At 43.6% G+C, this 71,645-nt stretch overlaps 2 protein-coding genes and 1 long non-coding RNA gene across 3 annotated transcripts in view; 2 read left to right on the top strand and 1 right to left on the bottom strand.

The window, feature by feature from the left end:
- Positions 1–19,205, top strand: part of LOC133378917 (zinc finger protein 354C-like) — a 19,255-nt gene extending 50 nt beyond the window's left edge. The window contains exons 1-5 of the mRNA XM_061613529.1: positions 1–22; positions 3,294–3,382; positions 4,390–4,516; positions 16,237–16,656; positions 19,198–19,205. The exon at positions 1–22 is cut by the window's left edge and continues 50 nt beyond it. Coding sequence (XP_061469513.1) covers positions 3,368–3,382; positions 4,390–4,516; positions 16,237–16,656; positions 19,198–19,205 — 570 coding nt within the window. The 5' untranslated portion in view covers positions 1–22; positions 3,294–3,367. The remainder of the gene's footprint in view (positions 23–3,293; positions 3,383–4,389; positions 4,517–16,236; positions 16,657–19,197) is intronic.
- A 7,683-nt stretch (positions 19,206–26,888) lies between these two features.
- LOC133378916 (zinc finger protein 721-like) lies at positions 26,889–69,532 on the top strand. Its single transcript, XM_061613528.1, has 10 exons — positions 26,889–27,163; positions 28,784–28,827; positions 30,280–30,362; positions 31,563–31,689; positions 37,264–38,425; positions 47,608–47,624; positions 49,813–49,863; positions 53,834–53,916; positions 60,385–60,511; positions 64,044–69,532. The coding sequence occupies exons 1-10, from the start codon at positions 27,072–27,074 to the stop codon at positions 66,770–66,772; spliced, it is 4,515 nt and encodes a 1,504-aa protein (XP_061469512.1). The 5' UTR covers positions 26,889–27,071; the 3' UTR covers positions 66,773–69,532.
- LOC133381404 (uncharacterized) lies at positions 43,523–47,270 on the bottom strand. Its single transcript, XR_009761675.1, has 2 exons — positions 47,225–47,270; positions 43,523–45,783 (listed from the first exon to the last, which is right to left on the bottom strand). It is a non-coding gene; the product is annotated as an uncharacterized LOC133381404 (long non-coding RNA).
- Positions 69,533–71,645: the final 2,113 nt, after the last annotated feature.

Raw genomic sequence — 71,645 nt, 5'->3', positions numbered from 1 at the left:
AGCATTCACTGGAGAAAGAAAGGTAAGAGGTCAAAAAACCAGAATGCTCAAGGGATGAAACTTTATTCTGTGCACCAAGGCATGATAGTAAAAAAATTCCTTTATAAAAAAAGTTCCTTTTGGAAATGCAAGAGCTCAACGCATTTCAGCTTGTGGATTTCAAGCCTTCATCAGGAGCTAAAATACATAAAAGATTTTTTGAACTTGCTTTAAAAATATTCAGACATTTTAAACACACAGTCAAAATTATATGTACATCTTATTTAAATGATTTTTAGCGTAAGAAAAACAGTTTCAGAGATGCTTCTACAACAATATTGCTTTTCACTTAAAATAATCTCAAAATATACTTACAGAAATTCACTCTTCAACAACATATAGAGACCAACTTTCACTGTTGTTTTCCTTATAGCTGTTAGCATGTAAAGAATCAAAACCAAAACCAAAAATATAAAGCTCAGAAACATACAATAAATTGAACCAGCTTGATAATTAGTTCATCACACCTGATTTGAGTTGACTATTCTTTCTTTAAATCAAAGTAAAGGCAGGAGGTTGAATTCCTCATTTAATCCATTAGGAATCATGGTATCCAATTCTAAAATCCAATGTAGTTCTCTACGCAGTAAATTGTCTATATTTTTACCATAAACCTTTTCCAAAACCCAAAATTTATATTCTGTTATAGGGTAAGGGCACTGATTGTGATGTTCTACAAGCGGTGCCCCTCTTCTATTATTCCTTAAATTACTCCAATGCTCCCCTATTCTTATTTTTACCATTCTTGTGGTCTGTCCTATATACATTTTTTTTTACATCCACATTGTATAATGTAGATAACTCTATCTGTACTACAAGTGGAAAAGTGCCTCAGATGATATTTCTTCTGATGAATTGGATTAACAAAATCTGTCATTTTGCTGGTATTTTTACAAAAAATGCAATGGCCACAAGGATGATGGCCCAGGGGAGAAGTTATACCTGGGAGTAAACTTTGTCTAGATTGGATGACGTCTTTTAAGTCACTATGTATCAGGATGTCCTTGAGATTCTTAGTTCTTTTATAAGAAATCTGTGGAGGGTCCTGACAGCCCTTAAGATGTTCTACTATATGCCAATGTTTCCTTATACTATTCTGTAACTTGTTGGTGATATGGTCAAATGTTAACACACAGTTTAAACGAGTGGAATCTTTTTGTGATGATTTTTTTAGGAGTTCCTCCCGTTTCTTTTTAGTTGCTTTTTTGAAATTATTCTCGATAATAGGAGATGGGTATCCTTCTATGTAGAGAACTACATTGGATTTGAAAGTTGCTGTTTTTGGGCCTGATTTCAGTATCCCTCAGGACTATCTGCATTTCTGGTGAGGAATAAAATGATGTATGTAAGTAGCAATCGACCCTGCTTATTTTAAAGTGCTGTATTTATCTTCTTTCTCTTGGAATTTGACTATATCTGAGCTTTTGATATCTGCATGTGGAATAGTTTGAATATATCTAAGAAGACAGGCCTGAGCTAGACTCACCACGGGACTGACTCGGTATAACGCAGCTCCTTCATGTTCCTTGTTTCCCTCTTTTGTTCAGTCTGGATGTTTTAATAATGGGGTTATTCTTTCAATCCCCTCCTGCCAGCCTTCTTCAGTTTCCATCTCCCCAGAATTAAGGTTGCTGCTTGATTTAATAAAGTAAACAGGTGGCCCTGCCCTCCTGCTTTTGAAAGTGGCTTGCCAGAGGAAGCATTGAGCAAGCAAACGGTTGGGAACAACATCCCATTCTTTCTGATGTGCCAAGTGGGTATTAAAAGTGCAGGAGCGTGGTGAGGAAAGTGAGTTGGCAAGACTTATCCTTCCACACTTGTGCCAGGTGCATGATGAAGCTTTTGAGTTCTTTAAAACACAAACTTTTTTTAGTCAGTTGGAAGGCATAGCCTAGTTCTACTGGAACTTGCACATGCCCCAAGACTGTGCATGGTTTGGCCTGACCATTCAGTGAATCTTTCTGGTGACCAGGAAAAACCACCATCAATATGTATATACCCATGAAAATATGAACAAGTAGAGTTGCCAGGTTCAATCCCTGATCCTGATCCTGTATCTTTAGGAGAAAAGAAAGTCAGCCAAGTGCAGGTGTTCTTGCAACCCTGTAATGGGAAAAACCACAAGATGGAACTTTCCCATTACAGGGTTGCAAGAACACCTGCACTTGGCTGACTTTCTTTTCTCCTAAAGATACAGGATCAGTCTCAGGGATTGAACCTGGCAACCCTATGAGTAAGAATTGGTAGCTTCTCCTTGTTGCCCATATCGCCTTTCATAAAATCAGCCCCCTGCCTTTCAAGTCACTAAAAAGCCCCCTCCCTTCAAAAGCTCTTCAAAATGGTGGCCTTCTGTGAAAGCGGAAGAAAACAGCAGCTTGGCCCTTTCAGCACTCAGCTAGTGAATGAGCACAATTCTTGACAGCACCTTAAGAGGGACATTGTGGGGGCGATGTGGTGGGGAGGAGGAAAGAGAACAATCTCAGGCTGAGAGGGAGATAAGGTTGACTTTGGGGGCATGAGTTCCATTCTGAAGGGAGGAGAAGCAGCAGTCAGGCGGGGAGTTGCATCCTTTTTTAAGAAAAATCAATTTTAAAGAAGGATGATTTTGAGTATACAATTGAGCAGTGAGATGGAAAGGTCACGAACAACTGGGATTCCCCCCCCCCAAGTGGGGTGAGGAGATACAGACTATCAAGTAAAGGGCAATGAAAGAGGATGCAGGAAGGATGTTCTTCTTGTCCATCAAATGACCATGTAGTTTGGTCAGCTGAGATAATGTAGTCAGCTTGAACTAGAGGGCTGGTGGAGTTTACTTGTGCCAGTGTAGCATTCAGCAGCAGTTAAGTTGTCCTTCATTTTAATCGTGCAGAGTCTTCTTCCTAACAGAGTTTAAATATTAAGTTTGATATTCATACTCTATTTTGTTTTTCTGTATAATCATTGTTTACATATATTTTACCTCATTTCTCTCTTCTGCCAAAATTCATTCATGTGCAATGTGCTGTTGATTTCTCTCTGGTATGATTATCCTCATATATTTCGTAAACTGAAATGCATTCACTGATGTTCTCCTGATGGATTTAAAATAAACTTCTCCAGAATTATTTTAGCCTCTCGGGCCCTGTTGGGTCACCACCCTTTCGCCTGTTGGGGCGCTTTAAGAAGCTCATGTTCAATTTTGACATGAGGGGATTGGCTAAATAGGGCTGGGTACTAATTAGGTAATAATTGGGTGACATTTTCTCCCTTCACAGGCTGCAAAATGACTTCAGAGTGACATTCTGGATCCTCCCCCCCCCCCCGTTACCCAGGAGAGGAAACAGCCACCATGCAGCCAGCTCAGGTAGGGGAAAGATCATTGGGGAGACAAGTTGGGGACAGCCAGAGTGGGTCCATCCTTGTTCCAGAGGGACTAGTTGCAGGGGGCCTTGTCTCTTACCCTTGTGCTTCTGGGGCTCCTTCTGTGGGAGGCTGTTGATTCCACTGGTTTTTCCCATGAACCTTTGAACTGAACACTACCTAAGAAAAGCCCTGCTGGATCAGTCCCAAGACCCATCTACTCCATTCCAGACACAGTGGCAAACCAGAGGCATCTGTGAAGATCCTGAGCGCAACAGCGCTCTCCCAGTGATTCCCAGTAACTGGCATTCAGTAGTATACTGCCTCCGATAGTGGAGATACTACATGGCCCTCATGGCTAGTAGCTGTTGATGGCCTTCTTCTCCATGACTTTGTCTAATCCTCTTCTAAAGCCGTCCAAGTGTGTGGCCATTACTGCATTCGTGGTAGCGAATTCCAGAGTTTAAGTCTGCGCTGTGTGAAGAAGTGCTTCCCTTTGTGTCTCCAGAAGCTGCCAACATGTAGCTTTATCGGACGGCCTCAACTATAGTATCAGAGAGGGAGAAAAATGTGTCTCTGTCCAGTTTCTCTGCACCATACATTATTGTATTTGTCTCTATAATATCCAAGCTGTGTGAAGAAGTTCAAATTCTGTCATTTATAATGTTATCCACCAGTTTTCTCAAAAGGGATATTAACCTAAATATTCTCTTCATTTCCTGGATACTCTTTGGATCCCTTTTTTAAAAAGTCATTTTATATTGGCCACTTAACAGTCAACAGGTATGGGAGGCAATCTCAGGGACAAAATGCACATATTTGGTTGAAGATCAGCAAGTTCACATTTCAGTTCCTAAGGTGCTTTCTGCTACTTAAATGCTGTCTCAACGTGGTGTTTTGTGGAAAGTCCCCACTTCAGACTTTTCTCTTCAGATTATGAGTGGAGAACAGATTATTGCTGCACCTTGGCTGTGAGTGTTTGTGAGGAAGGTGTTTGTTTTCATCTTCCAGGAGCCGGTGACCTTCAAGGAAGTGGCCATATATTTCACCGAGGAGGAATGGGTCCTGCTGGATCCAGGCCAGAGAGCTCTTTACAAGGAGGTCATGGTGGAGATTCGTGAGATGATCAACTCTCTGGGTAAGGATCCCCTTTAGATCACTGGAAGGGTGTTGACGGATTTACCCTGGACGTGAGAGTGTAAAAAGAGTCCTGCTGGATCAGGCCAAAGGCCCATCTAGTCAAGGATTCTCCTCTCCTAGGGCCTGTTCAGATGCTGGTATAATCTGGATCTGAGGCTTTTTGCAGATTATTTATTTATTATTTATTTATTTATTTAATTTAATTTATATACCGCCCTAAGCCCGGAGGCTCTCTGGGCGGTGTACAAAAGATAAAAACCAGCACAATATATAAATACAATAAATACAATAGATCAAGAAACAAAACAAACAAACAACAAAAGAACCAAACAACGTCCAAAATACAGAAATGCTGTTAAAATACACTTTAAAATGCCTGGGAGTATAAAAAGGGTTTCACCTGGCGCCGAAAAGATAGTAGTGTCGGCGCCAGGCGCACCTCATCGGGGAGACTGTTCCACAGTTCGGGGGCCACCACTGAAAAGGCCCTAGCTCTAGTCACCACCCTCCGAGCTTCTCGATGGGATGGTACTCGGAGGAGGGCCTTAGATGTTGAGTGCAGTGTACGGGTAGGTTCATATTGGGAGAGGCATTCCACCAGGTATTGCGGTCCCATGCCATGTAGGGCTTTATAGGTCAAAACCAGCACTTTGAATCTAGCCCGGAAACAAATAGGAAGCCAGTGCAGACGGCCCAGAACAGGTGTTATATGAGCGGACCTTCTGGTCCGCGTCAACAATCTGGCCGCTGCATTCTGGACTAGCTGTAGTTTCCGAACTGTCTTCAAGGACAGTCCAACGTAGAGCGCGTTGCAGTAGTCCAATCTAGAAGTTACCAGAGCATGAACAACTGAGGCGAGGTCGTCACTGTCCAGATAGGGACGTAGCTGGGCTACCAATCGAAGATGGTAAAAAGCGTTCCGTGCCACCGAGGCCACCTGGGCCTCAAGAGACAAGGAAGGATCGAAAAGAACTCCCAAGCTACGAACCTGTTCTTTCAAGGGGAGTGTAACCCCATCAAGAACAGGATGAACATCCACCATCTGAGCAGAGAAGGAACTCACCAACAGCGTCTCAGTCTTGTCTGGATTGAGCTTCAGTCTGTTAGCTCCCATCCAGTCCATTATCGCGGCCAGGCAACGGTTTAGCACGTTAACAGCCTCACCTGAAGAGGATGAAAAGGAGAAATAGAGCTGCGTGTCATCAGCGTACTGATGACAACGCACCCCGAAACTCCTGATGACCGCACCCAGCGGCTTCATGCAGATGTTAAAAAGCATGGGGGACAGTACCGATCCCTGCGGGACTCCACAATGGAGAGTCCAGGGTATCGAGCAATGATCCCCAAGCACTACCTTCTGGTGACGACCCACCAAGTAGGAGCGGAGCCACTGCCAAGCAGTACCCCCAACTCCCAACTCCGTGAGTCTTCCCAGAAGGATACCATGGTCAATGGTATCAAAAGCAGCTGAGAGATCAAGGAGAATCAACAGAGTCACACTCCCCCTGTCCCTCTCCCGACAAAGGTCATCATACAGGGCGACCGAGGCTGTTTCGGTGCCAAAACCGGGCCTAAAACCGGATTGAAATGGATCAAGATAATCAGTGTCATCCAAGAGCCCCTGGAGCTGGCCGGCAACCACCCGTTCCAGTACCTTGCCCAAGAACGGAATATTCGCCACAGGTCTATAGTTGTTCAGGTTATCTGGGTCCAAGGAGGGTTTCTTCAGGAGCGGTCTCACTATCGCCTTTTAGGCAGTCAGGGACCACTCCCTTTCTCAAAGAGGCGTTTATTATCTCCTTGGCCCAGCCGGCGGTTCCGGTCCTGCCAGCTTTCACCAGCCAAGAAGGGCAAGGGTCCAGAACAGATGTGGTCGCCTGCACCAGTCCAAGGATCTTGTCAACATCCTCAAGCTGTACAGACTGAAACTCATCCAATAAATAAGGACAAGACCGTGTTCTGGATGCTTCATTAGATCTCACTGCCATAACATTGGAGTCTAAGTCCCGGCGAATGCATGCGATCTTATCCTGGAAGTGCCTCGTGAACTCATCACAGCGGGCTACAGATGAATCCATAATATCCCGAGGGCCAGAATGTAAAAGCCCTCGTACAATTTTAAAAAGCTCCGCCGGGCGGGAGAGAGATGCCTTAATTGTGGCAGCAAAATATCTCTTTTTTGCTGCCCTCACTGCTACTATATACCGCTTAGAAGAGGCACTTACCAAAGCATAATTGCATTCGTCAGGAGTTCGCCTCCATCTGCACTCAAGCCTCCTCCTCTCTTGCTTCATCACTCTCAGCTCCACGGTATACCATGGAGCTGTATGAGCTCTACATAGGAGGGGGCGCATGGGAGCGATCGTGTCAACTGCCCGGGTCATCTCCGTATTCCACAATCCAACCAGGGCTTCGACAGGAGCGCCAGTCTTCTCAGTTGGAAAATCCCCCAGAGCCCTTTGGAAACCCTCAGGATCCATTAGTCTCCGGGGGCGGACCAATTTAATAGGTCCCCCACCCTTGCAGAGGGAAAGGGTTGCTGTGAGCCTAAACTTCAGCAAGCGGTGATCTGTCCATGACAATGGGGTAGATGAAAAATCCCCGACCACCAGATCACCATCTCCATGCCCAGTGGCGAAGATCAAATCAAGAGTATGTCCTGACACATGCGTTGGGCCAGTAACAACCTGAGACAGCCCCATGGTTGTCATGGAGGCCATGAAGTCCTGAGCCGCCCCAGATAAAGCAGTCTCGGCATGGACGTTGAAGTCCCCCAGTACCAATAGTCTAGGGGACCGCAACAATACCTCCGAGACTACCTCTGTCAGCTCAGTTAGGGAATTTGTTGGGCAGCAGGGCGGGCGGTACACCAACAAAATTCCCAGTCTGTCTCTCTGGCCCAGCACAAGGTGGAGACGCTCCAAACCAGTCGTCACCTGGACAGGGTGCTTGGTGAGTGAGAAAGAACTCCTATAGACCACAGCAACCCCACCTCTCCGTCCTTCGGTTCTACCATGATGCTAAACCGTATACCCAGGTGGGCAGAGCTGGGAAAGAGCAACGCCTCCCTGATCGCCCACCCAGGTCTCAGTTATACATGCCAGGAGATCTTATGGTGAACCGACCTGGCATTTAACAACAGCACATGGAGATCCGAAGGCTGACTGATAGAACAACCAGCAGTCCTGGGGATGTGAGGAGAACCGGAACAAGTCACAGACACTACTTGTCTGGGACGAGTTCCCCTTACCTGGCACGTTCTCCTCACAACGCCGTACCTCCCATTTCCCGTCACTACGCTAATTGGGGCCTGTGATGTTCCTATATTAATGTATATATGGTAAGTGTTGGTTGTTTAGAAGATACATGGTAAGTGGAGTGAAAGAGGAGGGGGAGTGAATGGGCAGTAGAATGCTAGATGATTGGCTGAGTGTTTAAAATGGCTGAACATATAAAAGGAAGAGTGAGAGTGGAATCTGAAAGGTGATGAAAGTGAGTGGGTTGCTTGGTGGGGTTTAGAGAGTTGTTTGCCAGGAGAGAGTGGAGAAGGAGGGGGGTGGAGTTCAGATTAGTATTGAGTAAAACCATATGCTTATGTGCCTTAAGAAGAAATCTTGTTAATCTTGTTAGCTTTGTTATCTTTAATAAATACTTAATTTGGTTTACCAAAGGCCTGATCCTTGGCTGGGGTTTCACAGACCAGAAGGGAGGGTAAGGTAATGACCAAGGCTGAAGGGAAACTGTAACAAATGGTGGCAGCGGTGAAGAGAATAACAATACCAGTATTCAGAGTCTCTGGGAATACTAGTATTAGGACGTGACTGGTGGTTGCCTAGCAGGGGGATCTGTTGAGATCTGTGCTAGAGCAGGGAGAGAAACAATAAAAAAGGACAGTCCGGGCTGGTGGAGTCCCTGGTGGTGCCTAGTGATAGGCAGTAGCCACGCGCAGGTAGGAACCTGACAGGGAGAGCCAGGGAAGGGCGTCACACGTGGTGGCAGTAGCGGTGGGATACAAACAACAGAGAATCCAGATACGAATACTAGAGAATCCAGAACAGTGGTGTGGCAAACAGAAATAACAAAACAAGATTTCTTGTGAGAGTGACTGGCAAAGAGTGTGTGGCAAAGAGTGAGTGAACTCAAACACCATGGCTGAATACATAAAAATGAAAAGAGAGGAGCTGGTGGAGAAGTGCATAACATTCAATTTACCTCACGAGGGTAAAGGGGTAGATGAATTGAGGGTAGCACTTATAGGATTTGCTACTGCCCAGCAAAAACAGCCTGTCAGAGAAGAGACCCCAGAAGGATACTCAAGCAATCCCGCTTATATAGAGTACTTGAGAGAGAAGTTAAGATGGGAGCATGAGTTGGAAACTGAGAGATTGAGGATGGAAGGTGCAGAGAAGGAAAAACAGAGGGAGTTGGAAATTGAGAGAATGAGATTGGGGTTTGAGGAGAGGGAGAAGCAACGAGCATTGGATGCTGAATTACAAGTAGAAAAGTTAAAATTTGATAGAGAGAAATTTCACTCTGAGGAGACAAGGAAAGACAGAGATGGAGCAAAAATAAAAATTACTCCAAAGGACTTTGCTGTCTATGAGCCTGGTCAAGATCCTCAAATTTATCTCACAACCTTTGAAAAGGCAGCTCAGTTGTGGGGGCTACCTGAAGATAAATACATGCAGTATTTATCAAACCTGATTAAAGGGGAATTGGCTGAGGTATACCAATATTTCCCCTCAGACAGGCCCGTCACCTATGCTGAATTCAAAGAAGCAGTGTTTAAAAGATTCAGACTGGGGCCTGATTATTTTAGAAAGCTTTTCAGAAACTGCCACATACAGACAGGGAGGTCTTTCGTGGAGCTGGGGGCAAAACTGATGGACATATTTGGGAAATGGCTGACAAGTGCAGAAGCTCAGTCTGTGGAGGAGGTGAAAAACCTCATGATATTGGATCAATTATACCATCAGTTACCACCAGAAATAAGGCTCCTGGTCAAAGACCGTTCCCCTACATCGGTGCAGGAGGCCGCAGAGATGGCGGATCACTTTGCCTCCAACAGAACTGGCTGGGTGGGGAAAACATCAAGAGATTTTAAACCCAGACCATATAACGCTGGCAGAAGGGATGTGGTACCACAGAGAGTGAGTCCTCCAGTAAAATCTGAAGGGCACAGGACACCCCAGAGTGGATCTGTGTACCCTAAAAGTGAGGAGAAATTATGCTACAAATGTGGTAGACCAGGGCACCTACGTTTTCAATGTGAGGTTGCCAACCCCATTAGTAATCCTGCTCAGACAAGGGCAGTGAAAATAGAGCCCAAGGCTTTAGAAACAGCGAAAAAGGTTCAGTTCTGCCAGATAAACTGGACAGAAGTAACAGACCTTGATTCAAGTCTGAGAGAGGAAGTGAGTGTACAAGGGGCAAATTATTGGGCATTGCTTGATACTGGTGCCGCTCAGACATTACTGAGGCCAGATTTAATAAAATCTGAGGTAATATTACCTCAGGAAACTGTGACTATCCAAGGAGTGAGGGGTCAACCAGAAAGTTTGCCTGTGGCCCTGGTGGAAATGACTTGGAGAGGCCGAGAGGGCCGATATAAAGTAGGCATTAATGCCCAGCAACAAGAACCAGTAATACTGGGAAGAGATGTAATGGGAGCCCAAGGAAAGATATATGTAGTGACCAGACAGCAAATTGGCAGAGAAAAAGAAGCCATATTAAGGGGGGCTGAAACAAACAGGGTGGAATCTGTTAACCAGCCTCAGGTCGCCATAGCAACCACTAGCAGGCCTGCTGAAGGAGACAAACTGTATCAAGTGGTCTCTGATAATAAAGAAGCAGATCAATTCAGGGAAGAGCTGCATAAAGATATAAGTTTGAAGCAGATAAAGGAACAAGCTCTGACCCAACAGATTCCTTTCACTGACAAACTGAGGAATCAAGTTGTGTGTGAGAATGGGATTTTATATAGACTGTGGATGCCCGCTGAGAGAAAGGATGAATGTGAACCAGTGAAGCAATTGATAGTACCTAGCAAATACAGAACCAGATTGCTAGAGGTAGCCCACGATGTCCCATGTCCAGGACATCTGGGAATAAAAAAGACCAAGAGGAGATTGGCAGCACACTATTATTGGCCAAACATCTCCGAAGATGTAAAACAACATTGTCTATCTTGTGGAATATGCCAAAAGGTGGGAAAAAGTGGAGTAAAGACTAAGGCACCCTTAAAGCCCCTTCCTATAATTGGACAACCCTTTTATAGAGTGGGAATAGATTTGGTGGGCCCTTTTTCCAAACCCACAAGGCATGGCAAGAAATATCTATTGGTGGTGGTGGATTTTGCCACCAGGTACCCAGACGCAGAAGCACTAAGATCTGTAGAAGCCCCTGTAGTGGCAGAGGCTTTATTAAAAATCTTTATGAGGCTGGGTTTCCCTCATGAAGTGCTGACGGATCAAGGCAGTGTATTCATGGGAGAAGTGATGCAATGTATGTGGAAATGTTGTGGTCTAAAACATCTAAAGACCACTACTTACCATCCCGCCACTAATGGGTTAACAGAGAGATTCAATGGCGTTTTGAAGGGCATGATCAGAAGCTATGTTCAAGATCACCCACAAGACTGGGATGAACGGTTGGGATGCTTCTTATTTGCATACAGAGAAGTCCCTCAGGAGTCAACAGGCTTCTCACCCTGATGTTCACTAGAAAAGTGAGGGGACCTTTGGAACTATTAAAAAATTCATGGGAAGGAACCCTGGGAGAGTACAAAACATCTGTAGTAGATTTTGTATTGGAATTCCGCAATAAATTAACATCAATGATGGAGGTGGTGGAAAAGAATTTGAGTCAAGCACAGGAGAAGCAACGTTACTGGTATGACAGAACAGCCAGGGAACGTGTGTATGATGTGGGAGATATGGTTATGGCATTCATACCCAGGAAACATGACAAATTACAGGCTAACTGGGAAGGACCATATACCATCAGAGAAAGGCTTGACACAGTCACGTATGTAATCACCACAGACCAATTAAACAAAAGCAAAGTGGTTCATGTAAATATGTTGAAGCCTTACCATACCAGGGATGTACAGGTGTTGCAAGTTACCTTATTCCCTGAGGGAAGTGGGCCTGAACTTCCAGATTTAGTACAGGAAAGCAAAGACAAAGGAGGGGTAGATCAAGTGGAATGGTCAGAGGAGGTGAAGGAGGAAGTAAAAGAAGAGATTCTGAGAGTTTTGAAAACCTATAGGAATCTTTTTAGCAACAAACCTGGCCGAACCAGTATAGTTATACATTCCATTGATACTGGAGATCATGCCCCAATCAGATCTGTTCCGTACCGTGTGAATGGGAAAGTTTTGAATGAGATCAAAAAGGAGGTGGAAGATATGCTGGAATTAGGAGTGATCAGGGAATCCATCAGTCCCTGGGCCTCAAGTATTGTCCTGGTTCCGAAAAAAGATGGAACGACAAGGTTTTGCATTGATTATCGGCTAATCAATAAAATTACTGTCCCAGATGCGTATCCTATGCCTAGGGTAGACGCAATGTTAGAGTTATTGGGGGCAGCAACCATTATCTCTACACTAGATCTCTGTAAAGGATTTTGGCAAATGGAACTAGACGAGCAATCCAGAGCCAAAACTGCCTTCAGTACACCAGATGGGTTATATGAGTTTGTGACCTTACCCATGGGACTAAGGAACTCACCAAGTTCATTTCAAAGGCTAATCAATACTGTGTTGCGAGGCATGTCAGATTTTGCAGTGGCCTATATCGATGACGTGGCCATTTTTAGCAAGTCGGTGCCTGAGCATGTCCAACACCTGACAACAGTATTGGAGGCCTTAAGAAAAGCAGGCCTCACAATAAAAGCTAAGAAATGCCAGTTTGGACTAAAGGAAGTAATCTATTTAGGACATAAGGTGGGGAGTGGGAAAATCACCCCCTTATGGAGCAAGGTGGAGGCAATACAAGCGTGGCGATCCCCTTAACCAAAAAACAAGTAAGGGCATTTCTGGGTGTGGCTGGATTTTATAGGAAGTTTGTGAGAAATTTTGGGGAAATAGCAACCCCCTTGCATGAGTTAACAAAGAAGAAGTGTTCTGAGCATGTGGTATGGACGGATGAATGTCAGAAGGCTTTTGATCTACTGAAGCAAGCCTTGTGCCAAGGACCCATATTAATAGCACCAGACTATGAGAAACCATTCATCGTGGCTACAGATGCATCGGACCTGGCGCTGGGAGTCGTCTTGCTACAGGAGAGAGAAGGCACCAGACATCCAGTGGCATACCTGAGTCGCAAGCTGACGCCGAGGTAGAAAAACTATTCGTCGGTCCAGAAGGAGTGCCTAGCGGTCGTGTGGGGACTGAACAAGTTGTGCCCATACGTGTGGGGACGAAGATTCACAGTGACTACGGATCATCGGGCCTTGTTATGGTTGCAGACTATGAAAAACCATAACACTATGCTGCAGAGGTGGTCCTGGGCCCTACAGGACTATCAAGTGGACTTCCAGTTCATAAAAGGCAAGGACAATGTACTGGCCGATGGACTTTCCAGGTAAGTGGCTGGGACTGCAGTGACGTGACCAGACGGAGGAACAAAGAAAGACATTTTCCCCATAGAGACTTTTATTTGTTAACGCGACGTATAAATCCTGGAACAGGAATAATACTCTGCCGTTGTTTTAAGGGGGGGAAATGTGATGTTCCTATATTAATGTATATATGGTAAGTGTTGGTTGTTTAGAAGATACATGGTAAGTGGAGTGAAAGAGGAGGGGGAGTGAATGGGCAGTAGAATGCTAGATGATTGGCTGAGTGTTTAAAATGGCTGAACGTATAAAAGGAAGAGTGAGAGTGGAATCTGGGGGGAGAAGAGAAAGAGTGGGTTGTTTGGTGGGTTTGAGAGAGTTGTTTGCCAGGAGAGAGTAGAGAAGGAGGGGGGTGGAGTTCAGATTAGTATTGAGTAAAACCATATGCTTATGTGCCTTAAGAAGAAATCTTGTTAATCTTGTTAGCTTTGTTATCTTTAATAAATACTTAATTTGGTTTACCAAAGGCCTGATCCTTGGCTGGGGTTTCACAGACCAGAAGGGAGGGTAAGGTAATGACCAAGGCTGAAGGGAAACTGTAACAAATGGTGGCAGCGGTGAAGAGAATAACAATACCAGTATTCAGAGTCTCTGGGAATACTAGTATTAGGACGTGACTGGTGGTTGCCTAGCAGGGGGATCTGTTGAGATCTGTGCTAGAGCAGGGAGAGAAACAATAAAAAAGGACAGTCCGGACTGGTGGAGTCCCCGGTGGTGCCTAGTGACAGGCAGTAACCACGCGCAGGTAGGAACCTGACAGGGAGAGCCAGGGAAGGGCGTCACAGGGCCCCCGAAAGTCTCCCCGGTCGATGTATAGTACTCTCTCCCAGGCACATATTAAAACAAATAAAACTCACATATACACACACACCAAGTCACAGACACCCACACAATACACATTCACACCAATACACACTAAATTCACATACACACACACACGCACTTAATCAATCACACACTACAATAAACATACATATAATACAACCAAACAAGATACTTTTAATTTGGACCGTTTGCGTGAAGTTTTTGCCAACGCGATTAGATTCAGCTGCTTTTGCCTTTAACTCCGGATTAAATGGATGCGACAAAAACCCAAAAATGCTTTTAAAATCCACATCTGCTTTGGTGCACTTCTACCATGTGTTACCTTTTAAGCGCCTTTTCTTGGCTGCACATTTTCTTCGCCAATAGATCCTCCCTTTTCCCCGCCTCTTTAACTGTCTCTGGGCATCATTTTGTTTCCTGCTGTTGATGAAGCAGCTTCCAGGCGCTCTTGCCTTCCTTTCCCCCCTCTTTCTCCTGCTTCCCCAATACATTTACTCCCCCACTCCTTTAAACAAAATCACATTCCCCACCCCTTCATTCTCTCTCTTCTGCATTGACACCAACAACTCCCAGAGGGTAGCAGGGCTGGAGCTCATAAAATTCCTTCCTGGCCCCTTCACGAAGACAAATCTATCTTTTTGGAGCCGGGTCACGCTCTCTGTGTTTGGCCGATGGTGCTCCTTGCCTAGCTGCGGAGCTGTGGTTTTGGCGCTGTTGTTTACGTCTAGGATGGCATGTGTGTGTGCAAAAGAGAGTGTGAGAAAGTGTGTGTGTGGAGGACCTCTTCTGCCTCGTCGCATCCCTCCGCTCCCCCCCAAAGCTGGATCTCTCCCCCCCCCTCCGGCTGATGCATGCAGGTAGATCAGCAGGTAGATGCTCAGATGTGTGGTGGGACCCCTCTGTCTCTGGGCATTCTGGCTAAATTGGCACAAATCTAGATGGTTGAATTTGAGGTGTTCCCCCTTTCCTTTCCATTCCTAGTTTTTTTGTTCTTTTATAGTAAACATGGACTTTTTGTCTCACCTTCTAATTTCCTTCAACACCTCTTTGGGCCTTTTCCGCTCAAAGGAAGGAGACCTTCCTTCCTTTCTCACCACCCCTGAACTTTTCTGTATCTGGGACTCTTTTACTCAGCATGCAAGGAGTTGCTTAGGTTTGGCAAGCAACTGAGGAGGCGGTGGGCTGGCTGTGGATCTGAGGCTATAAGGCCCGCTGGTGAGTTCTAGCCACCTGTTTGAGAAATGCAGACCGGACAGGATTTGAGTAATCTTGGGTGTTTGGCATCTTGTCATCCCATTGACTCCTTTCAAGAGCAAACACCTCAGATTTGCCATTCCCCAAATGAGCTGGTATGGAAGTAGAAGGATGAAGGGGTCTCCTGTGTGCTGCTTGGGATTTTGTTTAATGATTTCTATTAAGGGCGATGGATAGACCACTTTGTCACAAAGCTCTCTAAGCGCTGTGCATAATAAAATGATAGACTGAAATGACTGAAACTATGTCTAATACATCTTAGTAGGATGAGTCATCCTAAAAGGCAGCGTGTGTTTTCTGAAAATAAAATAATCAGCCAATTCATTCATTTCCTTGCCGCACACAGTTTGAAAATGACTGCTAAGAACCTTCCCATCTAACCAATCTTCCATCTTCTGTGATTAAGCTAGGTCTTGTTGATAATTCATCTCACTCAGCCTGTCTTTCCTCTCACTCTTTCATAGGTGCATTAAAACAAAACTAATTTTCTTTGTTATTTGAAAGTACTCGTATTCTCTCCAAGAAGAAATTGAGTTTTGGTTGCTGCACAAATGTTTATTTTCTTCTTTGGCGCTTGTAGGGAATTGGGTCCCACCACCTACAGAAAAATAGTTCCCTCAGCCTCACTTTGTATGAACACTAGTTGAGATATTTGTATCTTTAAAAAATTTATATTTTGGGGGCTATAGAACACCATCCCACAATAATTCGGAGTTTCTCATTGAGACACTTTTCCAATGCCACTATTCCCATAGAATTCCTTTAAAGCCTCATAGTAGCTTGGGATCTTAACTGTGCTTGATCAGTTTGTAAAGTCTCAGGAGAGAATGTTTCCAACACTTGTTTCTAAGTGGCTTTTGCCTTCAGGTCAAATTCCCTAAATCTCCTTCCCAGCCAAATATGCCCACAACCTGGTCCACTACTGGGAACAATCTTCCTTCGACTCCAGATTTCCTCTAATTGATTTTCTGGCTGCATGGACAGTTTAGCTGATCTTAAAAATCCATTTGTGTCATACAGGGGTCAGTCAGAATGGCAATCTTACTGCACATCAAAGAAGTCATACAGGGGACAAACCTTACAAGTGCTTGGAGTGTGGAAAGTGCTTCAGTAACAGTAGCTCCCTTACTGTCCATCAAAGAACTCATACAGGAGACAAACCTTATAAATGCATGGAGTGTGGAAAGGGCTTCAGTCAGCGTGGCAATCTTACTTTGCATCAAAGAATCCATACAGGGGACAAACCTTATAAATGCTTGGAGTGTGGAAATGGTTTCAGTCGGAGTAGCTCCCTCATTTTGCATCAAAGAACTCATACAGGAGTCAAACTTTATAAATGCTTGGACTGTGGAAAGAGCTTCAGTCGCCGTTACCAACTTACTTCACATCAAATAATTCATACTGGGGACAAACCTTATAAATGCTTGGAGTGTGGAAAGAGCTTCAGTCGGAGTAGGTCTCTTACTTCACATCAAATAACTCATACAGGGGACAAACCTTATAAATGCTTGGAGTGTGGAAAGAGCTTCAGTCGGAGTAGGTCTCTTACTTCACATCAAATAACTCATACAGGGGACAAACCTTATAAATGCTTGGAGTGTGGAAAGAGCTTCAGTCGGAGTAGGTCTCTTACTTCACATCAAATAACTCATACAGGGGACAAACCTTATAAATGCTTGGAGTGTGAAAAGAGCTTCAGTCAGCAATGATATTTTACTGTACATCAAATAATTCATACAGGGGTCGAACCTTATAAACACTTGCATGGTGGCCCTTAAAATTATGGAAAACTGTTTCTACAGGTGTTTCTCCTGTGACCTGTCATTTACCAATTTGTTGTTGTTGTTATGTGCCTTCAAGTCGATTACGATTTATGGCGACCCTATGAATAAGTGACCTCCAAGAGCATCAGTCATGAACCACCCTGTTCAGATCTAGTAAGTTCAGGTCTGTGGCTTCCTTTATGGAATCAGTCCATCTCTTGTTTGGCCTTCCTCTTTTTCTACTCCCTTCTGTTTTTCACAGCATTATTGTCTTTTCTAGTGAATCATGTCTTCTCATTATGTGTCCAAAATATGATAACCTCAGTTGCATCATTTTAGCTTCTAGTGATAGTTCTGGTTTAATTTGTTCTAACTCAATTATTTGTCTTTTTCACAGTCCATGGTATGTGCAAAGCTCTCCTCCAACACCACATTTCAAATGAGTGGATTTTTCTCTTATCCGCTTTTTTCACTGTCCAATTTTCACATCCATACATAGGAATCGGGAATACCATGGTCTGAATGATCCAGACATTGGTGTTCAGTGATACATCTTTGCATTTGAGGACCTTTTCTAGTTCTCTCATGGCTGCCCTCCCCAGTCCTAGCCTTCTTCTGATTTCTTGACTATTGTCTCCATTTACCAATACAGAAGTTAATATTTATTAAGGAAAAGTGCAGTGAAGGAAATGGGCAATTTTGAATGAAGTTGGGGTTTCTATGGGAACCAAAAATAGGATCCATGCAGTGTTAGAACTCAAACTATTAATTGTTTATTTCTTTATACCATTTGGTCCCTTCTATTCAGCAAAAAAGACTCCCAGGGTGGCTTACGTTAAATCAATTAAAGTCAGACAGTCCCTGCCCACAGGTTTACCCTGGAAAAAAAAATTACACAGGGACAGGGACGGGGAATCAAACTTAGGTCCCAGTTCCAAAATAGTAGTTCTTGTGATGTTCTTTCTTCTTTCTCACAATAAGTTACCACTTTTTTCCTGAAATTTATTTTTGGTTCAACTCCAGGTACAGTAGGGCCCCACTCATATGGCGGGTTACGTTTCAGACCCCCGCCTAAAAGCAAAACCCGCTGAAAAGCAGAACTCCATCAATATAATGGCGCCTGACACCCGAAAAATGCCCAAAAAGTGGAACAAGCGCTGTATGAGTGGGGCTTTACTCTAATTGGAGAGGGCCTTCTCAGTGGTGGCCCCCAAATTATGGAATCATCTCCCTGATGAGGTGCACCTGGCGCCAATACTGTTATCTTTTCGGTGCCAGGTCAAGACTTTCCTCTTCTCCCAGGCATTTTAGCATGCGTTTTTAAATTGTTTAAAATTTTTAAATTGTGTTTTAAATTGTTTTTAAAAGATGTGTTTTAAATTTGTATATTTGTTTTTAATGTTTTTAGTTACTGTAAACCGCCCAGAGAGCTTTGGCTATGGGATGGTATATAAATAAATAAATAAATTGAAAGCCTTTGTATTAGTGGAACGCTGAAAAGCAGACTGCCAAAAAGTGGGGTCCTACTGTATTTCTACTAGATTTTTGGTTGTTCTGAGGCCTTTGCAGCCTTGCTTGTCTTTTTTCTTCCATTTTGAGGGTGTTTGTGATTGTTCTATAAGTCAGTGTTTTGGGGCTGGAACTGTCACTCATAAACAAGTTAATGGATTTTGTTACTCTAGTGTTTATGTACATTATTGTCTTGATTTTTGCTTTTTGTTGGTTTAGTTAACATTCATTGTAATAGCTAAGCTGCACTTTGTTCTTCTGAGTAGAGTTAAGTTTACATATCCATATTCTATTTTTGTTTGCCAAGTAATACTTATTTGCATATTGTGATCCTCATTTCTCCCTTTCCCAAGATTCATTAATGTGCTGTGAATCCTCTTTGATGTTATCATGCTCCTATCATTCATAAACTGAAATGCATGAAATTCTGCTGATGTATTTAAAGTAAATCTTTCCAAAGGAAGTATTGTTAGTATTTTTAGAACTTGAGAGCTTTGGAATTAAGGAGTTTATGCTTGAGCAAAGGTATATACTGTATGTCTAACTGAATGTAATGCTTGTTAATCATCATCTATGGCTAGTTTTAGGTGTTTATAGTTTATAGTTATTTATAATCATTTCTAGTTTAGGATAAGTAAGAATAGTTAATAGCATAAGCTAAGGGGATAAGGGCTTGACCTTTTCCCTGAATTGACCTCTGTCCTTTTAGTGTTCTAAATGTTTTCAGTCAGATGTTTTCAGGTGAATGTCTGTGAGACAAGGAAACAAGGATACAGGAGATATCATCCATCTGCAGCAGATGCAAGAATACAACGCTTCAAAGAAGTGTGGTTGAAAACAAGTGCAGAAGTGTAGAGCCACAATAACTTTGGTGGCTCTGCCCAGGTGGAAAAAGTGGCTGCTAGATTTTGTGATCAAAGAACATGCGCCAGACCTGATGGTGGCATAAAGACACAAGAAAACACGAAGTCGTGATGACTCTAGGGATCTTCATATTCCCTTTTGGAACAGAGATATAATTTAACCAGTTAGCTATTTGGTTTACTTTTTTGTAACAGAGATTGATTAATAGTGTTAAAGGAACTTGACGATGACACATTCAGACCAGAGAAAGGTACAACAAAGGATTTATTGCTGCAGCAAGGCGCTAGAGAGTCAAGCTCAGCCAACAGCGCGCCAAAAATACAGAAACAGAAAGTATTTATACACTTTGTGCAGGCCGTGCCTCAGCATCCCATAATTTCAGTTATAAACTGTTACAAAAGAACATTACCTTATAAGGTCATGGACACAGCAAGACAGCAAATGCATGCGTGCCAAGATGGCGGTGATATTTTCGTGACAAAACATTTGGAGGTTATAACATGTTAGGGGGTATTTACCTTATCAATAGGATATGACCGTTTTTAGGATGTGAAATGTTATTTAGCCAATTAGATTAACAGATTTGACAAAGCACCTGACGGGCTATGAAATAAGGAAATAATAATCATAAGATGGAATGAGAAGGGTGTAACAGCAACGTGTGGGTTTTGTTACGCCTACTTCTGAGCAGATTCAGCCGTGATGTGAGCAGAGCAGTCCACCAGTGAAAATCTTTGTGTACTCTTGCTTCTGAGTTTGTAAGTAGAGTGCCTAATGCTTGCTGTGTGAAAGGGCGTGTGTCTATTTCCTTTCTAATACATCATCCTTTTCTTAATAAAATAGTTTTCTGTTAATATTATCCTTCAGTGTGGCTCTTAATCTGGTCTGCTGAATCTATTTATGATTGCTGGGAACCTGGGCCTTCTTCCCTTCATAGACTCCTGAGTGTTCAGTAGCATTGTTGAACTCTTAACAGTATTATACAGCCACAAGAGTGGCTGTATACTAGAGCCAGCGGGGATTTTTCACATTCCGCAATGTTAAATTGAAAATACCCCCCATGCCATTCTGATGCTTCCCATAAGCTCATTTCAAAACAAAACCTTACATAACTTATAGTCCTGAACTCAGAAACGCTTGCTTAACAACCCTGTCAATTTTCATGGCAATACACAAAACAGTCAGAGAGAATCGAGAGTTCAAAGTCTAAAAAGAGAGAAAAAAACCTCAGAGCCCTTTTGGACTTTTTTCTGCCAGAGTTCTCATAATCTGTTGAAATTAATAAAAAATCAGCCACGTTCACAGAATACCTGTAATCCTAATACTGACCTTGCCCCATACTCTGACCTTCATCTTCTGCAGTTTAAAAGTTAAAAAAAATGCCTGACTGATTTTTAATTAATTTAAGAAATTTTGCCTGAAAGCCTATGATAACATGGGGCATGCTTAGTAAGAACCAACTGTCAGTGTTCTAAAAGCCTCACAGCTGGTGGGTTTGGCTAATCGGGGCCACACCCACACCAGACTTTGATTTCACTTGAGACAATCATGGCTTCCCTCAGAGAATCCTGGGAAGTGTAGTTTATGAAGGGTGCTGAGAGGAGACACCTATTCCACTGACAGAGCTTCAGTGGCCAGACTGGTTTAACAGTCAGCCACTCTGATTGAAGGTCTGTGAGGGGAACAGGGTGTCTCCTAGCAACTCTCAGCACCCTTCACTAACTACACTTCCCAGGATTATTTGAGAGAAGCAATGACTGTCCAACGTGAAATAAAGGCCTGGTGTGGATGTGGCCAGGGACAGCTTTGGTTTAAATTTGGGTGGGAGGCTACATGTGCCTGCTGTAGAATAAAAAGGTGGGGGAAACGCTGAAAAGCAATGATACTGTTCACAGTGTTTTCCTTTTGCTCTCTGCTATCTTTTTGGTGCCTTTTGAAGACTTTCCCTCTTTTAACAAGCCTTTTAAGTTGAGACCGATCCCAGTCTGCATCTGTGTTAGAATTGCTTTTAATATGTTTTCTTTAATAATGTTTTTAACCCTTTTTTTAAAAAAAAGATGTTTTTAAAGCTTGTTTAAAAATGTTTTTAATGTTGTTTTGTTTTAATGTATTTTAAGGTCTTTTTATGATGTTTTAAAGTGTTTTTTATTGTTTCTGTTTGCTGCCCTGGGCTACTGCTGGGAGGAAGTGAGGGATATAAATAAAATAATAAATAAATAAATAAAGGAAAGGGGCTTCCCTTCTGCCCAGTGCCCACCCACCCAATCTCCTCCCCCTCCCCTCCCTGCCCCTCCCCCAGGTCAGTGTTGGACTATGACCTGGGCGACCAGGATTCGAATCCCCACACAGCCATGAAACTCACTGGGTGACCCTGAGCCAGTCACCGCCTCTCAGCCTCAGAGGAAGGCAACAGTAAACCCCCTCTGAATACCGCTTACCATGAAAACCCTATTCATAGGGTCGCCATAAGTCAGGATCGACTTGTAGGCAGTCCATTTTTTTTAGTTGGCTGTGTTTATTGTTTTATTGTATTATAGATTGCTCTGGTCACTTTTGGTTGTGAAACAGTTTATAAATCTGTAGACAAGAAGAACAATATGGCCAACTAGCCAGTTCTTGGATATTTGGGCAGCTAACACATTTCCCCCCCCAAAGGCTTTCCGTGAAGTGTGGTCCAGTCATTTGATGGAATAATTATACACTTGAAGAAACAGTTTTACTGCCTTTAGTTTGCTGAGTTCCTTTTTTTTTTTTTTGTAATGTACACTACTTTTGTAACTTTTGGTTGATAAGTGGTTTATAAATCTCTCAGTGATAACGACAATCTCAGTTGTGGTGGGCTGGGCAGAGCTTGAACAAGTTACTTTTTTGAACTACAATTCCCATCAGCCCATTCCAGTGGCCATGTTGGCTGGGGCTGATGGGAGTTGTAGTTTAAAAAAGTAACTTTTTCCAAGCTCTGGGGCTGGGGAAGGCACAGCTGGAGTGGAGGGCTGACCATGATCTGGGGTGGAGACCTAGATGTTTGGTCCTTTTCCCCCGTCTCAGCCCTTTCATTCATTCAGAAGTTTCTGGTAGCTTATCCACTGAGTCCTGTGGTCTGATGGTGCTGTTATTGAATGCCAGGTCAGTCCACGATAAGACCATGCTCAGGGGCTGACTTGACATCTATCGTTGAGACTTATATAGGTCAGCTGGGCAGGCGTGACCTGACTCAACTGGTGCTCATCTGGGTACTCGGGACAGCACCATGCTATGTTTGGATGGAAAACCGCCAGGGAACCACATGTTTGCTACCTTGGGTTCCATGGTGTAAGAAAGGCAGGGTATAAATGTAACTAACTAAATAGTAATAGTAATAATAATTAATAATAATAATAGGCTACGGGGTTGAGGGGTGTGTTGCCACTGTCCATAGAAGTGCCATCTCTGTCACTAGGAAACATCTTGATCTTGGGATAGGCTTACAGGGTCTGAACCTGGTGTTGGGCCAGAGAGACTGACTTGGGATACTACTGGTCTACTGACCACCTGGCTGCCCAGTGGCATCCCTGGCCGAGCTGGTGAAGTGGTCTCTGGTTTGATGTTGGAGAACTGCCCTGAGTGCTCTATTACAGGGTAGAAGGGCAGGATAGAAATATTTTCAATAGATAAATAATAAACCCCAGGATGATAGTTCTAGGTGACTTCAGCATCCATGCTGAGGCAGCCGTTGGGCTGGCACGGGACTTAATGGCCTCCATTACAACCATGGAGCTGTGTCAAATGGTCATCAGTCCAACACATCAGGCCCTTGATGTAGTATTTACTCCAAGGGATATGAGGGATGGACCAAAGGTAGGGGGCATGGAATGCACTCCCTCGTCACGGATGGACCATTAGCTAGTGAAGTTTGGACTGGTAGTGGCAGTTCCCCCCTGTAAGGGTGGTGGGTCTATTCGGATGGCCCACCCTCAGAAACTGATGGAAACTGATGTGTCCCTGAATGCTCTGGGGGATTTTCCAGCAGAGAAAGCTGACAGTCCTATCAAAGCCCTGGTCTCGCTATGGAATGGCGAGATGAAATGGGCAGTTGACGCAATGGCTCCTGAGCGTCCTCTCCAGTGTTGTGGAACCCGAGTGGCTCCTTTGAATACTGGAGAGCTTTGGGCTATGAAGCAAATCTGGAGCCCAAGTGGCGCAAGTCTTGCTCTGAAGCCGACCCACCACTGGCTAGTGCACGACACTCGTGCCTACCATGTGGCAGTGCTGGCTGCAACGAAGGCCTGCTTCTCAGCTCGCATTGCATCCATCTGGTAGTTGTCCAGTGGAGTTCTTTGGAACAGTTCGGAGGTTCCTGACTCCCACCTTGGGGGAAGGAACTCTGGAGCATTCAAGGACTCGCTGTGACCAGCTGGCTACACACTTGGAGGATAAAGTTGCTTGACTTTGGAGTGACCTTGACTGTGCTGCTGTTCCAGTTTCAGATGAAGTACCCAATACTGGAGTCGGTGATGTGTTGCGAGATCAGTTTCAGCCTATGCAGTCAGTTGATGTAGACAGGGTGCTGGCAGCTACACGTCCAACCACGTGCCCTCTTGACCCCAGTACCTCCTGGCTAGCAGGGGTTTTTGACTGGTTGGGTCCAGAGTGTGGTCAACACCTCAGTGCGTGAGCAGGTAGTTTCTGTACCCTTGAAAGAGGTGGTGGTGAGGCCATTCCTCAAGAAACCACCAGGGATCCCTTGGATCAGAATGACCCTCAACCAGCTGCAAATGCCCCTTTCTTGGCAAAGGTAGTGGAGAGTAGTGGTTGGGGCCAGTTTACTTGCGGGACCGCCTTACCCATATGTGCCTAGTTGAGCACTTCACTCGATGGAACAGGCCCTGTTACAGGTGCCACATGATACTCGTTCCGCACTTGCAAGAAATCATTCTTTTAGTGTGGCAGCACCTACTCTTTGGAAGACAGGGGTGTCACCCTATTTGTTTAATCTGCATGCAGAACATATCATACAGAAAGCGGGATTGGATCAAGATGAAGGTGTGAAAACTGGAGGGAGAAATATCAATAATTTAAGATATGCAGATGATACCATACTACTAGCAGAACCCAGTAATGATCTGAAACGAGTGCTGATGAAAGTTGAAGAGGAAAGCACCAAAGCAGGACTACAGCTGAATGTCAAAAAGACTAAAGTAATGACAACAGAAGATTTATGTAACTTTAAAGTTGACAATGAGGACATTGAACTTGTCAAGAGTTAACACTAACTTGGCACAGTCATTAACAAAATTGGAGACAATAGTCAAGAAATCAGAAGGCTAGGACTGTGGGGGGCAGCAGCCATGAGAGAACTAGAAAAGGTCCTCAAATGAAAAGATGTATCACTGAAAACCAAAGTCAGGATCATTCAGACCATGATATTCCCAATCTCTATGTATGGGTGTGAAAGTCGGACAGTGAAAAAAGCGGGTAAGAGAAAAATAAACTCATTTGAAATGTGGTGTTCGAGCAGAGCGTTGCAGATACCATGGACCGTGAAAAAGAAAAATGATTGGGTCATAGAACAAATTAAACCAGAACTATCATTAGAAGCTAAAATGATGAAACTGAGGTTATCATACTTTGGACACATAATGAGAAGACATGATTCAGGCAATCAAGAAAGTGGCTGAGAATCTGGAAGTAATTATGTTTCAGAAAATAATGGATGAGATTGAGATAACGAAACAAACCCTGCGACAGGGCAGTAAGGAGCTGAAAATTGAACTGAGCAAAATGACGCAGGAGCTTAAAGAAATAGGGGATCCTGTGAGAGAGGAGAATGAGATCAGAGATGAGAAAAGAAAAAATAAAGGGAAGATACAAGCCCTGGAGATTGGAACAAATGTGGAATTGGAAAAAGATCTGGAGTTTATGGATATTAGAAATAAAATCTACTGTTTGGAATTTAACGTTATCTCTGAAGAAATTAATGAAGATATTAGAGATAAAGTTATCAATGGCTTGGATAATCTTCTGGACTGGAATGACGTGATGGAGCTTGATATAGAGAAAATCTATGGAATTAACTGCAGCCATGTGACAATGGAAAAACTCTCAAGAGATGAGCCAGTGCATTTTGTAAAAAAGAAGAACAGAGATGACTTTACAACAATATTTCAGCAACTTATTCAGAATTGATGACAAGAAAATATTTGGGATAGAGGAAATTCCCATCAGACTCTTATTATATGACTATGGCTATGACAGCAAGATTATTATGGAATACTGATAATGGAAGATTGGACACTGAAATTACTGGACTTAACAGGACTATTGAAGATGGAAGATGGAATTAATAGGGATAATGGAATAATGGCTATTGAAATTATTGGACCTAACAGATTTTGATGAGATGGATTAATCGATATGTTTATTTGGACTATGGTTATGACAATAAGATTATTATTATTATTAACGAGATGGATTAATCGACATGTTTATTTGGAGAAAAATTGATAGATATATTTCTTAAAGAATTGAAACCTCTCTTTGACTTTTTGTGGAAAGAATAAAGTAATGTTTATGAGATTTGATGATTAATTAAGATTACTGGAGGAAAGTGATTTTATAATATGATTTAAGAGACAGGATTGTTATATATTGTAGACCTATAACTGATTTGATCAGCGACAAATGGGAAGTCAACATTTTATTTTTTTGTTTAATCATTTTTGTTTTGTTTTGTTTTTTGTCTTTGAATGTTTTATGATTTTGTTTTGTATGTTTTATGAAAATTTGAATAAAAATTATTGTAAAAAAAGAAGAAGAAGACATGATTCAGTAGAAAAGACAATAATGCTGGGGAAAACAGAAGGGAGTAGAGAAAGAGGAAAGCCAAATAAGAGATGGATTGATTCCATAAAGGAAGCCACAGATCAGAACTTACAAGATCTGAACAGGGTGGTTCATGACAGATGCTCTTGGAGGTCGCTGTTTCGTAATAGACTTGAAGGCACACAACAACAACTGGGAGTAAACCCACTGAAATTAATGGACCTCAGCTAGTGTTGTCTACAAGCTTCAATGGGTTTTATCTGAGTAGGACTAGCATCAGATACAACCCCCTATGGCTTCCTTCCTCTGCCCCAAGAAGCAGGACCTTCCCTCCCGCCCCCAGTAAGTTTCTGCTGCCAGTCCTTACGCTGGGAAATCAGGTCAGTGGAACTCTAAAGGTTAATGGGCCAAGCAGTGTGGTGGTTCTTAGGCTCCGTAACAGTTCAGGTTCCCAGTCGAGAATGGCAATAGGGAAGGGCGCAGATGCAAAAAATAGCGGCAGCCGAGGGGGAGGGGACAGAGTGGCATGGAAGCAATGAAAGCGGCCCCAGCCTTTCGTGTGATTGTTCCTTGCACCACGCTCCTGTCTGCCCAGAACTGTCTTCGAATGAGGGCCGGAAGTGCATGCTGCATGTTGTTCCCCTCTGACTCTATGGTCATTACACCTCCCTATTCCGGCTTGGTCAGTTTCCCTCGGTAGGCGCTGAAAGGAACAAAAAGGCAAAGGTAGGGAAAGCGGGGTGGGGGGGGGATGACCCTCCCTGCTTCCCCTTACTAAGAATCGGAGGGCTTCTCGATGCAACCCGATGCAACCCAGTCTCATGCAAAGCAGAGACCAAACTCCATGGCTGGTTTTCCTGCAACCTCCAGATATGGGGGGAGGAGGGGGCTGCCGTGGCGCAGAGGAAGCAGCCTTGCATGGGGGGCTCGGTGGGAACAGCGGCTGCACTTTCGGGTGCCCACCAATTTGGATGGCTTTCGAAGAGGGTTACCCGCGTTCCTGAAGAGCGGTCAGTCATTGGCTACCAGCCCAGGTGCCTCTATTCCTCCCTAAGCTATGGGGGGCTGTGAGCCCGGTGCCAATAACTCACTTCCCCCCAGCACCTGCCCCCAACAAGGCCAAGGCCCAACCATTCTCTGTTTTGACAGCGAGGCCACTCACCACCTTCCACCAGCCCCCCCCCCATACTCTTCGGCAGTGGATGGGAGGGACTGTTTTGAATGGGAGCTCACTATTCGTGGAAGGGAAGCAGAGCCCGCGCTGGTGTGTTCGGTGCCCCCCTGCATGTTATAAATCGGCGCCCTTCTATAATTTTTTTTTGTTCATTTTTCATTATAAAAAATGTAACAAGGCAAATAAGGACAAATAAGAAAATCTTTATGGGGTAGGAAAATGTTTTATAGTAATTTATTATTAATATTTCCGGGCATTTTTAAAAAAATTTATGGGCTTAGGGGCGCCTCTGGTGCCCCTCAAGCATTGCACCCTCCTGCCATGCTTGCCATGCTTACCTTGCTTACCATGTTACACCAGCCCTGAAGGGAAGAGAGCTCAGTGGAAGAGCAGCTGCCTGGCATGAAGAAGGTCCCAGGGTCGATCCCCTGCATCTCCAGGTCGGGCTGGGAAAGTCTGAAATCTTGGAGAGCTGCTGCCAGTCAGTGTAGACACTACTGAACTAGATGGTACAATGGTCTAAGTTGGCATAAGGCAGCTTCCTGTGACTCAAGGTAGGGAAGAGCTCAGCTGGGGTTGTCAATCTTCTCCTCTTCCTCCCCCCCCCTCTGCCCCACATGCAATCCTGTGCATGTTTACTCAGAAGTAAATCCCCCCATGTCAAATAGTCACCTCTCTGCACCTCCCATCACATCAGCATTTCCCAAACTTTTTTTCCCCGTGGACCACGTGAAACTTGCCGCTGGTCCTGGTGGACCACTTAAAGACTTTTCTGCCTGTTGGAGCTATTGTAATGTGCTGTGTTAGATGTTGTACGGTTTTTAATTGTATTTTTATTGCTTCTTTTATATCTTATCTGTTGCATTTTTGTGTCTTACAATCTGAATTCCGTAGAATTCCTCTGGAAGAGCGTCTTAAGTTCCTGAGCTCAGCAAACATCCGTGGTGGCTGCTTCTTTCCTAACTTGCCCCAAATGCAATGTCCCTCCTCTATGAAATCAATAAAGGCTATAGTTTTGTGGGGCGGAACATTACATTTTAGATAACTTAAAATGGCGGGTGGGGCACTGTTTTCTCCTTGACTGCTGATGAGACTAATGAATGATTAGGGCCCCATCTGCACCATAAATGTGAAGCATGATCATACCCGTATAAACAATCATGGTTTCCCTCAAAGAATCCTGGGGACTGTAGTTTGTTAAGGGTGCTGAGAGTCATTAGGAGACCCTCATTCCCCTCACAGAGCTACAGTTCCCGGAACAGTCAATCTCTCTTCTTAGCACCCTTAACAAACTACATTTCCCAGGATTCTTCAGAGGGAAGCCTTGACATTTAAAATGGTATAACATTGTTTTAAAAGCAAACATTAAGAACAAGTACACAAAGCACATTTTGGGGTGGGCACCCCCAGTTAGTATTTTCCCCCCTGCAATCTTTAGCTATTTTCATTGTTGTAGATGCCCTTGTCCATGCCATGCACCTGCAGGAATCTCTGGACCAGGTAGAGATTTTACTTATTACTTATTTTTTATGGTTTTATGATGTCCTTGTGCATTTATGAGTATTTCACAAGCCTGAAAATTTTGACTAAATAATTTTATCATGGAGATATTTGATGTGGGGTATTCCAGCACATATTTGGGGATTGAGGGACATATAAACTTTACTTTGGAGTTCAGGAAACTGTGAACTTTCCTTTTAGTGTTTGGAACTTTCAGGCAAATGAGGAATTGGGAACTAGCAACCCGATTCAACATTGTAATCCCAGCTGGGATCCATTTCTATCAGCTCTGATGAAGTGAGGTTGAGAAACACTCATAAGAATTCTGCTTTTAGGCTGCTGTCTTAAAGCACATTTTCAGAGAAGTAGAGTAAGACTGTCAGATCTTTATTGAGCATTCTGATTTGTTTATTAGTACTGATATCATAGGATTGTTGCTGGGCCTGGCAACCAAGAGGTTTTCTGTATCTTTAAAAGTTGTGCAGGGGGAAGGGAGAATTTCACCTTGTAGTTTTTCCCATTACAGTGTTGCAGGAAAACCTGCACTTGGCTGAATTGTCTCTTTTCTTAAAGATACAGAATCATTCTCAGGACCTGAGCCTGGCAACCCTATTCCCAACAGCACCTTAAGAGGGACTTTTTGGGGGAGACATGGGGGGTGGGGGAAAGAGAACAATCTCAGGCTGAGAGGGAAATTAGGTTGTGTTTTGGACTCTGATAGTCCTTGAGAAGGGAGTGGAAGTGGCAGCCAGGTGGGAAGGTGCATTCTTTAAAGAAAAATTAAAAAGAAGGATGATTTTTAAGTATACATTTGAGAGGTGAGATGGAAAGGCCAGGAGAGGTGGAGGATTTTTTTCCCCCAGATGGGATGGGGAGATGCAGGCTATCAACCAAAGGGCAACAAAGAAGAAAAAGAAGGTTTGCTGATTACAGAAGGGAAAAGCGAATGCAGGATGGATGTTCTTCTGGTCCATCAAATGGCCATGTTAGGTCAGCGGAGATGATGTAGTCGACTTTATCTAGAGGGCTGGTGGAGTTTAGGTGGGCCAATGTAGGATCCAACAACAGTAGTTAATTTTAACCTTGCATATTCTTCTGCGTTTATTTATATTCTGTTTTGTTTTTCTATATGATCATTATTTACAGATCCTGTTCCTTATTTCTCCCTTCCCTGAGAATCGTACATATGCAGTGCGCTGTTGATTTCTCTTTGATAGGATCATGCTTCTATCTTTTGTAAGCTGAAATCCATTCACTGGTCTTCTGATGACCTATTTAAAAAAAAATCCCTCCAAACACATTTTAGCCTCTTGGGCCTTTTTTGGTCACCACCCTCCTTCTCCTCCTGGGGGAATTTAAGAACCTCATTTTCAATTTTGACATGAGGGGTTCGACTAAATAGGGCTGTGTACTAAGTAGGTAATAACTGGGCTACCTTTTCTCCCTTCTCAGGCTGTGAAATGGCATCTGAGCAACATTCAGGACCCTCCCCCCTTCACCCTGGAGAGGGAACAGCCACCCTGAAGCCAGCTCAGGTAAGGGAAAGATCATTGGGGAGACATGTTAGGGGAAACCAGAGTGGGTCCGTCCTTGTTACAGGGGGCCTTGTCTCTTGCCCTTGTACTTCTGGGACTCCTTCTGAGGTAGGCTGTGATTCCGCTGAGTTTTTCCCATGAAACTCTGAACATTACATAAGAAGAGGGCTGCTGGATCAGGCCCAAGACCCATCTGGTCCAGCATCACAGTGGCCAACCAGATGCCTCTGGGCAGCCGTCAGACACAACTTGAGCACAACAGCACTCTTCTAGTGATTATCAGGAACTGGTATTCAGTAGTGTATTGCCCTCATGAGAGCCAGTGTGGTGTAGTGGTTAAAATGTTGGATTATGACCTGGGAGACCAGGGTTTGAATCCCCACACAGCCATGAAGCTCACTGGGTGACCTTGGGCCAGTCACTGCCTCTTAGCCTCAGAGGAAGGCAGTGGTAAACCCCCTCTGAATACCGCTGACCATGAAAACCGTATTCATAGGGTTGCCATAAGTCGAGATTGACTTGAAGGCATTTCCATTTTTTCCATAGTATCAAAGAGGAAGAAAAACTTGTCTCTGTCCAGTTTCTCCACATCGTGCATAATTGTGCACATCTTTATCATGTCCTTCCTTCCTTACCTTTTTTCTAATCCATAAAGCACCTAAAGTTGTAACCTTTCCTCAGAGGGGAGTTGTATAACCCCTTGATGATTTTGGTTGCCCTTTTTGGAACCTTTTCACAGCTCTCCAGTATCGTTTTTGAGGTGAGGTGACCAGAATTGTACACAGTATTCTAACGGCAGAAGCCATGCTGGTTCGGCTTCTGAAAGACTTGTTCTTCCATAATGTTTGGTAATTCTGTCTTTCATAATGTTTTCCACTAGTCTTCCCAAAAGCTGTGTTAAGCTAACTGGACCTCTATAATTTCCGTTTAAATATTTGTATAATATTGGCCACTTACCAGTCTTCAGATATAGAAGGCAATCTCAGGGACAAGTTGCATACTTTTGTTAGATCAACAATTTCAGGCTTCAGTTTTTTAAGAACTCTTGGATGCATGCTGTCTCGACCCACAGATTTGTGAACACTGAAGGTAGAATCCCCATTTGTCACGTCTACCTTCAGATTGTGAGTGGTTGGTAGTTGATTTCCACACCTTGCCTGGGAGCGATTATAAGGAAGGTGTTTTGTTTTCATATTCCAGGGTCCGGTGACCTTCGAGGAGGTGTCCTTGCATTTCACTGAGGAGGAATGGGTCCTGCTGGATCCAGGCCAGAAAGTTCTTTATGAGGAGGTCATGGTGGAGGTTCATGAGATGGTAACCTTTCTGGGTAAGGATCCCCATTAGATCACTAGAAGCGTGTTGATGGACTTACCCTGGACGTAAGAATATAAGAAGAGCCCTTCTGTTCTCACAGTAGCCAACCAGATGCCTATGGGAAGCCTACAAGCAGGACATGAGTGCAAAACCACTCTCCCCAATTGTGTTCCCCATACTGCCTCAGATACTGGTGGTAAAATAACCGTAATAGAAAATAGGCCCATCTGCCCTGACTTACTTATCTCAGATCTCTTTTTACTGACAAGTCTCTTATTGGGAATGGGTGGGTGGGACTTACCATTCATTCAGAGTATGCAATAATAAGCTGGATAGACCCAGGTTCAGCCAGTGGGGAGGAGTAGGTTTGGGCTGTGGGGGGCACCTGAATGGTTCTGGAAATTTCCCCACACAGTCCCAATGTCGGCATCGCTTTGCTCCTTTGCTCCTCCTCTTCTCCCTCAAGGTAGGTGGCAGTGACACCACTGGGAGGTCAGGACTGATGCCCCTCCCAGCTGCTCGCTCTTGGATAGGCCAATAATCTGCTCTGTTTAAGCCAGATTTATGCATTTTTTTAAAAGGACATCTGAGTTTGAAACTTAACCACATCTCCTGGCAGGAAGGAGATGGAGAATATATTTTTGTCCAAGGCTTTGTAGGAGAGGAGAGACCAGCAGGTAGATGCTCAGATGTGGGATGGGACCACTCTCTCTCTCTCTGGGAATTGTGACTAAGTCAGCACAATTCCAAATGGTCACATACGTAAATTACTGAATTTGAGGTGCTCCCTCCACAGAACACCTGAAATCTACTGAAGCCCACCAGTCTCAAAATGGTGGTGCAGGTGCAGAGCCAGTCACAAAAATGGCGGCAGATGGAAGCAAAATATGGCATAATCAGCTGGCAATTACTGACATTTTCTAGTCCATTTTCTAGTGACATTTTCTAGACTAGATGCCTAGTCCATCTTTGTAAATTGCTACATGCTTTGCAACAGGATTTACCTTACAGCAAGAAGTTGCATTTCTCAGCTTTCCTCAAGCTAAGTACAGACATTTGTCTGGAGATTTCATGACTCGGCCTCCCCATTTTAGGCAGAATTTGCTGATCCAATGGCTGTAAGGGGAGAAGGTTTTTTCTTTTACGTTTTCCCCATCTCACTCCCACATGCTTCTCAATGTATTTTTACCCATCTTCTGTAATTTCATCTCCCATTCTCTTTTCACACTCTGCTTGTACCTTATCCCTGGCACTCGACCCAGCCAGTTTCTTTCATCTCTCCTCCCTGGTCCTCTACATTCGCTTTCTTCTCCCGTAACAACTTTCCTTTCTTCCCTTCCTTTCGATTCCTAGTTTGCTTGTTTATTTATAGTAAATATGAACCTTTTGTCTCATGTTCTAATTTCCTTCAGTAACTCTTTGGGCCTTTTCCACTCAAAGGAGGGAGACTTTCCTTCCTCCCCACCCCTGAACTTGTCTGTTTCCTGGCCTCTTTTGCTCGGCATGCAAGGAGTTGCTGGTGCTGGCGTTCATCCAACAAGAAGGCTGTGGCATAGCTCAGGGATGTGGCAAGGAAGTGAGAAGGCCTTAGCCTGGCTATGGCTCAAGGTCAGTTGATGGGTCCCAGTGCCAGAAGTAGGGGAGAGAAGAGAAGTTTGGGTGCGGAGGAAAAAGTGCATGTATAGTTCAATCGGGGGGGTGAGTCTGGATTTGGGGGTGGAGTTATGTTACTGTAGGTCTGTCAGCTGCTGATCTTAGGCTGGCAATGCTACATCCAGACCCAATGTTGCATTTCACATCGTGGGGGTCAAACACAATTTAAGTTTTACAGCTGTTCTGTCCAGATGCCCATGCTGGGATAAATTCATGATTTAAATAGTTAAAAATCAAGCACTCTATTCATTTGTTGTGGTTCAGAGCTTGGAAAAGTTACTTTTTTGAACTACAACTCCCATCAGCCCAATCCAGTGGCCATACTGGCTGGGGCTGATGGGAGTTGTAGTTTTAAAAAAGTAACTTTTCCAGCTCTGTTGTGGTTATTTATTAATACTTCACAATGACTGCAGCAGTTTTTTTTTCTTTTTCACTTTTGAGCAAAGCGGATTTGAAATCCTGACTTGGCTATGAAGCTCACCTGGTGCCCTTGGGCCAGTCACTGAATCTTCGCCTAACCTACCTCACAGGCTTCTTGTGACAATATAGAAGAAAGTATAAAGTGGCTGCAAAGGAGGACTTAGTGCTCGTGTTACAGGCATCAAACTTGGCTTCCTTTAACCAAAACAATGCAGCTTTCTAAAGGGAGGGATGTGCTTTTTTCCTCCACCCCCTACCCCTCTTAGTACACCTCCAGGCTTCAACCAATCTAGCATGATTATTGTGTTTACATTCCTAATTCCCATTGTATTCAAGTGAACTTTTCCCAGGTCGGTGTGCGCAAGGGGGCCCTCCCACCATGAACCCTTTTCTGCCCCTTCCTTACAAGAAAGCCTAAGCTACAGTCTTGAGCCCACTTACCTGGGAGTAAGCCCCATTAAACACAAAGAGACTTACTTCTGAGTCGACATGTATACCATGGGATTTCTCAAAACATCCACTCACACTTACTGTGTAGTAGAATCTGCAGAAATAAGTTTTAAGGAGTATCTAATCTCTAATGGATATTACAAGGAGACAGAAGCCACTAGCTGAGTGCAGGGGAGGGGGAAACAGCAGCTCTTTAGGACCCCAGGGATTCCTGGTGTCCAGACAACTCACTTATCAATCACAAAGACTGAAGTTTATTTTTACTGTATAATCGTAGAAGGGCAGGGATGTGAGGGGGCGTGTGTGAGAGGCTGAAACGAATGATGTCTAACGCATCTTGGCACGATTTTTCACCCTAAAAGGCAGCCTGTTTTTTTAAAAAAAGTGATTAGCTAATTAATTAATTTTCCCTGTTGCACACAGTTAAGAAATGACTACTGAGAACCTTCCCATCTAACCAGTCTTCCATCTTCTGTAATTAAAGCTGGTCTCATTAATACCTGTCTTCCTCAGGCTGTTTCTCCTTTTATTCTTTTGAAGGTGCATTAAAACAAACCAAATTATCCTTGTTATTTTTAAAAAACTGGCATTGTCTCCAACAACAGATTGTTTTATTTGCAGTACAAATGTTTGTTTTGTTCCTTGGCACTTGTAAAGTATCGGGCCCCACCAGCTATTCAGAAAGAGTTCCCTCAGGCTCACTTTGTTTAAGCAGTAGTTAAGGTTGTGCTTCTTTGATATTTGTATCTCAGGATCTCTGGAACTCCTTCCCACAATAATGTGAAGTTCCACAGTGTGACTCTTTTCCGCTTTCACCATTTCCACAGAATCCCTTTAAAGCTTCCTAGTACCTTGATATAATAGGGTTGGGTGTGAGATGGACACCAGCTCTTGGAAATAGGATGAACGAATATTTTTTTAAAAGGGATTTTATGTTTGTAAGGGAATACTGACATTCACATTGGGGTCTTAAATATGCTTGATGACAATTTCTAAAGACCCAAGAGATAGTGTTGCTTCTAAATAGCTTTTACCTTATGGCCACATGCCCTAAATCTCCACCCCAGCCAGGTTCACCCACAGCCTTCTCCAGCTACTGGGGACAATCTTCCTCAGAAACCCAAATCACCCCTAGCTGATATTCTGGCTGCTTGGGCAGTTTAGCTGATCTTGAAAATTACACAGAGCAACCTCTCAGCCTAATGCTGCCACTGACTCCCTTCTGATCTTCATCAGTTGGGTATTGTTAACACTTTGGGGATGAATAGTTTATCATCTAGGGCTCCAGTCTCCACTTTCACCTCAGCTTTCTCTGGCCTCTTCCTCACACCTCCCTCATCAACTGCCTCTTCCTACTGACAGTTAACTGTCCATCCTTCACTCTCTTGAACCTCTAGCCAATCAGAGCCTGCAATTTTCCAAATGGATCACAATGAATTTACCTGATCCAGGCCCTGTCTATGAATATTAAAATCTACCATCTCTCCTTTTAGGACCTGTCACCAAGCAGCTACTGCTAAATCAGGTCTGTAACACAGTAACAGGACAAGGCCTCGAACTTTGACAATTACACTCTGACATCAAGAGAGTGGTTCCAGAAAATAGTTTTTCAAAGCACAAATCATAAACAGATGTATGTGTGTGTGTGTGTATTATACAGCCATGAGAGTGGCTGTATACTATAGTCAGCATGGATTTTCCGCATTCCACAATGTTAAAATGAAAAATACCCTTGTGCCATTCTGATGCTTCCCCCAAGCTCATTTCAAAACAAAACCTTAAAAACATATAGTCCTGAACTCAGAAACGCTTGCTTAACAACCCTCTAAATTTTCATGGTGATACACAAAACAGTCAGAGAGAATCGAGAGTTCAAAGTGTAAAACGAGAGAGAGAAAAAACAGACCCCTTTTGGTGAGTGGTGGCAACACCTGCAATCAGCCAAATAACAGAAACAAGACATGTGCTGTGCTTATCTTGTTTTAGCAGGGAGGAAGCAACAATATTAAAACAGTTGATATCGTTCAGATAGTCACTTTAAATATGTTTGATTTACTTTGCAATTTTAGTGAAGTTTCCTATAGTGAATCATTTTCTTTTCCTTCTGTTTCTGTGAATATGTGAAGTACAGCAATACTGTGCAACACTAAAAAAAAGCTCCACAAACAATTGTGGAATAATGGCACTGACTATTCTGCAGAATAGTTTCCAATAGACACGAGGAGTGTCTCAGTTTGCACAAGATAAAATAGTGGGAGGTAAAAGATATTCTAGCAAAATTCCAGGTATGCTCTATGATTTTAATTGACTATGCCCACCTTTCCTTAAGTGGAGTAGTATAAGCATAGCAGACTGAAAACATGCGTCTTGGGCAGGCCACGTTTGTTTTTCCCAACAAATAGAGTCATTGCTTAAGTAGCAACATATTGTAATCAGTCTGATTTTACATCAAACTGCAGTTTCAGATTCAACTGTTAATGTACCCAAAATAGAAATAGAGCATAACCTCCAGTTTGAAACACAAAAGGCTGTCTTCACCATCATATGACATTGATCAATAAAAAGGCTTTCAAATTAATAAAAATAAATTTGGCACAGGTTTCTAGGATGAATAATGAGAGAAATATAATTTTCTAGGTGGACTACCTAGGAGACCAGGGTTCGAATCCCCACATAGATATGAAGCTCACTGGGTGACCTTGGGCCAGTCACTGCCCCTCAGCCTCATGAAAACCCTATTCATAGGGTCGCCATAAGTCTGAATCGACTTGAAAGCAGTACATTTACAGGTGGATTGGGGTGTAAAAGACCAACCCAAATTGTGTATGCATTTTTACAAATCTGTAGGGCGGTACAATATCTCAGAGAAGAGGTCAGGTCTCCTGCTCCCCTGGTGCATTCACTGTAGCTGCCCAGTTTCCTTGCTTTTTAAAGTTTGATAGAATTATCTGTTGGCTATAGGTACGTTCTTAAACGGCAAGGTTTTTTTGCCTATTAGTGGATATATATAGACACACAGCATTTCTCCACAGCACTTTACCAGCTTTCCTTTTTCTTCCATCAGGAGATGCCTGGGGGATCACAGCCGAGGGGGACCCATCAGATGTGTCACCGGGAAAAGCTGAGGAGCAGGAGAAGGAATGGAAATTGGGGAGACAAGATGGAGCAAAGAGACAAAAGGGGAGACAAACGCAGAAACAAGGGGATAAATCCAAAGCTTCTCAGGGTGGTGAATTTAAAAATCAATGGCTTAGTCAGCATCACCACCTTACTTTGCATGAAAGAACTCCTACAGGAGACAAACCTTATCAATGTTTGGAGTGTGGAAAAAGCTTTAGTCGTCGTGACCACCTTACTTTGCATGAAAGAACTCATACAGGCGACAAACCTTATAAATGCTTAGAGTGTGGAAAGAGTTTCAGTCAGAGTAGCAATCTTACTAAACATCAAAGAACTCATACAGGGGATAAACCTCATGAATGCTTCAAATGTGGAAAGAGCTTCAGTCAACATGGCCACCTGACTTCTCATCAAAGAACTCACACAGGCGACAAACCTCATGAATGCTTGGAGTGTGGAAAGAGGTTCAGTCAGCATGGCCACCTTACTTCACATCAAAGAACTCACACGGGGGACAAACCTCATGAATGCTTGGAGTGTGGAAAGAGATTCAGTCAGAGTAGCAACCTTACTTCGCATCAAAGAACTCATACACGAGACAAACCTTATAAATGTTTGGAGTGTGGAAAGAGCTTCAGTGACAGTAGCACCCTTACTAGACATCAAAGAACTCATACAGGGGACAAGCCTTATAAATGTTTGGAGTGTGGAAAGAGCTTCAGTGAGAGAGGCACCCTTACAAAACATCAAAGAACTCATACAGGGGACAAACCTTATAAATGCTTGGAATGTGGGAAGTGTTTCAGTGGGAGCAGTACCCTTACTAGACATCAAAGAACGCATGCCGGGTACATGCGTTATACATGTTTAAAGTGTGGAAAGAGCTTCAGTGAGAGTAGCACCCTTACTAGACATCAAAGAATTCACACAGGGGACAAACCTTATAAATGCTTGGAGTGTGGAAAGAACTTCAGTCGGCTTTGCCATGTTACTAGACATAAAAGAACTCATTCATTAGACAAACCTTTTAAAAGCTTGAAGTGTGGGAAGAGCGTTAAGCGCAGTTCCAGTCTTTCTGTGCATCAAAGGACACATATAGGAGAAAAGCCTTAGAATTGTTTGAAATGTGAAAGGAGCTTCAGTCACACTAGAACGCTTACTTTGCATCACTGAACTCATGGGGGACAAGCCTTATAAATATTTCGAGTGTTTAAATTGTTTCTGTTGGAGTAGTACCTTTAGTGCACTTCAAAGAGTTCACTGGAGGAAACAGCTTTAACAAGCTTGCCATTCTTCATTTATATCAAAGCATCCTTAAAGAGGAGAAACCATAAAATGCTCATGAATTGTTAGGAAAGCTTCAGTGAAGATTGTTACTGAGCTCAGTTTTGGGGGCAAATCTGTGAAGTGGAGTGAAGGAGCTGTGGAGTGGAATGGAAGAAAAAGTTTAGTCAAGAAATTCTGGCTCATGACTGACACAGACCTGAAAGTCTCTCTTGAGTGGAGAAATCATTTTTCCTTTTTTGGAGTGTAAGAAAGCATTAGCCAAACTAATTATGAAGATGAAAGGTTTGTTACTCCACGCGACTAACAGGGCCAGGTGACCTTTGTGAGTCTGTATCCTGACAAGGCTTAGGATCATATCAGCCCCTAAAAGGATGGAAAACTTTCTGCAGGTGTTTGTCCCATGACTTCTCATTTACCAATACAGAGCTGAATTTTCAATAAGGAAAACTGAGGCGTGAGAAAAGGAGAGATTGGAATGCAGAAAAGTTCGGGTTTCTATTGGGATGGGGAAAAAACCCTCAGCTGCACTGAGTGGTAGAACTCACTACATTTGTTTATTTATTTATAGCATTTCTATGCTGCTATTCAGCCAAAAAGGTTCTCAGAGAGGCTTACATAAAATCAACTTAAAGTAAGACTGTCTCTGCCTACAGGCTTATAATCCAAAGAAACATGACACACAAGGGAACAGGGAGGAAGCAAACTCGGGCCCCAGTTCTTCCATTATAGTTCTTGTGATGTTTCTTTCCCATGAAAAGTTCTTACTGCTTTTTTCCTTAATTTTATTTTTGCTTCTCTACAGATTTTTCTGTGAGACTTTTGCTTGTTCTGGGGCTTTTTCCGCCCAGCCTGCCAACTTGACTTTAAATCTGTCCCTTTTCCAGTTTTGGCCTGTTTGTGGCCATTCTCCGCTAAGCCAGCCTTTTGGGGCTGTACGGTGTGGCTCATAAACAACTTTGAACAGATTCTGCTGTTCTGATTCTAATAAACATAAGTTTCTTGTTTTAATATTTTTGCTTATTCTCAGGTGAGGTTTATATTTCACCATTTTCCCTTTCCAACCTTTTCCCTTCATCTCTGTTCTTTTGAATCTTATCCGTAGGATCCTATATTCAGCTGGTTCCTTTGAATCCTTGTTTTTATAGGTAGGGGTAAATGGAAACAGAGTTGCATAATACTTAAAATTATTAGTAGTTTTGCATGTCATCATTATTGTTTGTAATAGTTGAGTTCTGATCCTTATTTCTCTTGTGGCAAATATACCCATTTTTGCACCCATTTTGAGTGGTTCCAGAGGCTTTAGACCAGGCCTCATAGCTGATTTTCCTTACCCCAGTGCAACTCATTTAAAATCATTACATTGGGAATAACAGGCATCCTTCCATGTTTGCGATGTCCTTCAAAGAAAGACTAGAGTTACAAACCAGACTGGGACATCGTTACTCCCTACTTTCCTATCCTTAATGATCTGTGTTTCCCATTCTACAAAAAAAACCTTGAATTGGCTCGACTCAATCAATCCACATTTGTAAATTAGCTAAATGTGTTCACAGCAAATGTTATTTTTAATATTGATAGATTTCTTACACACAGATGTGAACAATTTCATACATAATCTAGGTTTTGATAATAAAATAGCAATTGTTTGTATTTGATGTAGTTCCATTGGATGTGTCTATAATTATTTTATCATTGATGATAGTAGACTATATTTAATAAAAATGTTGCAAAAGTTGCAAGGTATATTTAATCAAAATTGTTGCTAAAGTTGCAATGTATGTTACCTTGGCATATGATTTATTAAAGTCTTTCATGTAGTTGGGTATTTCATAGAATATAGCTTTGCCTTTCTTTGATAATTAAGAAACTTAGCAATTTAGGAATGTTTAGGAACAGGGCTGGCGCCAAAGGGCGACCAGGTTGAGCCCTGGCTGAGGGCCCTGCGGCCCACAGGGGACCCTGAAGGGCCCCTCGTTAGGGTGGGAGAATAGTGCTCCCTTTCTATGATCCTTGGCAGGGAGGGAGCTTCCAGGCCGCCTCCCTGTTTGATTGCTCCACCTACCGTTCTTCTGTCTGCTGCTGCCAACCAAGATGGCGGCAGAGGCTTCTTTAAGGGGCTGATGCACCTACCGCCATCTTGGTTGATGGCAGGAACCGTGCATGCATGCCATCAACTAAGATGGCAGCCCCTTAGAGAAGCCTCTGCCACCATCTTGGTTGATGGCAGCCCTGTGCATGCAGCAGCAGGGCACAGGAGACAGGTAGGTGGAACAGGCAGGAGCCACTTGCCTGGCTGTGTCCGTGCGTATGCTGGGGCCCGGGACAGGCTGGTGCCCAAGGGCCCTGGCATGCCTGGTGCTGGCGCTGTTTAGGAATGTGTCATAAATTTATCTTCAAAGGAATGATTTAGTATAAATATTTCTTCCTTTGAGCATCTGTCCCTCTTCTTTTTGAGAGGCATCTATCACCTTTACTTGCATCCTTGACAGCCTTGTTGAGTCAGGTAAATGTAAATGTACTGCCTTCAAGTCGATTCCGACTTATGGTGACCCTATGAATAGGGTTTTCATGAGGCTGAGAGGCAGTGACTGGCCCAAGGTCACCCAGTGAGCGTCATGGCTATGTGGGGATTCGAACCCTGGTCTCCCAGGTCGTAGTCCAACACCTTAACCACTACACCACACTGGCTCTCTGTTGAGTCGGGTAATTATGATTTAATTGGGTTTCTCAGCTCTGCATCAATAGTTTAGAATTGTAATAATAGCACTTGTATTTTGTAATGATTCTATGTTATTTACTAATTTTATTCATTTTCTGTGATGTTTAAGTTCTGTTAAGTAAAATAAATACTTATAAAGCTTATATGCCTAAGACTCATCCATGAGCCTCAAATTTTGGTGTGCAACTCCTTGACGTAGCATCTGTTGCAGAGGAAGCTAAGGTATAGCTTAACTGTGAGACTCTGTGCTTAATAAAATTCATCCTTAGAGTTTTACTCTACACAGAGTGTGATAAAAGGAGAAATATAATGCAAATATAGGGGGAGATATAAAATAAAAATTTTATGCTTGCTTAAAACTATGCAGTAGAAAAGCCCCTCACACAGGCCTCAGTTACTTCCTCTTAGGCAGTTGGAACCAAGCTAAATAAAGGAAGGATGGAAAACATCGTGCGGGCATTGCCTGACTGTCATGAGTCAATGGGACCATTCCGATATGTGCCAACAGGAAAAGCAGCTGACTCCCAGAGGGCAGAAGTTGATCTATATATTGCTGTTCCAAGTGAGGTAATCTTCAGGTGGAAGTTTTTCCTGTTGGGACAGCCTGTCTCCAATAAAAATGCAAAATGGTGGCCCAGCTACCATCCAACGGTGCTACAAAATGGGTTATATATCTCATTGTTTGATCTTGTGGTTTATTATATGCAGGTAAGCTTTCCCGTAGCATTAGAATACGCATTATAGAGCATCACTCAAACCTGGGAACAAAGTCCTGGTTGCACCATTAGTGAGGCATTTCATTGATCATTCACATGAACATAATGACTTCAAGTTCGTTGTTATTGAAATAATCTATTCACGTAAACAAAACTGGTCTGATTGTGATCAGTTACTGCTACACAAGGAAGCTGAGCAGATTTTTAAATTAAACCCTGTAGCTCCTAATGCCAGTTTGGAGTGGGCCACTTTTCTCTGAACGAGGCTGCATGTCAACTGATTCCTCCTTGTCTGTGTTCTTGCTTGTGCTTTGCTACAGTGGAAGATATTAACTGGTTGAATCATGAAGCTGAGGTTCATGTGGTCTCCAGGCAAAACCACGAAACATGGTCCAGCTACTGTCAGAGCCAAGATGTGAGGAGCAGAGCATAATTGGTGTCAGGGACATAATCCTAGATGCTAGATATTTTTGACTACAACTCCCACTAGGGTTGCCAGGTTCATGGCCTGAGACTGATCCTGTATCTTTAGGAGAAGAGAAAGTCAGCCAAGTGCAGGTGTTCTTGCAACATTGTAATGGCAAAAACCACAAGGTGAAATTCTCCCTTCCCCCTGCACAATTTTTAAAGATACAGAAGACCTCTTGGTTGCCAGCCACTTGCACTTGGCTGACTTTCTCTTCTAAAGATACAGGATCAGTCTCGAGCCCTGAACCCGGCAACCCTAACTCCCACTAACCCTACCCAGCACAGCTGTATGTTGTTTTGAGCTAACAGGAGCATGGAAGTATTGACTTGGGGCAATGGGAGTGATAGTTCAAACATCTGGAGGGCACCAGGATGGGAATATCACTGCAGGTGAGCAAGCAAGCGGGGGGACGGGCCACCACTTGGGGCAGGCAAGCAGTTGGACAGGCAACTGAGTGTCGGGAGAGGGCAAGTGAGCAGGCGTTGTGGGTGGGCTGCAGCAAAAACAATGCAGGAGGTAAGTGGTTGAGGCAGGGTGGTGGTGGCAACAGCAGCCTGGCCAGGCAGGAGGCCAGTGACTGGCCTCAGTGGGAGTGACAAGTGCCTGGGGGGCATTTTGGGAGTTGCCTGCAGTGGGTGTGGGTCTTTCAGGAATTGCCTATGGGTGGGTGGTGTCAAAGATTGCCCCCTGGGATCCTTTGACCTCAGCAACCCCAAGGGGGTGTCTTTACTTCTGATAACAGTCCCAATTCCCTGGGCCACTGCTTTCCAGGCAACACTCACTTCCCCAGGGTTAGTTTATACCTAACACCAACCCTAGAAGGTAGACTGCCACCACCCCTTTCTAGCCCACACTCTGAGCAAGGGGAATTCAGAGCACTACTTAAAATCCTAGAGTAGACCTATTGTTACACTCCTTGCTCTGGATCATTAAGCTAAATTAATCAACAGTACTCAGTAGCGTGTGGTCAAGGGTTGGATTTAGAGTCATTAACTCCAAGCAATACACACCATGAAGAAAAGGTAGTTTATTTAAAAAGAAAAGAAAGATACATGTAAAAAAGAGAGCAGCATTACTTTCCTTTAAAGCCAATTACCCACAACTGGGCTGAGCAAGAAATACATTTACATAACACTGTGAGAGGTTCAAAACAGACAAAGAAAAATAACAAAGCTTGCCTATCCTTGCTAATGCGCACTTTGTAGTCTGATAGCCTAGTTCCCAAAGGCTTTGACTGAAATCCATAGATGGAACGAGACGGATGAAATGGGGAACGAGTAACTGAAGGATCACCTTCATTTTATGGGATTTAGCTGGCAACAGGGAGGGGGCCAATTAGCCATCCTAGGCACCCCTTCCATGATCACCTTCTTTGAAGATAAGGAGGGCTAGACAGTCACACCAAGCAGTCCCTGATTTGCAATACCCAAACTCCTGACTTTGATCTCAGAAAGCAGATAAGAGATAACAGATAGGACTCAGCTGTATCTTTTTGACGTTAGCAATTTGCAGCTGTCTGGCGCTAGAACACTTGGGTTTCCCCAACACAGAGTATCCTGGAGGTCTCTGCAGAGAATTCCCACTGGTTGAGCCATTTTAGCTTGACCAAACTTAGCTATTCTTGACAGGTGGGGGATGTTTTGGGAGTTGCCTGTGGGTGGGGATGTTGGAAGACTGCAATATCCATGCAGAGGTTGCTCAGGACTTCATGGTCTCCATGACAGCTGTGTCAGGCAGACCTCAATCTGGTCTTTGCTACAGAGTGGATTGGTAACACCCCGTTCATTTGGGGACCCGCTGCGAGTCTGTTGTCATGGATGGACCATTCCTTAGTAAGGTTTGGGCTGAATGTAGCTACCCCACTCTCAAAGAGTGGGGGACCCATTGAGATGGTCTGCCCTCAGAAACTTACAGAATCTGATGGATTCCTGACTGCTATGGGGGATTTTTCAGCTTAAATGGCTGGTACTCCTGTCAAGGCCCTTGTCTTACTGTGGAATGGTGGGATGCGTAGAGCCATTGACGCAATTGCTCCTGAGTGCCCCCACCATTGCTGTGGAGTGCATGGTTCACCTTGGTATTCTGGTGACCTGCATGCGATGAAACAGGAGTGTCAGCAGCTGGAGTGCAGGTGACGTAAATCTCTGTCTGAACCTGACCAAACATGGGTAAGGCTGCACCATCGTGCTGACCATGTGGCAGCGGCAGCGGCAAAGAAAGCTTACTTCTCTGCCACAATTGCATCTGCAATTGCAGTCTGCAGGTAGCTGCCCAGCAGAGCTGTTATCATCTGGCCAAGAGAGCATCACTCTGACATTCTCAGAGGCCTGCTGGAACAACTTTGCAAGGCACTTCAGGGACAAAATCGCTCAGATTTGGACGCCTCGGTTAGAGTAAGTCTAATGGAGGTGTCCAGAGCTCAGTCTGATGCATCTGCACTGGATCAGTTTTTTATTTGTGCGGCCAGAGGTTGTGGACATGCTGCTCAAAAAGTACGACTGTCCACCTGCTCCCTTGACCCTTGCCCACCTTTGCTACTTAAAGCTAGCCACAGGGGGTTAACTGGGTGGGTCCAGGGAGTGATTAATGTTTCACTGGAGCAGTGGGAGGTACCATCTGCCTTGAAGGAGGTGGCAGTGCGGTGCCTTCTTAAGAGGACCTTCCTGGCCCCAGCAAACAACTATCGTCCAGTGACAAATACCCCCTTTTTGGTCAAGGTGCTCAAGAAGGTGGTGACGGTTCAGCTTCAAGCATGTTTGGAGGAAACGGATCACTTGGATCCATTCCAGTCTTGCTTCAGGCCTGGCCACTGGAACTGCCTCAGTCGCCCTGATTGATGACTTCTGTTGGGAGAGAGACGGGAGAATGCAACCTTGCTCGTTCTTCTTGATTTTTCAGCAGCTTTTGATACTGTTGACCACGGTATCCTTCTGGAGTGTCTCAGGGCGGTGAGGGTTGGGGGCACAGTGCTTCAGTGGTTCTGCTCATAATTCCAGGGCCGCTTCCCAAAAATAGGACGCTATTGCTCAGCACCATGGGAATTGTCCTGTGGGGTTCTGCAGGGCTCCATCTTGTCCCCCATGCTTCTTAACATCTATATGAAGCCACTGGGACATGTCCTCAGGAGATTTGGAAAGAGGGGCCATCAATATGCCAATGACACCCAGCTCTACCTTTCTGTTCCATTCGTATTAGGAGAGGTGGTTGAAATGCTGAACTGGTGCTTGGAGGTGGTGACGGGCTGGATATGGGCCAATAATCTGAGGCTGGATCCTGAAAAGACAGAGGTGTTATTTTATTTATTTATTAGATTTATATCCCGCTCTTCCTCCCAGCAGGAGCCCAGGGCGGCAAACAAAAGCACTAAAAACACTTTAAAACATCATAAAAACACTTTAAAATACATTAAAACAAAACATCTTTAAAAACATTTTTTTAAAAAAAGGTTTTAAAACATATTAAAAAGCAATTCCAACACAGATGCAGACTGGGGTAAGGTCTCTACTTAAAAGGCTTGTTGAAAGAGGAAGGTCTTCAATAGACGGCAAAAAGATAGCAGAGATGGTTACGTGTCCAGAGTTCTCATGTCTGGGATGCAGGGAGATGGCCTGTTCTGGAGGGGGTTGCACTCCTCTGGAAGGAGCAAGTCCGCACCTTTGGGGTACTCCTTGACCAAACATTGTCACTGGAGGTTCAGGTGGCCTCACTGGCTAGGAGTGCCTTTTTCCAGCTCCAGTTGGTTTGCCAGCTTCAGCCCTTTTTGGACAGAGACGTCTTGGCCACAGTGCCCCATGCTCTGGTAACTTCCATACTGGATTATTGCATTGAGCTCTTTGTGGGGCTGCCCTTGAAGACAACTTGGAAACTTCAACTGGTCCAAAATACAGCAGCCAGATTAGTGGCTGAGGTTCCCTTTAGATCTCATATAATGATATAACCTCTGTTTTAGAACAGTTGCATTACTTGCCAGTTAGTTTCCAGGTCCAATTCAAGGCGCTCACACTAGTGTTTAAAGATCTAAATGACTTAGATCCCAAATATCTGAAATATATTCCTTCCCTACAGACCCTTGTGGGTGTTGAGATCAGCAGAGGGGGCCATTTTGGTAGTTCCACCACCCTCAGAAGCTGGGGTGGTGGTGGCCCAGCAGACCCATAGCTTTAGGGTATGCCCCCCAAAATCTTTTCTGGCCTCAATTTTTTTTTTAAACAAAAAACCAAATCATTACATTTGTTACAGGGAAAAAAATCTGCCCCTCCCTACTTTTTTGGTGCCTGAACTTTGAGGCTGTCTACAGGCCTGTTTCTCGCCACCATTCGAGTTTAGATACACTGCCCCTACATATGGAAGTTCCACTCCGCTGGCAGCTAAGAGTTTCTTGGTTGGAGGGAGCACATCAGAACGTTCACAGGGCTTAACACGGGTGATTACAGAAGAAAGTGGGGAAAACAGATCGGAGCCTTCACTGACAGCTGCCTTCTGCTTTCATGGGGGTGGGGGAGGATTCAGAGGCCCCCCAAAGAGAGGCCACACCACCAGCTGCATGCTGTGATTTCAATAGGTTTACTCTGGTTGGGTTGTTCCCAACTGTTTTACTCAGTAAACCCACTGTAATTAATGATCCCAAGGGAGTTATTTCTCTGAATTTTAATGGGTCTACTACTCTGAGTAGGGCTAGCAGTGGGTACAACCCCCTATGCATTCCTTTCTCTACCTCAGGAAGCAGGATCTTCCAGCTCCACCGCCCCCGTCCCCACCCCACCCCGCCCATCTTCCACCCAGCTAGATTTGCTCTCAAATTGAGTGACAAATGTGAGAGCGAGCGGCTCCTCCGGTGCAGGAAAAGGTCAACGGAACTCTAATGGTTAATGGGCCGAGGGGTAGGGTGGTCCTTAGATTCCGAAACATTCCGGTTCCCAAACGAGAGCAGCAATACGGAAGGGTGCAGGTCCAAAGAAACACAAGGAGGGGGGATGAAAGAGGTATGACGGCGATGAAACCAGTTCCAGCCTCCGAATGAGGACCGGAAGGCTGCATGTCTTCCACCGCTTTTCTGAGTCTCTGGTCGTTGCACCTCCCTGTTCCGGCCCCGGTCAGTTTCCTTCGCAAAGAAGGTAGGGAAAGCGGGACGGAGGAGGGGGGGGAATAAACTCCCAGGCTCCACCCCTTTTAAGAACCTGAGGGCTTCTTTGTGCAATCAACTCCAATCCAATGTCATGCAAAACAGAGCCCAAACTCCATTGCTTCCATTGCCTGGTTTTCTTGCAACCTCCAGATTTTGAGTGGGGGGCTGTCTTGGTGCAGAGTAAGCCACCTTGCATAGGGCAGATGGGAACAGCGGCTGCACTTTGGAATGCCAAAGAGGGTTGGACTTGATGGCCTTATAGGCCCCTTCCAACTCCACTATTCTATGATTCTATGCCCGCCAACTTGGATGGCTTTCAAAGCGGGTTGCACACGTTTCTAGAGGCTCAATGGCTGCTGGCCACGATGGCTCTGTTGCTCCCTCCACTGTCGGAGGCAGGAAATGTCTCTGAATACCAGTTGCTGGGAATGTCATTTGGGGGTGAGTGTTGCTGTTGCCCTCAAGGCCTGCTTTCAGGCTTCCCAGTGGGGCCTCTGATTGGCCACTGAGGGCATGATGCTGGGCTCTTGGCCTGACCCAGCAGCCAGGTTCCTCTGATGTTATGAGAAGGGTTGGTCTAGGGCTGGCACCAGACTTTTGAGGGGCTGTGAGCCCAGGGCCAGTAATGGCCCCCATGAACACCTGCCTCCAGCAAGGCCAAGGTCCGCCCTTTCTCTGCCCCTGCTTTGACATCGAGGCTGCTCACCACCTTCCACCCCCTGGATACACTTCAGCAGTGGACAGGTGGTGGCTCTTTTGAATGGGGGCTCACCATTTGGGGAACGAAACAAAGCTCATTAGAAGAGCACCTCCTTGGATGCAGAAGGGCCCAGGTTCGATTGCCGACATTTCTGGGAAAGACCCCCTGCCTGAAATCTTGGAGAGCTGCTGCCAGTCAGGGCAGACAATACTGAACTAGATGATTGCGTTTCAAGGTTTTTGTTGTTATGTGCCTTCAAGTCAATTACGACTTATGGCAACCCTATGAATCAGCAACCTACAGTAACATCTATTGTAAACTGCCCTGTTCAGATCTTGTAAGTTCAGGTCTGCGGCTTCCTTTATGGAATCAATCCATCTCTTGTTTGTTCTTCCTCTTTTTCTACTCCCTTCTGTTTTTCCCAGCATTATTCTCTTTTCTAGTGAATCCTGTCTTCTCATTATGTGTCCAAAGTATGATAGCCTCATTTTAGCTTCTAGTGATAGTTCTGGTTTAATTTTTTCTAACATCCAATTCTTTGTCTTTTTCGCAGTCCATGGTATGCGCAAAGTTCTCCTCCAACACCACATTTCAAATAAGCTGATTTTTCTCTTATCCATTTTTTTCACTGTCCAACTTTCACATCCATACATAGAGATGGGGAATACCATGGACTGAATGATCCTGACTTTAGTGTTCAGTGATACATATTTGCATGTGAGTTCTCCAATAGCTGCCCTCCCCAGTCCTAGCCTAATTTCTTGACTATTGTCTCCGTTTTGGTTAATGACTGTGCCAAGGTATTGATAATCCTTGACAAGTTCAGTGTCCTCATTGACAACTTTAAAGTAGGAAAGGGCTAAGCTGGGGTTGAGGGAGGGGGGATTTGTGGCTCTCCCCACCTTGCAATCCTGTGCATGTTTACTCAGAAGTAAATCCCACCCTGTTGAATGGGGCTTACCCACTAGGACTGGCGTCAGTTTTTGCTGAGACGGCACCTCGGCATTGCACCTGCAGTCTTTGCCCACTTACTTTTTCCTGCCTCCCATTATATCTGTGGTTCCCAAACCTTTTTTCCCCAGGGACCACTTGAAAATTGCTGATGATCTGGTGGACTGCTTCATGATCTTTCTGCCTGTTGCCTGTCATTTTATGCTATTTGGATAGTGCTTTTCAACCTGGGACCTTCTGCTTTTCGGATGCTGCCTTAAAGCACACTTATGAAGGAGGAGAGTTAAGACTCTCTCAGGTCTTTATTGAGCATTTGTTCTGATTGTTCTGATTTGTTCATGGGCTGGGGATATGACAACAAGCTTTCATCTGGATTTGCTTGCAGGATGTTTACACATCTTAGGAGTGCACTGTTGATGATCAGCACAGTGACCTCATTCAGAGAAGGAGCGGCTTAGCTGGGGAAACTGTTTCTGGACTGAATCACTTTGGAAGGCAAGGAGGTGGCTTGTTTCAGAGTGAAAAGTTTATCCGTACAAGTCAACAGAAAAAGGCCCTGCACACAGAAATCTAACAGGTAAAGAAAGGGGGTTTACAATAGCCTAAACTATTCCCTGAGAGTCTTTTTTTTTTTTACATGCATGGGACTTTTGTTTTTAATACGAAGGAGTGACAACAGTCCAGAAACTTGCTGACCACCTCCCTTTGCTGACTGCCTGAAGCAGCCAAAAGGCTTCAGCCACTCTGCTCTTCAATGGTTAAGAACAACAACAACAAAGGAGTAGCCATTCCTAGAGCAGAAGGGGAGATTGTCAAAGAGGGACTTCCTTTTCCTGTCAAATCAGAACAAATGCAGTGAGTGAGCGGGTGAGTCTCTTTGCTTGCTGAAATGTTGGGGAGGAGCTGCATAGAGGGATCCCAGAGATCCAGGTGCACAATTTGGGGTGGTGAGTAGGGAGGAGGGGGATATTGGAAGAAAGCAAGGACCCCTCCTTTAAGCGCCCCCTACAGCAGACTCCAGGTTTGAGGATGCACTCCTGCCCCGTGGATCCCAGCTGTGTCTACTGCTGGACCCCATCTATCTCCTCCCCGCACCCAAGCTGCTGTGTGTTGTGGCTAGGGTTGCCAGGTTCAGGGCCTGAGACTGATCCTGTATCTTTAGGAGAAGAGAAAGTCAGCCAAGTGCAGGTGTTCTTGCAACACTGTAATGGCAAAAACCACAAGGTGGGATTCTCCCTTCCCCCTGCCCAACTTTTAAAGATACAAAAGACCTCTTGGTTGCCAGGCCCAGCCTCCAAGAGGTCTTCTTTGTCTTTAAAAGTTCTATGTGCACAGTTTGTATGTGCACAGGTACATAGTAGACACAACCAAGACAAGGCTTACCAACACAGTCCTGCTCCACCTTATACACGTTTGTTATATGCATGCAGATAGTGTGACTAGTTCTCGTGGCCATTACTTCCCTCTTTCTCCTCATGTCCTGCTCAGAGCCCGAGGCATGAGACGGAGGCGAAACTTGAATCAATTCCCGTTTTATTAGAGTGATGCTTACACCCAAAGCAGTGTGCTTCATAAACCTGCCTACTGTAGCTCACTACTTCCCTAGCTAAGCTACCTAATCAGTCTCTGCAGCGTATGGGGAGAGTTGAATCGGCACTAGTGCCTGGGCGGGCACCTGCTTAAATAGGGAAGGTCTTCGCCTGTAACCGACGGCTCCTCCGAAGTTCCACCCTCTCAAGGTCCCTTTTCTCGCGTCGTCTCGCGTGGGGTGAGGGGGGGAGTGAGTCTCTGATGACCCATCTGACAGCAGGGCTTCATTAGGTGACAGCTCGGCTTCAGGGAGCAGGAAGCTGGTTGGTGGGGAAGCGTTTGAAGTGCCAGGCGGGGATTCCTGCAGGGTAGTGGTTGGCATGCACAAGGGATCGCTTCCCAGCAGCTCAGGTGGGGGGCTTGCAGGCGGAGCGGGAACTGCCTCGATGGGGCAGCTGGCAGATGGAGTCTGCGGGCTGACTGCGCTCTCCCTTCCTTCAATGCTCCTAGGGACCTCATCCTCATCTGACTCCCCTCCCTCTCCCTGAGTTAACTCCTGTTGTGCCTGGGGCGCAACACCTCATTATAATAATGTCGCTGAGTGTTCCTTCACAGAGCATTCCCTTGGTAAAATTTTCAGAGCCCACCAGGGACTTATTGGGTGCCATTATCAATATTCTATCTATGTGTGCGGGTACTACTGATTTATTAGGGCCCACTCCCAAAGTCAAATGGCAATTGGTCTCTATTTGCTTCCTTTTTATTTTATTATTATTTATCTATTAAATTTATATCCTTCCCTTCTTCCTAGAAGGAGCCCAGGGTGGCAAACAAAAACACTCTCAACCATCTTAAAAACAAAAGACTTTAAAACATATTAAAACAAAGCATCTTTAAAACATATTAAAACAAAGCATCTTTAAAAACATATTTTTTAAAAAAGCTTTAAAAACATCTAAAAAAGCAGTTCCTAAACAGTCGCAGATTGGGATAAGGTCTCTAGTTAAAAGGCTTGTTGAAAGAGGAAGGTCTTCAGTAGGCGCTGACAAGATAACAGAGAAGGTGCCTGTCTAATATTTAAGGGCAGGGAATTCCAAAGGGTAGGTGCCACAACACTAAAGGTCTGTTTCTTGTGTTGTGTGGAATGGACCTCCACACAACATAGTATCTGCAGGAGGCCCTCACTTGCAGAGCACAGTGTTCGACTGGGTATATAAGGGGTAAGATGATCTACAGTATCATGTACAGTAGGGCCTCACTCATACGGCAGGTTACGTTCCACCCCGCTGTAAAGCAAAAACCACTGAAAAGCAGAACTCATTGAATAGAATGGGGTGCGATGCCCGAAAACTTCCGTAAAAGTGGAACAAGCACTGTATGAGTGGGGCTTTAGTCTAATTGCGTCTAATTGAGACCGCTGTATTGGTGAATCTCTGTAAAGCGAAGAGCCGTAAAGCAGGGCCCTACCGTATCCTGGTCCCAAGCTGTATAAGGCTTTGTACACCAAAATTAGAACTTTGCACTTGGCCCGGTAGGTAATGGATAGCCAGTACAATTATTTTAATAATAATAATAAATTTCCAATTCTTCCATAAACATAAATATAATACACTGGAGACAAACAAATAGATCACTGTGAATTCAAAATATCCAAACCATTGGTCTCATTCAAAACACCAAGAATTCATATGTAGAACTTGGGAGTAGACCATTGACTCTACAATAGTCCACACATTTATTCCATTGTAACATCAAAAAATTTTGACTGTAATTTTGCCCTCTACTTCTAATATAATAAGACAAAATTCCATAGTTCGGTATTTTACTATACCATTCTGTGACCGTTGGAACTGTAGCCAGTTTCCATTTCCTTGCCTATAAGATTCTTGCAGCTGTTAATCAATAAGACACCATTCCTTTATATTCCTTTTTTATTGAACTCTCTTAAATAATTCAATAAAAGCATCAGTGGATGTAACTGAACCTCATAACCCAGAATTCTTACGAAATTGTCATTTATCTTCTTCCAGTATCTCTTGGCCAGTCTGCATTTCCACCGCATATGAAAAATACCCCCCCCCCAGAATTAAGGCCACTAAAAATCCCCTCCCCTCCCTCCTAGGAAGAGGTAAAAGAGCTCTTCAAAATATCAGATAATTTCCTGTGTTGTGGTAGAGGTGGCCTTCCCTGAAAGCAGCAGGAGAAAAAGAGCCCTCAACTTGGCCCTTTGTGCGTTCAGCAAGTGGGTGGGCCTGGTTGTCAACAGCATCTTAAGACGGGTTTTGTGGGGGTGATGTCGGGGTGGGGGGAGGGAAGAGAACCATCTCAGGCTGAGAAGGAGACAAGGTTGGCTTTGGGGGTGTGAGTTCCATTTTGAAGGGAGGAGAAGCGGCAGTCAGACGGGGAGGTGCATCCTTTTTTAAGAAATCATTTAAAAAGAAGGATGATTTTAAGTATACAATCGAGAGGTGAGATGGCAAGGCCAGGAGGGGTGGAGGATTTTTTTTTGCAGGTGGGGTGTGGGGAGAAAGGGGCTATCAAGCAAAGGGCAACGGAAGAGAGAAAGGAGGCTTGCTGATTCCGCAACGGAAAGGGAGCTGCAAGAGCATTGTTCTTACCTTCCATCAAATGGCCATGTAGTTAGGATAGCTGAGAGAATGTAGGCAGCTTTGCTTAGAGGGCTGGTGGAGTTTAGGTGGGCCAATAGAGGATTCAGCAACAGTTAAGTTGTAGTTAATTTTTAACCTCCTGTTCCTTATTTTTCCCTTCCCTTCATTCATGAGCAATGTGCAGATGATTTGATTATGCTCATATCTTTCATAAGCTGAAATGCATTCACTGGTCTTCTCCTGACTGATTTAAAATGAATCACTTAAAAAAACATTTTAGCCTCTTGGGACCTGTGTGGTCACCACCCTCTCCTGTTGGGGCAGTTTAACAATTTCATTTTCAATCTTCGCATGAAGGGTTTCTGTACTACATAGGTGATAATTGGGCCACCTTTTCACCCTTTGCAGGCTGTGAAATGGCATTAGAGCGACTCTCAGGATCCTCCCGCTTTTACACCGGAGAAGATGTAGCCCCCATGCAGCCAGCACAGGTAGGGGAGAGATCATCAGGGAGACAAGATGGGGACAGCTGGAGGGGGTCCTTGTTATTTCTTGGGTTTTCTTGAGTGCCTTTTTCTGTACTCTATCCCTGTCCTGCCCAGAGTGCGATACACGAGACGGAGGCGAAACTGGAATAAATTCTTGTTTTATTAGAGTAATGGTTACATCAAAAGCAGTGCGCTTCATAGACCTGACTATGCTAACTACTGGCCCTAACTAATCTACAACAGGATCTTGGTAGGCATACACAGTAAACAACTGCAATTATTATGATTATAATAAAAGAGTACATGCACGTTTTTTAAAATTACTTGCAAAAATAGCATATTATACATTTTATCTTTCAAATAATTTTTGATCAGAAATTTGAAAAAGTGTACATGTTATTACAATGTATTATACTTTTCTAATTATAAGGAGTCAAACAAGTTTAAATTTTCCTGGGCTGTTGAAGAGGGCAGTTTATTTGTCTAACTCATAGCCTGTTTTGAAAACCTTCCAAATATGAAGCTTTTATCCTATACCCACATTTCTGGGAATAAAGCTTCAATGCTAATCCCACATACCTGGGAGTAAACCCCACTGAATTTAATAGACTTAATTTTGAGTAGATATGATTAGGATTGTGCTGTAAATCAATAGGACATTTAAGTGAACATAGCAAAGGATTGTGTTGTAAAACTTTTTCTCCCCCTCCAATCCTTTTTTTTTTAAGCAAGAAGGCAGGGCTTACTTAGGTGTCACTACCTTTATTTGGTAGGAAACTAATACTGATTTTTTTAAAAAAAAAAGTTCTACAATGATCAACTGGTTTTGACAATAAACTGTTATATAGGGTGTATGTATTTTTACAACTCTAGTGTGTGTATATTTATTTATTTATTAAACTTGTATACCGCCCCATAGCTGAAGCTCTCTGGGTGGTTTACAATAACTAAAAACAAATACAGTTTAAAATACATCTTTTAAAAAAGAATTTAAAACACAATTAAAAAATTTAAAACAATATAGAACACATGCTAAAATGCCTGGGAGAAGAGGAAAGTCTTGACCTGGCACCGAAAAGATAACAGTGTTGGCGCCAGGTGCACCTCGTCAGCAAGATCATTCCATAATTTGGGGGCCACCACTGAGAAGGCCCTCTCCCTTGTTGCCACCCTCCGAGCTTCCCTCGGAGTATGCACCCGGAGGAGGGCCTTTGATCTTGAACGTAGTGTATGGGTGGGTTCGTATCAGGAGAGGCGTTCCATCAGGTATTGTGGTCCCAAGCTGTGTAAGGCTTTATAAATACCAGCAGCTTGAATTGAGCTCAGAAACATAAAGGCAGCCAGTGCAAGCAGGCCAGAATCGGTTTTATATGTTTGGACCATCTGGTCCCTGTTACCAATCTGGCCGCTGCATTTTGCACAAGCTGCAGTTTCCGAACCGTCTTCAAAGGCAGCCCCACGTAGAGTGCATTGCAGTAATCTAATTTAGAGGTTACCAGAGCATGGACAACTGAAGCCAGGTTATCCCTGTCCAGATAGGGAGGTAGTTGGGCCACCAACCGAAGTTGGTAGAAGGCACTCTGTGCCACTGAGGCTACCTGAGACTCAAGTGACAGAGATGATTCTAGGAGAACCCCCAAGCTACGAACCTGCTCCTTCAGGGGGAGTGCAACCCCATCCAGGACAGGTTGGACATCCACCATCCGGTCAGAAGAACCACCCGCTAGCAGCATCTCAGTCTTGTCTGGATTGAGCCTCAGTTTATTAGCCCTCATCCAGTCCATTGTCGCAGCCAGGCACCGGTTCAGCACATTGACAGCCTCACCTGAAGAAGATGAAAAGGAGAAATAGAGCTGCGTGTCATCAGCATACTGATGGCAATGCACTCCAAAGCTCCGGATGATATGGAATGTTTCCGACAACCCTGAGAGATAGGGTTAGAAACCAAGGTGCCTTACAACAAGAAATAAATCAATTTAAAATCCAATAGCCATAAAACAGTTGCAAAACAGCTTCGAGTGACATGATTCTGAATTTTGGGTTGAGTGAGTGAAGTTCCTTATCATTTGAGGTTGCAGTCCTGTGCACGCTTCCCTGTTTGAGTAAGCCTCATTGAATACATTGGGACTTGCTTCTGAGTAAACATGCATAGGATTGCACTATAAATATCTTTACAGGCTATATAAATAGTAAACATTTTTGACATTCATGCTTATATAAATATTTCTTCATACTATGTCTTGATACATATCTGATTTCACACTATAGTTGTACATTATTATTTCTCTACACTTTAAGTGCGCCTTTCTTGCTTGGGGTGGTCATGGTCCCCCTCTATTGTTTTCACTCTGAAGGGCAGATTAGGCTGAGAGATGGTAAGTAGCCCATGATCACCAAGTAAACTTTGTAGCTGATATCCATTTAGAAAAATAATTAAAATGATTTATATGCAGGCAAAGTTTATGAAGTAATGCAGATCCACATAATACATTTAAAGCACATCCAACTTGCATTTAAAGCACATGACGTCCCCCAAAGAATCCTAGGAAGTGTAGTTTCCCACTCACAGATACAGTTCCCACCCAATGTATGCTGAATGTGCTTTAAATGCATGATGTGGATCTGTCCTAGGTATATTGTGTATTCGTTAGTGAATTGAAAACAGCAATTTTAAAAGGTATTTTTTAAACAGGGGAAGTGCTATAGCTCAGTGGTAGGGCATATGCTTTGCATGCAAAGGTCCAAAATCCAATCTCTGGAAAGACTAATGCCTGGAATCCTGGAGAGCCAATGCTAGTCCATGCCATCAGCACTGAGCTAGGTAGTACCAAATGGCCTGAGTCAGTATAAGGCAGATTCCTTTGTTTCTAAAAGAGGAAAGAGACCCAAGGGCCACAGTGATTCTGAAATTTATGTATTTTACTTACATTATTGATATAGCACTTTATTGTAAAAAAAACCTCAAAGCAGTTTACAGAAGGAATTAAAACAATAAAATTATTGGCAAAAACAGTTAAAAACAGGTATTTAAAAACATCTGAAATAATGAAACCAACAATGAGTTAAAAACAGATACAAAGCATAATAGCTTCTACACGCCTGGGTAGACTTGCCTAAACAAAAAATGTTTTTAGCAAGTGCTGAAAAGAATACATTGAAGGTGCCTGCCTAATGTCAACAGGCAGGGAGTTCCAAAGCATAGGTGCTGCCACACTAAAGGACTGATTTCTTACAAGAGCAGAACAAGTACTATGTGGCACCCATAACATGGAAAACACACCTTGAACTTGGCCTTGTAGCAAATCAACAACCAGTACAGAGTTCAGAGCAGAGGTTATGTGCTGACAGGGTCTCACTCATGCCAGCAATCGTGCCTCCACAGTGTGCACTAGCTGAAGCCCCTGGGTCAGGTTGTGCTGCATGTGGATTTCTGTGACCTTGGCTGACTGGTTGCCAGGTTTTTTTAGTTTTGGTTTTTGGCCAGGAACTCTGACTGGTTGTGGGATGCTGAGTTTTCTGCCTTACTCATAGGAATCTTGTTGTGGTTGGTATGGTATTGCATTTAGGAAATCATCACTGTTTTTTCTTTTTCTTTGTCTATTTGCATTTCATTTGCCTCACTCTCTTACATCCATAGAAGCAATAACAGTGGTTCCATGCAGTCAGCTCAGCCCTCTTAAACCCACTCATGATGCACCTTGTTGTTTGTTTCTTGCCCTATAGTGGTAAAAGAGAATTCACATACTGGGAAGTGTGGCTTCAATTGATATTGTTATCAGGCTACTGCCTGTGAAAGCCCCACCCCTGTGACATCACTAGGGCCCTGCCCCATGACATCACTAGGGCCCTGCCCCTGAAATCACAGGGTTTGGGATGCTTCTGACCTGGCAACCCTAAATGGAGGGCATTGGCTTGGTAGCATAGCCTTCCTTCTTAATCTCTCTTGGCCAAGGCCCTCTTAAGAATGTTTTTCCCCACTTGGGGATGGTGGGGGGGGAATTCTGGAGGATTCTATTGAAATGTGACTTGAAGGCTGCTTGGAGAGAAGAGGAGATGGTTTGGTGTGGAGGGAAATCCTTGAAGCCATCACTGGAAATTGTGGTGGTGAATTCAGAGTTCAACTCTGTGCTGAGTGAAGAAGTAGTTTGTCCGGAAGCGGCCAACATTTTGCTTTTTTGGATGTCCCTTGAATATAGTATCAGAGAGGGAGAAAAACATGTCTGTATCCAGTTCCTCCGTACCACACATAATTATGTACATCTCTATCTTGACTTGTCCTTTGTGATGTTCCATGTTTTATTGTTAATGTTTTGTTCTTATATAATAGAGAATATATGGTCAGTTGTTTGTATTAGAGGGTATATGGTAAGTAGTGTTGGGAGGGGGGAATGAGTGGAATGTGGGTGGGTGTTGTATGGTGATTGGCTGAGTGTCTGAGAGCTGAATGTTTATATTTGAGTGCATGACAGTTATGGCAGTTTTTTTAGTATTTAGGTTTTAGTTTGTGAGTTAGACAGGGCAAGGTTTAGGAGACAGGGAAAGGTTTGTGAGCGGATAGTGTCATGCCAGCTTGCCAGCCTTGCCCTGGCCTGCATTTAAAATGGCTGTACACCAAAGCCTTGTGGGGATTTTTCCCCCCTTGACATCTTTTTCTGTAACCTGCCAGTAAGCAGTTAAATGTTAGTTTGCCTCATCGCTGTGACTTGGCAATTTACAACCCCAGCTGTATGAGATTACAAGCTAGCTTCATACCTTGTTATCAGTAGACGGGGCCTGGTTCCGTCAAGGCCATAAAATTCAAGGAACTGCCTTGGGAAACCAAGAGGAGGCGCCTGGTGTTGTGGGAACATAGTTTTTTCATCCTTTTGACAAAATCTTAATTGGTCAATTGTCTCCATCTGGGCGGAAGATTTCTTCCATAAGAAGGAGCTCAGAACTTTGGGTTTTGGTGTCCCACTTTGGGAGCACCACCTTGTCCCATAGGTGATGTTCTGTTGTGGCTCCATTTCCATCCTGACCCGCAATTCCCTGAGGGGAGAAGGCTATTCATCTATAGATCCTATGGTCTGTAAGTATAGCTTAGGCAAGAAAGCTTTGTTATTTTGATTTGTGCCAAAAACTATCTTACTTGTATTTCTTACCAAACCTTACCCTGTTTGGGCGTATGGTAACAGGATTCAGTTTGCTGCTAAACTTTCTTTTGTGTACCTCTTATTTTTATCTGTAATATTTTTATGCTTTTCTTATTCTTTTTAATAAACTTTAATTACTTTAACCAACGTGTGTTCACTTCAGAGGGGGGTCAGTTCCTAAATTCAGTCCTTGCCATTCGACTACAACTACCGTGTAACAAGTAATGTTTTGCCTGAGGCTTCAGAAGGGGCAAGGAGTGCATAAAGGCTCTTGTCCCGAGAAACTCTGGTGTTTAACTGGGCTCTGAGGTTCCCTTCGCCCCAGAGTAGCTAACCAGCTAGAAGGGTGGTGGCAGTTACTACCTTGCAGGGTTGGTGTGAGCGTGCACAACCTTGGCAAACCAGAATTTGCTGGGATCAATTGCCCAAGGCCGGGAATTGACTCCTGGGACAGTGAGAGCAGATGGGGAAGGCTCCCTGCTTTCACTACAGATAGGGTACTGCTTGGTTTAGAGGTAGGACTTGGGTGGTTTATCTTATGGTAGTGAAACAGGTTATTAGCATAGTACTTAAGGAACTTATGAAGAGTATCCTATTTCAGCTAAGTACAACTAAACTGTAATCACACACTTAAGAACTGAGTTAAAGTAATCGTGTTTATTTTGTTTTTCTGTTCAATAAAATCTGTTTAATTTTCAAACATGCCTAGCTGTTGCTCATCTATCAAAAAGGGCATAAGCGTTGGCTGAACATAAACAAAGGTTTGGAAACTGGGGGGCAGGAGAAGCGAGGCTTGTCTGTAATCCTGGTTGTGGAATACAGGAGAATCCCTAGTAGAAGCATTGCTATAAGAGTGTGTTGGGTAAATAAAAATTTATTCCCATCTGCTACAAACAGTGTGATGGCAGGAGAGGGTGTAACATCCTTCCTTACTAATTTTTCCTCTATGTTGTATGCTTTCCTCATACTGGAATTGCTCTGATCATTTTGGTTGCCCTTTTCGGAAGTATTAAGCTAACTGGACTCTTAAGTTCCCAGATATCCATTGGCTCCCTTTTTTAATAATTTGTATTATATTGGCCACGTAGCGGTCCTCAGATATGGAAGGCAATCTCAGGGGGAAGATACATATTTTTGTTAGAAGATCTGCAATTTCACATTTGATTTCTTTAAGAACTTTACGCTTAAGTAAATGCCATCTTGACCTGGTATTTTGTGAACTCTGAAGGAAAAATCCCCATTTTTCACATCTCCCTTCAGATTGTAGGTGGGAGGGTAAATGATTTTGACACCTTGTCTGGGAGTATTTATGAGAAAGGTGCTTGTTTTCATATTCCAGGGTCCGGTGACCTTCGAGGAGGTGGCCATATATTTCACCGGGGAGGAATTGGTCCTGCTGGATCCAGGCCAGAGAGCTCTTTACAAGGAGGTCATGGTGGAGATTCATGAGATGGTAACTTCTCTAGGTAAGGATCCCAATTAGATCACTAGAAGGGTGTTGATGGACTTGCCCTGGACGTAAGAATATAAGAAGAGCCCTGGTAGATCAGGCCAAATGCCAGCCTAGTTGAGGATTCTGTTCTGACAGTGGCTAGCCAGATGCCTCTAGGAAGCCCACAATTAGGACATGTGTGCAACAGACTCTGAGTCCCCATGTGGGATCCCCACATTGCCTCAGATATTGGTAGTAATTGCCATCATAGCAAATGGACACATATGCTATGAATTATTTATCTCAAGTCTCTTTTGTGGCTGGACAGGTCTCTTATTGGGAGTGAGTCGGTGTATGAGACTCATAATTAATTCAGGGTACGCAGTACTGAGCTGGATAGACCCAGGTTCAGCCAGTGATGAGGTCAAATTTGCAGATGATACAATATTGGGAGGGATAGAACTGGAAGACAGAAACAATATTCAAAGAGACCTTGATAGGCTGGAGCATTGGGCTGAAAACAACAGAATGAAATTTAACAGAGATAAGTGCAAAGTTCTACACCTAGGAAAAAGAAACCAAATGCACAGTTACAAGTTGGGGACACTGAGGCAAAGTTTGCATCGGTGAAAGCAGTTTGCTTATTGGAAGATACTTCTTGCCAGCCTTTATTCCCCTGATGAAGGCCTAAAAATACAAAGGATGAAATGCGTTGGGCTTGGATTACAAATAAATACTTATTTTTCTAGCATTTTGGTTTTCCTTCCTCTTATTCCCCTGGTTTTACATGCTAGCCGCTTTCTGTTGTTGTTTTACATAACAACAACAGGCCTCATCTTGAGTACTGCGTCCACTTTCTGAACACTGCACTTTAAGAAGGATGCAGACAAACTGGAACTAGTTCAGAGGAGAACTCTTACTCTGTGGCTTTTCAGAAGAGGAGAGATCAGCAGGTAGATGCTCAGATGTGTGATGGGACCCCTCTGTCTCTGGGCATTCTGACTAAATTGGCACAGATATAATTGTTGAATTTGAGGGGTCCTCCATCAGCATTTCCTAGCACAGGGGTTCTCAAACTTTTTATACCCAACGCTCACTGAAAATTACTGAATCCCACCAGTCTCAAAATGGTGGTTCAGGTGCAGAGGACAAAATGGTGGTAGATGGAAGCAAAATATGACATAATTAGCTGGCAATTACTGACATTTTCTACTGATGCCTAGTCCATCTTTGCAATGTGCTATATACTTAGCAACAGCACTTCCCTTGCCACAGCAAGTCCCATAGCTCAGGATTTCTCCAGCCAAGTACACAAACTTGTCTGGAGATTTTGTGCCTTAGCATCCTAATTTTAGGCAGAATTTGTGGGTCCAGTGGCCATAAGTAGAGAACATTTTTTCATTTACATTTTCCCCTTCCCACTCCCGCATGCTTCTGAAAGTATTTTCACTCATTTTCTGCAATTTCTTCTCCCTCTCTCTTTTCACATTTAACTGGTACCTTATCTCTTGCCCCCAATGCAGCCAGTTTCTTTCATTTCCCCTCCCTGGTCCTTTTACATTCAATTCCTCCTCCTATAGCCACACTCCTTTCCTTTCTTCTCCACTTCCCTTCCCTTCCCAGTTTGTTTGTCTATAATAAACAATAACCTCTTATCTCACTTTCTAATTTCCTTCAACACTTCTTTGGGCTCTTTCCCCTCACAGGAGGGAGACCTTTCTCCCCTCCTCCCCATCCCTGAAATTCTCTGTATCTTGGCCTCTTTCACGCCGCATACAAGGAGTTGCTGATGCTGGCATCGTTCCATCTGAAGGGCTGTGGCACAGCTAGGAGACAGAGGAGGCAAGTGAAGAGGCACTGGGCCAGCTATGGATCCGAGGCCCAAGGCCCATTGGTGGGTCCCAACCCATTGTTTGACAAATAGTGTCCAAGCAGGATTTGGGTGCTCTTGGGCATTCTGCCATCTTGTCATCCAATGACAGCTCAGATTTCCCGTTCCCCAAATGAGCTGGTATGGAAGCTGAAGGGGTCTCCTATGTGCTCCTTGGGATTTTATTTAATGATTTATATTAAGAAAGATTTATAGACCGCTTAATCTCAAAGCTGTCTAAGTGGTGTACGTAACAAAATGAGTTTGAATCATTTCAGTGTCTAACACATCTTGGCAGGATGTTTCACCCTAAAAGGTGGCCTACATTTTTGAAAATAAAATATATAATCAGCTAATTAATTAATTTCCCTGCAGTGCACAGTTTAGAAATGACTGCGAAGAACCTTCCCATCTAACCTGTCTTCCATCTTCTGTGATTAAAGCAGGTCTCCTTGAGATCCATCTCGCTCAGGCTGTCTCTGTTCTCACTCTTTCAATGGTGCATTAAAACAAAATAAATTGTTATTTTAAAAGTACTAGCATTCTCTCTAACAATAAATTCAGTTTTATTTGCTGCACAAATGTATATTTTCTTCCTTGGCACTCACAGGGAATCTGGTTCCACCACCTACATAGAAATAATTTGCTTAGCCTCACTTTGTTGAAACATTAGTTAAGGTATTTGTGTTTCTTTAATTTTTATATTTCAGGGCCTATGGAACTTCCTCCCACAATAACCTGAAGTTCCTCACTGTGATCCGCTTATGCTGTAAACATTCCCATAGAATCCCTTGAAAGCCCCTTAGTAGCTTCACAGAAGAGGCTTAGGCAGCACTGGAAATAGGATGAACAAAGACTGTTCCTTAAAGGAATGTTATGTTCATATGGAAATACTGACATTTGCATTGGGGTCTTAATTGTGCTTGATGTCAGTTTCTAAAAACTCAGAAGATACTGTTGCTGACATCTGCTTCTAAGTGACTGTTACCTTAGGGCCAAATTCCCTAAATCTACCTGGGCTCCATCTGGGAGGAAGGGTGGGATATAAAATTAATAAATGATAATAATAAATGACAATAAATCTCCACCCCAGCCAAATTCACCCACAACCTGGTCCAGCTACTGGGGACAATCTGCCCCTGACCTCCAATATCCTCTAGTTGAACGTGTGGCAATTAAAAAACCCACTTTTGTGAGCTTTCCTCTGGTAAGATCATTGTACAGGGCAGCCTCTCAGCCTAACACAGCCACTGGCTCTCTTCTTCTGATCTTCATCAGTCAAGCTTAATATTCAGGCCTCCACTCTCCACTTTCACCTCAGCCTTCTCTGGCCTCAGCCTCAGCCCTCCCTCATCAACTGCCTTTCTGGTAAACTACCTTTCCTTCATCTCTAGAACCTCTAGGCAATCAGAGACTGTTGTTTCCCAGATGGATCACAATGAATTTATCTAATCCAGGCCCTCTCTATGAATATGAAAAGCTATAGTCTCTCTCTTTTCAGAACCTGTCAGAAAGCAGCTACCGCTAAAACAGGTCTGTAGCATAATAGGAATACAAGGCCTTGACCTTTGACAATCACAGTCTGACATCAAGAGAGGTCCCATAAATATTTTTCAAATTATAAATCATAATTAGACAGATATATACACAGTACTTCTCCACAGCACTTTACCATCTTTCTTTTTTATTCCATCAGGAGCTGTCTGGGAGATCATAGCTGGGGAGGAATCATCAGAAGTGTCACCAGAAAGAGCTGAGGAGCAGAAGGAGGAACAGAAATTGTGGAGGCAAGATGGAACAAAGAGACAAGAGGGGAGACAAACGCAGAAACAAGGCGATGCATCCAGAGCTTCTCAGGGTGGTGAATATAAAATTCAATGGGAAACTAATCACCTAAAGGAAACAAGTATGTCTCCTGAGTACAGTAAAATCTTCAGTTGCCAAAAAGCTCTAAATACACATCAGGGAAGGCATACAATTGAGAAACCATACAAATGCTTGGAATGTGGAAAGAGCTTCAGTTGCCGTGACTCCCTTACTTCACATCAAATAACTCATACCCTGGGCAAACATACATGCTTTGAGTGTGGAAAGAGCTTCAGTAAGCATTTCTACCTTACAAGACATAAAAGAATTCATACAGGGGAGAAACCTTATAAATGCTTTGAGTGTGGAAAGAGCTTCAGTCAGCATGCCAACCTTGCTTCACATCAAAAAAGTCATATAGAGGGCAAATCGTATAAATCCTTGGAGTATGGAAACAGCTTCAGTCAGAGTAGCAACCTTCTGTTGCATCAAAGAACTCATGCAGGAGACAAGCCTTATAAATGCTTGGCATGTGGAAAGAGCTTCAGTCACAGTAGCTCCCTTAGATTGCATCAAAGAACTCACACAGGGGACAAACCTTACAAATGCTTGGAGTGTGGAAAGAGCTTCAGTCGGCATGACTACCTAACTCTGCATCAAAGGACACATACAGGGGACAAACCATATAAATGCTTGGAGTGTGGAAAGAGCTTCAGTCAGAGTAGCAGCCTGACTTTGCATCAAAGATCTCATACAGGGGACAAACCTTATAAATGCTTGGAGTGTGGAAAGAGCTTTAGTGACAGTCGCAACCTTCGTACACATGAAAGAACTCATACAGGGGACAAACCTTATAAATGCTTGGAGTGTGGAAAGAGCTTCAGTCGGCATGACTACCTTACTTTGCATCAAAGAACTCATACAGGGGACAAACCATATAAATGCTTGGAGTGTGGAAAGAGCTTCAGTCGGAGTAGGTCTCTTACTTCGCATCAAAGAACTCATACAGGGGACAGACCTTATAAATGCTTGGAGTGTGGAAAGAGCTTTAGTGACAGTCGCAACCTTCGTACACATGAAAGAACTCATACAGGAGACAAACCTTATAAATGCTTGGAGTGTGGAAAGAGCTTCAGTCAGAGTAGCAGCCTGACTTTGCATCAAAGATCTCATACAGGGGACAAACCTTATAAATGCTTGGAGTGTGGAAAGAGCTTCAGTGTGAGTTGCATCCTTACTAAACATCAAAGAACTCATACAGGGGACAAACCATATAAATGCTTGGAGTGTGGAAAGAGCTTCAGTCAGAGTCGGTCTCTTACTTCGCATCAAAGAACTCACACAGGGGACAAACCTTATAAATGCTTGGAGTGTGGAAAGAGCTTTAGTGACAGTCGCAACCTTCGTACACATGAAAGAACTCATACAGGAGACAAACCTTATAAATGCTTGGAGTGTGGAAAGAGCTTTAGTGACAGTCGCAACCTTCATACACATGAAAGAACTCATACAGGGGACAAACCTTATAAATGCTTGGAGTGTGGAAAGAGCTTCAGTGTGAGTTGCACCCTTACAAAACATCAAAGAACTCATACAGGGGACAAACCTTATAAATGCTTGGAGTGTAGAAAGAGCTTCAGTCGGCATGACTACCTTACTTTGCATCAAAGAACTCATACAGGGGACAAACCATATAAATGCTTGGAGTGTGGAAAGAGCTTCAGTCAGAGTAGGTCTCTTACTTCGCATCAAAGAACTCATACAGGGGACAAACCTTATAAATGCTTGGAGTGTGGAAAGAGCTTTAGTGACAGTCGCAACCTTCGTACACATGAAAGAACTCATACAGGGGACAAACCTTATAAATGCTTGGAGTGTGGAAAGAGCTTTAGTGACAGTCGCAACCTTTGTACACATGAAAGAACTCATACAGGGGACAAACCTTATAAATGCTTGGAGTGTGGAAAGAGCTTCAGTCGGCATGACTACCTTACTTTGCATCAAAGAACTCATACAGGGGACAAACCATATAAATGCTTGGAGTGTGGAAAGAGCTTCAGTCAGAGTAGGTCTCTTACTTCGCATCAAAGAACTCATACAGGGGACAAACCTTATAAATGCTTGGAGTGTGGAAAGAGCTTTAGTGACAGTCGCAACCTTCGTATACATGAAAGAACTCATACAGGGGACAAACCTTATAAATGCTTGGAGTGTGGAAAGAGCTTTAGTGACAGTCGCAACCTTCGTACACATGAAAGAACTCATACAGGGGACAAACCTTATAAATGCTTGGAGTGTGGAAAGAGCTTTAGTGACAGTCGCAACCTTCGTACACATGAAAGAACTCATACAGGGGACAAACCTTATAAATGCTTGGAGTGTGGAAAGAGCTTCAGTGTGAGTTGCACCCTTACTAAACATCAAAGAACTCATACAGGGGACAAACCTTATAAATGCTTGGAATGTGGAAAGAACTTCAGTCGGCATGAGTACCTTACTTTGCATCAAAGAACTCATACAGGGGACCGACCTTATAAATGCTTGGAGTGTGGAAAGAGCTTTAAGCACAGTTCCAGTCTATCTGTGCATCAAAGGATGCATAGAGCGGAGAAGCCTTAGAAATGTCTAAAATGTGGAAAGAACTGCATTCACAATACAACTCTTACTTGGCATCACAGAACTCCTATCGGAGACAAGACATTTATGTTTACAGTTTAAATAGCTTGTGTTGGAGTAGTTCTGTTACTTTACATCAAACAATTCACAGGAGGAAACAGCTTTATTCAGCTTGCCATTCTTCATTTACATTAAAGGAGTAAGCATAAAATGCTGAGATGGTGGAAAGAAAGACCTTCTGTCGTAGACACTACTTTAGATACCCATCAAAACCTCAGTATGGGAGAGGTATAATAGTTACATTCAAACTTGTGGGAAACGTTTGCCATTCACTTCTCTGTACACCTCTGCTACATAATAGGTGCATGTAGCACATACCAGTGGAAGGAATTGTTAGAAATGTTAGAACTGTTAGGAAACCTTCAGTGAAGATTGTTACTGAGCTCAGTTTTGGGGGCAAACCTGTGAGCATGGTGAAGGTGAAGTGGAGTGAAGAAATGTTTTTTCTTTCTGGAATGCGAGAAGCAGAAATGCTGAGAAAGCATTAGCCAAAAGAATTGTGAAGATGGAAGATTTGTTACTCCATTCACTTAACAGTGCTGAGTAACTTTTGTGAGTCTCCTTGTAGCCTGATATGGCTTAGGATCATATCATCCCCTAAACGGATGGAAAACTGTTTCTGCAGGTGTTTGTCCATGGCCTGTCATTTACCAATTCAGAACTGGATCTTCAATAAGAAAAACAGGCGTGAGAAAAGGCGAAATTGGAATGCAGAAAAGTTGGGGTTTCTGTTGGGGGGGGAAAGCTACACTGAGTGCAAGAACACTACATTTATTTATAGCATTTGTACCCTGCTGTTCAGCCAAAAATGCTCCCAGAGAAGTTTACGTACAATCAATTAAAGTTAGACAGTCCCTGTCCGCAGGATTGCATTCTAAAAAAAAAAAATGACACATAAAGAAAAATGGACAGGGAAGGAAGAGGGAAAAAGCAAACTCAGGCACCAATTCTTAAATAGTACGTCTTGTGATGTTCTCTACTTTCACACAAAAAAGTTCTTACTACTCTTTTCCTTAATTACAACAACAACAAATTTTATTTGCGGTCATAGACCCGACAGAGCAGCAGCAGACATAAAACAGGTAAAACATACAATAAGTAAAACAATAGTTAAAACCTTAAAAGTCTAAAAGACCGGGATATGGTGCAGTAGAGGAGGAGGAGTTTGAGCACCTAATCTGGACAAAGTTAAGGAACTTGGCAACAGATTCGGTCATGAACTTATCAGAATCAGACAGCAGCAATTGCACATACCAGTCCAAAGACCTGCTGGGGAAACGATTAATTATAGGATAAATTAATCTATCACGTTCAGAACAATAGAATTTACAAACAAAAAATACATGGGCCAAAGATTCAACTTCATTAAGGGGGCATGGGCATAGACGATTTGCTAAGGGGATTCCTTGAAAACGGCCCTCTAAAATTTTTGGCGGAAAACAGTTAAATCTTGCTCTAGTGAATAGTAAATGGAATTTCGGAGTTGTCAGATTTGTCAGGTAAGCCGCATGAGCAGGAAATGAAAATTTCAAACTAAGGGACAAAGGAGAGCAAGCAGAGTTTGCTTTGGAGTTGGAGTATTGTAGATCCATGTCTTTAATGCATTGCTCAATAGTCAGTTTAGCTGATCCAGTCCCAAAGAGGCCAGGAGATCTAGAGAGAGGCCAATGAGTTTTAATTTTTCCTGGAAAGTCTTGGATCAAGAACTCGTAAACGAGTCTTTCCAGATTAAATGCAAATATCCCATAGATGGGTCGGCAAAGGCCACTTTAATCCAAAACCTAAAGGCCAATAGCCAGGCCGTGCATTCAATAGAAGGAAGGCCTGCCTCCAGACGAAGGCCAGTGGCTGAGGCACATCTGGGCATACCAAAAATAGTTCTTAAAAAGCAGGATAAAACCGATTCGACCTTGGCGTTAAAACCTGTAACCCAAATTGGAGCACCATAGCGAAGTTGGGTGAGAATCTTGGCCTGAAAAACCTGGATTGCCGGAGGGATAAGCCGCCCTCCCTTTGTAAAGAAAAAGCGTAGTATGGCCTTAGAAGTGTTTAACGCAGATAATACTGCAGAGCGGATATGGGCAGACCAAGAGAGAGATGAATGAAATAATACCCCCAAATATTTGAATTGTCTAACTTGCTCTAAGGGGTGGCCCATAACCCTCCAAGGATGAATTGACGTGCGTCGGGAAAAAACCATTATCTTAGATTTAGTAAAATTGATAGTCAAAAGATTTTCCTTGCAATAGATCATAAATACGCATATGAGGCGTCTCAGGCCTATGTTGGATACGGACATTAAGACAGCATCATCGGCGTATAAGAGGAGGGGGCATGTAGTGCCGGCTAACTTAGGGGAATGGAGATTTTTTGACTTACAACATTCACTTAAATCATTTAAAAATAGATTAAATAGAGTCGGAGCTAAAATACATCCTTGTCGGACCCCGCTAAAAGCCGGAATAGGTTTTGTCAGGGTACCATCGGGGCCACATCGGACCCTAAGCAGTGTGGTTTGATATAAACGGGTAATGAGGAAAAGCAGCCGTTTATCAATTGATGTTTGATATAGCTTGGACCAGAGTTTACTGCGTGAGACTGAGTCAAAAGCGCCTTAAGATCTATGAAAGCAGCCGATAAGCCGTTGCCATGGGGGCCAGAATATTTCTCGGCCAGGTGATGTAGTATAAGGCAGTGATGAATCGAGGATTTCCCCTTTCTAAAGCCAGCTTGCTCGGGTCCTAGAATATTCTCATCTTCGATCCATGACAGCAATCTGGCATTGAGAAAGTTGGCATATAATTTGCCCACAACAGACAAAAGGCTGATAGGCCTATAGTTAAAAGGATCACTCCTATCTCCTTTTTTGTAAATAGGGATAATTACTGCCTCCAGCCACGAGTGTGGTAATTGGCCAGAATGATTTATATACGTAAATAAGTTTGCAAGAAGGGGGCCCCACCACTCTATATGTAATTTTAAAACTTCCGAGGGGATGGCATCAATGCCTGGTACCTTGCCAGACTTGAGATTTCTAATATGGGATACGATTTCCAAAGAGGAAACCGGGGGCCAGGGGGGAAGAGAAGAAAAGTCTAAATTGGTCACCGGGTCTATAGGGCGACTATCAGCATCAGAGTATAACACTGAAAAGTGTCGTTCCCAGATTGATGGTGCAATATGACAATGAGAAGGAGTAGAAGAGCCAAGAGCACCGGACACCATAGACCAAAAGAGTTGGGAGTTGTTGTTTAAAGAGGCATTGAGAAAAACCTTCCAATCATTGCATAGGGCTAATCTCTTTTTTATCGTAATTGCTTATATTTCCTTTTCATGGTAAAATATTCCGGGGGCAGTGTGAGAGAGTTTGTTTTCCTATAAAATTTATAAATTGATCTTAGTTCCTTCTTCAGCTCGAGGCAATGTTTATCGAACCACTTCGGGGAGGGGCATTGAGAAGGAGGAGTGACAGGAAGAGGCTTAGATTTTAGAGCCTCAGATACTGCAGAAGAAAGCAACTGATAGTCATCAAGAATGATGGAGGGATCGAGAGTAGAATCCAAGCAAGCACCGATCATTTGAGATCTGAGGTTTATACCCCGGGTAGAGGAGAATAGGCATGAGATCTCCTTGGAAGTTGTCATCGTCCAACGGAGCCTTATGTAATTTAAACCAGATTCACTATCAACATATTGAGTGTATGTGGCCATATGTACAGAATCACTAAGGGACAAACTGAAGCTTAAAGGGAAATGGTCACTATCAAATCTATCACTTAAACCAAAGTTTGAAACCTGGGGAAACAAGGGAGATGAAATGAAAACATAATCAATCACGCTACTACCTAGAGTGGAAGCATAGGTAAATTCTGCACGGTCTTCCAGGGCCAAGTTTCCGTTTAAGATCGTCAGATTAAAGCGAGCGACCAGCTGAGAAAGACATATTCCACCAAAATTTACCTTGGGATCTTTAGAGGCTCTTTCATAGCTAGGAAAATAATTGGTGGAGTCGATAGCGTCCCATAAGGGTGAAGAAAAGAGCACGTCATTATTGGGGCCAAGTCTGGCATTTAGATCCCCCGAGATGATGAGATATGCCTTTGGATAATGGTTAATGAGGTCCATTATGAATCTCTCCAATTTGTCCCAGATTTTTTCTATGTCGCTCCTATTTACTGTGGGGGGAATATAAGCATTGATCAACAGGAGAGATATGGACGGGAGTTTTACTAGAACCGCAAGGGCAATATTGACACAAGGACTTAACTCTGTAAAGTTTATCCGAAGGGAAGTAGAGATCAAAATTGCCAGCCCAGCCTTAGGTCTGCCTTTCCCAGTATCGGACCTGGCTGGAAGCTCCACTGTGGAGAAACCATTTAGGTAAATGCTGTTAGTAGCCCACGTTTCCTGAAGGCAGATCACCTCGTAGCTTCTCAGAAAATCAGCAGAGTCAGAGGATGTTAATTTTGAAAACCAGCCAGCAATGTTCCAGGAGAGGACTTTAAGTAAGTCACACGGGGAATATACATTACTAGAAGTGTTCTGGTAAGGGATATCCATATGAGGGGATCCCGAAATCCGGGGTGTATTACTGGAAAATTGTCAATCAGAGGTCAAGGGGTTTGTCATCTTTTTAAGGGTATTAGGTGTATTAATAGCATTATGATCTGACCCTCGGGATTGAGAGAGGATAGTGGTCCCATCTCTGCCCGAGTTCAGAAGTGGCAGGGAAGAAGTCTTATTCAAAGAGAGCATTTGAATAAGAGAATTTCTGAGGGAGGTTAACCTGCTAATAATCTCCTGCTGCTGGAGAAAAG

Source organism: Rhineura floridana, chromosome 3, assembly GCF_030035675.1.
Source record: "Rhineura floridana isolate rRhiFlo1 chromosome 3, rRhiFlo1.hap2, whole genome shotgun sequence".
NCBI lineage: Eukaryota > Metazoa > Chordata > Lepidosauria > Squamata > Rhineuridae > Rhineura > Rhineura floridana.
Note: the sequence above shows the minus strand (reverse complement) of the source record. Positions and strands in the feature narration are given on the sequence as shown.

Excerpts from the sequence above, each read along its gene's own strand:
- LOC133378916 (XM_061613528.1), top strand. The coding sequence starts at position 27,072 with ATGGGGGGCTCGGTGGGAACAGCGGCTGCACTTTCGGGTGCCCACCAA. Across the intron at positions 27,164-28,783 it reads ACCCGCGTTCCTGAAGAGCG|ATGCCCTTGTCCATGCCATG; the intron begins GTCAGTCATTGG and ends TCATTGTTGTAG. Across the intron at positions 60,512-64,043 it reads TGAGATGGTAACTTCTCTAG|GAGCTGTCTGGGAGATCATA; the intron begins GTAAGGATCCCA and ends TTATTCCATCAG.